The sequence below is a fragment of the Nymphalis io genome, chromosome 13 (assembly GCF_905147045.1).
Source record: "Nymphalis io chromosome 13, ilAglIoxx1.1, whole genome shotgun sequence".
Classification (NCBI taxonomy): Eukaryota; Metazoa; Arthropoda; class Insecta; order Lepidoptera; family Nymphalidae; genus Nymphalis; species Nymphalis io.
In genome coordinates this window covers 8,551,357-8,611,082 of record NC_065900.1, presented here as the reverse complement: position 1 = coordinate 8,611,082, position 59,726 = coordinate 8,551,357, and the positions used below count along the sequence as shown (strand labels likewise).

Here is a 59,726-nt window from a genome sequence, read left to right as displayed (position 1 = left end):
CAATATAAATCTCATTTTTTGAATACTAAAATGTAGATTGTCATGCTGCCTAGTAATAAAAATTAAATAAACATTCCTATAAAATGAAAATAAGATACACTAAAGGCACAGATAACAGGTCTGTGGAGGTACAAATACAAGAAAAGAAATCGCTTATTTCGTAATCGATTGTTGACATTTTTATATACCATATTTTATTTATGAGAAAAATACATAGGCGAATTTTACCCATGCAAAGTCTGAAAGGCAGCTAGTATTATAGTAATATATTATTAGAATAGCTATACAATCCTGTGTGAAACATGTTATTGCGCATGAGCGAAATTACAAAGTAAGTACTAATTCATTTGCATCGACGATTAGACTTCTATTGAAAGTAATAAGAATATAAAATATCACAAGCTTTAACCTTAATTTGAAAATGGAATATATATTGTAAGATTTGAAAAATATTCTTTTAAATGAATATTCTTATTGTATTACATTTTAAATTTCGATTTTTTATATGGTTTTAAATGAATTTGCATTAGTGATGTAAATAACTATATGAACGTAATCAAGATGTTTCATTAATTATTTATTTCAAAAGAATATTGTTGCATATTATTCCCACATCGCCTGTATGATCTATACTAATATTACAGAGAAAGTAACTCTGTCTGCCTGTCTGTATATTACGCTTCCACGGTTAAAACACTGAATCGATTTTGATAAAATTTGGTATAAAGCTAGCTTGGTCCCCAACTAAATAGGCTACTTTTTTGTACCTTTCCCCTGGGGAGGCATTGGGGTAACACGCTAAGCAGCATTATTATTTCGCGAACACCTCAAACTATACCTTACGGAATAGACAATTTATATTTTTCCATTCAAGGATGCTAAATCTTCTTCCACGATAAATTACGTTCAGTATCTAAGTTCTGTGAACTTAATTAATACATTAAGTTCATAGAACTGAGATACCGCATCAGACAAGGCGACTTTAATATATATGTATATATTTGTATGAATAGTTAATGATTGTCTCGCTAAGCACCTCCGCTCTGTGACTGGTATAATACGTGTAAATTAAAGTGTTTAAATTATTACCTGATGTATTTATATTTCCTATGATAATCGAATAGCCCTAATTTGAGACTACAAAAAAATAAATAATCAAAACTGCAATACCCTACAATTACATTTACCTATCTGTAGGTAGGTAAGTAATTAAGAAATATCTATAGTAGTGTGTGTGATGCTTGCAATATTCAGCCAGCATACTCATCACGGGTATATTTTATTCCACGATCAACCTATTTCCCGTAGGGTGTCCACCCTGTGTTCCATAGACGTAGCTTCCGGCTATTTCACGGACTTAAATTTTTTAATAACATACTAGATTTGTTATCTATGTAGTAATATGTTGAGTGTCCATTGTTCGTTTTAGTTAATATTAATTAATTAAAAATAATGAACTATTAATTAATTATAAACAGAGGTTAATATTTAATATAAGGAGAACTATCAGGTGTCTTCGTTACGGGACTTTTAGGCAGCTCACTTTCATGATCACTTTTTTATTTTAATATCTATAATATCAGCGATAAGGTTGTGCAATTTTGATTTTTTCAATACTTTTCTTTTTAATTGTAATTTTAGAAATCGTAAACTAGCTTAATATTTATATGTTAATCGGTTTAGGGGTTTAATAAAAAATAATATAGTAACAACAATAAGAATTTGATATTTACTTTATTAACATAAAATAACAACACTATGTATTACATTATTCATATAGGTTATAATTCTTCAATGTATTTGAAGAGGGGGGGCAAGGTTTATAATATTAAAATATCCATTGTTTCATTAACTCTTTATTCTCTTGAATTTTCGAAATTAATATTACAATATTGAATGCGGGCTTCATATACAATCACCCTTCTATTTTCTTATTTTAACACGACACAGTCACGTTGAGACGTACGTTCGATTTCACTTGACCAGAAATCTCTATAAATATTACCAATCAATAATAATAAAATAAAAAAACAAAATACTTTTTTTTTTATAAATCCAACACTTCAAAAACAGTTACAGCTTATTCATAATAATAAAAAATAATCAACTATTTTAAAATACATTTATTAAGCAAAATGATTTAAAAATTTTAAAGGCGGTTTTTCTACTAATAAGCTTTGTCATCGTAGTCAAGTGAAATCCATTTAATACGTACGTCCATTACATAAATACATAACATAAAACAAAATATAAAACAAAAAGATATATATTCATATAATGCGCCACATAAAACTTTCACGACTATTTACAATTACTTAATTTTTACGACGATTTAGTTACTATTTTCGAAAATATAAATTTAGGTACATACATACATAACTACAATTATATTAAGATAAAAATAACAATCATTCAGACATAACCTAACAGAACAGAAGTCTTGTTAAAATATATATTTTAAAAATTAAATGGCGTAATGGGTACTACAACTTAACGATGTTTTAAAAACTATTATAATATAAAGTAATCTATAGAACTGGAAAACCTCGTCTGATTTCATTTTAATGGAATAAGAGAAATTATAATTAAGAATAATACGGTAGGGTAGATTATATATTGAAATCTATATTCAGCCAGGTATTATAATAATACCTTTAGTCTACGAAACACTAGCAGTATGGCAAGACAATATTACGGATGGAGGTCGTATATAATCTATTTAGCAAATTGCTCATTGTTCCTCGTGAATTATCTACAGTTCTTTACGAGGCAGAAACAATAAAGAGAACCTGACATAAATCATCGGACGAACATACACACAAATATTATTACTAATACGTTAAAAGTTTTACCTATTGTTAGAAACGAAACTTAATTAGGAATCGCGTAACAGTAAATAATAATAAAGGCGATAGTCGTATAGATTAAAAAAGAGATTAATTTGCACAGACCCATACGAGTAACGAAACAGTTATTGTTAAAGCAAATGTTCACAACGGGATCAAATATAGAAACAACAATATAAGTTCGTATACACACATTGCGCTAAAGTTACCGTTCTCGACGCGTGTGCCAGTGTGTACGCTCGTCTATTCCGAATAGTACTATCGTTTCCTCCAATCATAATCATTACGAACGATACTAAATAGGTAATTAAGCGCTTTTAATCAAATACTTCGCCTGGTTTATTACGCTTATATTTTATTACCAGTTTCTAAGTTATTTATTAACTATGCATTATAACTTATAAAGCTTAGATATACGAAATTTACTTAAGTACATTTTGTTCGATTATCATTCTCGATTCATATTTAAAAGTAAGATGGGATAAAGGTTCTATTTTACTTACTAATGACAACCTTACAGTAATCTTACATGACGACTACAGCTCATGCAATGTGTCAATTATTTATTGCAAATATCCGGCGAGCGCCGATATCTCAATTTGAAACGAGTTAAAGGAACTAAAATTTCGTGTAAATAATAATTAATATGAATACCATTCCAAGCTTTTTTACGTTACGAATAATATCCTTAAATGTTTTCACTTCAGTATTTTTCATTTTTTTAAATATTTATTAATTTAAATTAAGTAACAATATCGAATTGACGATTAACTTTTCATAACGAAAAGGATATCGAGAAACGAACTATGGACATCATTATAATAAGTAAATATTGCTTCTGTTCATTTTGGAAAAAATATGTTTATTAAATATATGTAGATTGTATAATTGTGTTTCTTACTCGTAATATGAGAAAAATGTTCTTGTGAAATTCTTAAGTCTAAGGAGGACTTGTGCTAATGATATCCAGATATAATATAAATTACATCTACTGATTGATATAATAAGAAAGTTAAAGTGGACAGATATATATTGAGTGATGATTATAAAAATTAAGCGAACATGTCAATTTAGTACACATATTTATTTAAATTTTCTTTAATTCTACCCTGACATTAATTTACGTATAATGGTGACTAACAACACTAATTATTTTTTAGACCTAATTTAGTATTTGTTCTGATTCACATATAAAGAAATACATGATTTTTGTTCTAAGCGAAATGTGTTTGTTACTGCATTTGTTTCATAAATGTTTTATGGTACAAATTTAATTAATTTTTATAATATTTTGGCACAACGTGGACTTGAGAGCAAAGTAATGTTGTACACGAAAAACGATCGAATAGAAATACTTTCAGTGATTGAATAAGTTTTGTATGAACTACTGATCACATCGAGTACTCACTTGTGAATTCAATATATTTTATGAATAAAATATGAGCATTTGATCGTCGGTTAAGGGTAAAGCAGCTTCAGAAACATCATTAGGCAAATCAAAGTAGGTATATCATGTTCTACCGCGGGGTAGGCATTCTGTTTATCTTAGCAACACTTAAAGTCGAACCTATATTATCTATGTATAGTACACTTAAGCTAGTCAACTTTAAAATTACATGTAAAATTTACTTTAGTCACATTATTGTTTATTATATGTATCAATGTTACGTATATAATTTTGAACATCTGACGATTTGGGATGCATGGACTCAATGCAAGTTTATTTTTTTACATTATAAGAATTTTAAACATCTGGACAAGATTTAAGTAGAACTATCATCAAAAATACCGAATTATATATTCTTATGAAAACATTGAATACAAAACACAACGTACGTCATGATGAAAACCTACTTTCAATTGTACTTCAATACGTAATTTGTTTCAATTATACGTCTAACGCTCATATCGAAATAGTAAATGTTATATTTATATGATTGCGAATATTTTTGCGCAATAAAAATTAAATGTTCAAATCAAACAACAATCTTCGAACCTAACTATTAAATGAATTACAATATGGACAAATAATAAAAGCAACTCTTTCGAAATCAACTGATAAAATACAACAAATTTTACGATCATAAAAAAAATGTGACCATCAAAACATAACCAGTCCACTAAAAGTAGACAAATAATAAAATATACATCAAAATGTACATAATATAATATGTATTAATAAAAAAATATAACATAATGGATTAAAGTAAATGGTAGCAATAAATACTATGAGATTCACAGATTTTAAATCTTAACTAACAATACCGAAGTTCACTCGGAGTTGTAAATCTTAGAGCGATACTAACGCTTTTGTAAAATTTAGTAAAATATTATTGCAATACATGGTGTGGTTATGGCAACAAAATAAATGCTTAAAGCACATCACCAGCCTGTCCACCAGCGAACGACACCGAGGCAAGTCCTTCGCACTAAAGGAACATTAATACAATAAAAGTCACGAACACCTCCACAACGAGGCGACACTCCTACTAAATCAGCCGCAAAACATAAAACTAGTGGATACGAGAGGACTAATGCTGCCCGCAGGTCCATATGGACGTAACACTTCCGTTCATGTATTCACACTATATGATACAGTATCAGTCAGGATTTACTAAGCGGTAGGCAGGTGCCTTACGTCGGCACTTTATTCACTTTGAGGATGTCGCTGGAACCTTTGTCGATTGGCATTTTCATAGGATCATGGTGGTGGGTCACGTGATGGCCATGGTGTTGGCTCTCCAGCTTGGCCTGCTTCTCCTGCTGCTGCTGTTTCATTCTATCCTGTTCCTCTCTCTCTCGGCGCGCTTGTTCATTAATTTCTTTAACAGCACGCAGTTCCTTCTTTAACTTCATACGTCGATTTTGGAACCATATCTTTATCTGTCTCTCTGTGAGACAAAGTGCATGCGCAATCTCTATCCTACGCCTGCGCGTCAGATAGTGGTTGAAATGGAATTCCTTTTCTAGTTCTAGTGTTTGGAATCTGGTGTATGTCTGTCGTCCTCGCCGTCGTGGGCAGCCATTTGGTCCTGAAGAGAAAATAAAATAATAAATTAATGCTACATTCGAAAGAGATAGCAGAATACTGACCGGTTTTTATGACAATAGGTAAATAATTTCATTAACATTAAATCGATTTATTGCAAACATATATCACTGGCTCGTAGCGAAGCCTGCGAATCGCAAAGCAAAGGCTTCGAGCAGGCCATTAAATTTCACTTTTATAGCATCTTAGATTTTAATAGCTCATTAATATTTTATCGCTGCTGTAAAGTTAATTTTAGAGCAATCCGCTACTGGGACCAACCTCAAAGTAGATCAAATATCGAACTTAATAGATTTACAATTAGGTTAAAAAATAGTTTTACGATGTGGCATATAGATAACAACATATTTATAAACAAACCGTTAAATATACAAGTGTCAGTACAAGATCTTTTCTCACAGTAGAAAAGTAACGGAAAGGGTTAAGAGAAGTAAATGGACCAAGTATTTACAATGGAGATTTTAAAAAGGAATCGTTACAAAAAAGTCCGAGTGCGCAAGGGTTGCACAACTTTCTAATTCTTTGTGAGGTGGCGCTTTGTGTTGGGATGGTAAAGAGTTTTTCTAGGAAACTGTGAAAGTTTTAACCCTTTGCCTTCACAAAGATAAGACATCCAAATTTAATTTATCTAACGTTAGATATTTAATGTAAAAATTTAAACGAATTAAAACTAAAATTAAATTAATACGATGTCATTAATAAAATTTTAGGCCGTCCGTATTAGATTTTTTTATAAAGGTAACTAACACCGCGAGTTATTTCAGAAACAAAAATTTAAGTAGGAGTAGGTATTTGTAATGCGTTCTTTCTTAGTTACATCTTTGGGTCTACTCTTCGGTTACATGACGGTCGAGCCGAACCCAGACAGGTTTTGAGTCAGTCAATAAATAAGGCAAGATAAATAGTCTACCCTACGTGTATAATTGATAGTGGACCAGCCGTTGGAATTTAAGCTTAAAAGCTTTTAAGTAGCTCTTACATCGCTAAGAATAAAGACTAATATGCAATAAATTTGATCAACATGTCATGCTACACATGTGTGTGTTAGTGATATTTACAAAACGATATTTCGTGACTTATTTTTGAATTGATAAAGATTAATTAAATGATTTGGGTATGTTAAATACATAATCCTTTTAATAGTATAACATATGCTAGTACCGTAAGGTAGAAACAGCCATTACCTATATACTTTATCGAATTAGCCACTATGTTGGAAATTGGTCTTTGATCAAGAAGCAGAAAAAAATTGTTTTTGTACATGGTCCTTACCACTTTTTTATCTAAGTGTTTAAAACACGAAACATTTTGTAATCATTAAACGAAAAAAATCGTATATAAAGTTTAAGCAGATTAGATTTTAATTTATTTGAAAATGCGATGTTAACATTACGGGTTTTAATTAAAGAACAAAGGAAGTCTTTTAAAAAACAACACTTGATAAGTAATTAATGGCTGCTTATTTACAAAGTAATGAAGTTCATTTTAGAATCTCTCAAGAGCTATAAACTTGTTTTACCTACTTAAATATAAATATGTAACGACCAGGTAAATCATGTGACCAAAAATGTATACCAGATACGGTATTTTTATGAACAATAAATTACTGTAATTGCATTTTTACTGTCGCAATAACATTTACGGATGATGATGTTAAAAAGTAACCAAAACAATGTTTAAAGCATCATAAATGTAAGTATTGTATATAATTATAATATTGCGGTTGCTGTAATGTTTCGAGAAAGATGAGTAGAAACGAGATAGCAACAGTTATTCTAATTTTAAAAAGCAAAGATGGAACCCAAACTAACAATACACACATCCCGATTATCCTATCAAAGTGAAAGGTTATAAAGGATGTCGTCGTTCTTTGAAACAGATCCTTCTTGTTTACATCACAGAGTCTAAATCTGTGTGTAGTGGGGATGAGATGATCCTCGTTTTGTCGGTGTTTGTAATATGTTAGCGCAGGCAGGTTGGCCACCCTTCGCTCGGTCGCCATGACAACGGTCGAAGGCACCTCCCGTCAGCTGAGTCCCATTATTCTCTTTGCATTGTAGTCGCGGGGAGTAAAGTCGGCCATGTATAGCGTACCTGTTCTTTTTTTACTTATATCGTCGAGCGTTTCCCATGACTCGACACAGATCACCTATACAGGATGCAGACTAAGCTCATTAGCATTTATTTTCCCAGTTTCTTAATTTGAATTAGTGTAAAGCGGGTATTGTTTCTAAAGTTCGTTACAAGATAACATCGTCAGATAAAATACAGCAATCCAATTATTTATTTCTAATCTTAGAATTTAAAAGAAATAAGTTAAAAGGAGGACGCCGAACACAATATATCTCTGGGAGGAGCGCGGCATTAATTAGAGACGTATATCGTGCGCCGACACCGGACGACTATAAACATACGGCGACAAGACCTGGCTCTTACATCGATTTTTTCTTTGAAATAAATCTCAAGTCTTGCTTATTTATTATTTTATTTAACTTTGTATAAACCTGCTCACCTTTTATACCGAACCCGTTCTACATAGCATTTGATAAATGTCCCGTCGGAGTGGAATATTAAGGGTCCGTTTGTGAATTATATCGCTGGCCTGCTAAGAAGGTTATTTATAGAGCGAGCTTGGGTCGGTCAGCTTCTGGAGAACCGTGTCTAGATAGTTGAAAACAAGAAATTATGTGACTGCTTCGAGGCGTTGAATTATTATTAACTATTATGGCTAGCAATATATTTAATCGGATAAAGCTGCTTTTAATAGTTTTACCGAACGAATTATGATTTTGTACGCTTTAAATTAGTGTTTCAGACTTTTTTTTATTTGATGTACTTTTGATAGTATTTTATATGAAAACCATACAAATTCATTACATTGGCTATAGTCCTAAGAGTATAATTAGACTTTCACTCTTCCTAAATTATTTTAGCTTAGTGTAGGTGTGTCGAAACATAGGTGTGGTAAATTCAATTAATTCGCTCAATAATGTGTTAACTATCGATTGTATTCAAATGATCAAATTACGCACTAAGTAAATATTTGTTAAAGGTTAATTGTGCCTGTCTCACATAAAATTTATTATATATATCTGCATAAATAACTAAGCAATGTTTATTTATTGGATTACGTTTAATTGTTTTAGTGAATATATTACATTACGGTACTACGAAACACACTGTCTTTAAATACTGACGAATTGATAAAATTATAATACATATATTTATTTCACAGTAAGTGCTATATGCCATTATAATATGCTATTTACTTTAACAAATATAAATGAAAATTTTGCCGAAGATATCGAATATTAAAGGGGCTATTGAAAATAGTCAAGTTATAATTTTAATAGGATGATACTTTAACCATAATTATATATAACGTTTATTGATTATTTATTATTCATTTAAATGACATTTAAGGCTCTGCATTATTAAGGGCTTTGTAGCTGCGTGTTAGCGACATTTTATAGCATCGTAACTCGACAATCGCCTTTATTACAACCAGCGCCATCTTAAAATAGTTTGCATTCGAATTTTGAAATGTGTAAATCTACGAAACTGAGTTCAATTCATGTTCAAAAAAGGATTAGTTGTAATTTTAAATAAAATTAATCTGAACTTTGAACATATTTTACAAGTCAGGCAAAAATTTAAGGTGCAAAATATAAGATTATTTTTTATTCGAGCAATAAAATTCAAATTATCTCGTAATTATTAAATACTTTTAATGTGTGTATCTAGATATAATGAGCCATAAATTCATTAAACTGAACTAAAATTACCGTTTGGTAAAAAATAATGAATAAATTTCACATGAATTGAGAGGTTAAAAAAGAAATCGTGTATTACCCACGAGTTTGGAATTGTTTCGGTTGGTAAGCTTAATATTAACGCCGTAGAACACGTTTAAGCTAATAGTTTGGTATTCGAAATAACTAATTTCACTGTTTAATTGACTATTATTTCAATGTTAATGTGTATACCACATCATAAAAGAACTTAAAAATATTTTATATTTGTACCAGCATTGCAAAAGAGAATGAAAATCTTGATGTAGTTCAAATTAAGCCATACTAAGAAGATATTGTAAGGACTATTATTATGAGTAAGTATTATATTAAGAACATATATTTTATAATTGTATTATGAACTACAAATATGAAACAAACTTAATTTTCTTAAGTCGGGCAGGAAAAGCGGCGTATTTGTAGATGTAGTACTTAATTTATTTGACTACAGAATAAATGTTTCAAGCTTGTACAAGTCGGAAAGACCTATTTTTGCTCGTTGTGTGAGCCAGTTAAATCATCACAATGTTGTTCTGTACTTCACTGGCTAAAGGACATTGCCTTGAACATAGGGTTGTCACAAAATCTTGACTTATTACTAACTTCAAGAACTGAAACACAATACTTAAATCTAATTCATTGCAAAATTGCAGTGCTCTGCATATTTATAGTGATTTTAAATTACATTTACGTAATAACTTTCTAATTTAAAAATCATAAATCTAAATTTATCTTATCATTGCACTTAAAAAGTAAGTATGCCATTTAATGCGGAGTGAAAAAATCGTTACTTTGATATTGTATTAGAATTAAAAAATAAAATATCGATACATGCATATTTAAATATCAAATGTAAAAATTGAAACGATATAATAGTTTAATATCACTAATAAAAGATCAATTAAATTAAATTGACTAAAAATTTTTAATTTCTGTGTATGTAAGTATTGCATAAAGCTTTTCGCACTCAGGATTGTAGGCACGAAGTTGAGCGAGCTCCGGACGGACGCACAAACGAACTAACAACTGCAGACAACCTGATTTAGTGTACGACGGGTCAACGCCTCAAGCATTTAAATGCCTATGCATGGGACTTTACAATATTGCGTTAAGTTTGAACCATTTTCCTTTCCTTACTCATTTTAATTTAATGGAACATTCTAAAAATAAAACAAAAATAGCTTAGCAACCATTAAGAATATATAACTACTCATTTTAAATTGATCCCAAATAAATGCTTTTTGAATAAATATTCTGTTGCAACACACTGGAAAGCCGTTTTTCAGTAATATGAAATCCTTCAGATTCAAATTATATAAAACAACAGTCTAAAAACATTATTTAATTTAGTTTTATAATAAATTAAAATTATTTTATTTGATTTAATTTGAATTAATGTAATGGTCAATCAAATATTCTAATTACATTAATGCAACTCGGTGCGGTTTTGGCTCCGTAATTCAGTAAAAGATTATAAATATTAAATTTATAGCGAAATAATCTACAATTTATTTTTATTATATATATGTAATGGTATTTTTAATACTGATGAATGAAATATTCGTTCAGTAAGAGCGAATGTGAGAAACTAAAAATGTCAAAGAATTTAGGTCAGAATTTAAAATAAGAGCTCCGTGTCCATTAACTTCTTTTTGAATTATTCTGTGAGAACAATCTCTCGGATTTTCTTAATATTGCTTTAGTTGCCAGCAGACGATTTATAGAGTCAAGACGAGTAATCAAGTAAGCTTTATCTTCTAATACATTCCTATTTAGCGAGATAAAATAAGAATGATTGCATCTTATATAGTTAGCTCTTCAAAATAGAGATATTTACCCGACTTAACTGTTAAAATAAAACAATTTATAACAGACACAGCGTGTGTTTATTTTTAAATGTGATTTGCGTATTTCAGTATAACATTTTTGTATAAAGAATACTAAATCTTACAGTCGATATTGTAGTATTTTATTTAGAAAAAAGAACAAAGCTTAGTGATTTTATATTAAATTTATTTGTTGTTCAACTTGGGATAACTTTTTTATCAACTTGTATATTTCTTGTTATTTATAATATTATCTTAAATAAAGTAAAATAAAAGGAATATTCTCTTGAAGTATAAAAATTTACAACAAAGATATAAAGTCATTCCTGTAACCTGATTCTCTGTCGAATTAATGCCTAATGCGTAATGGGAGAGCGTGAAAATACTTCTATTTTCGCAATCGTTACCTGATTGGACGACAATTTAACACGATCTAAAAAAGGTCAGGCGCAGGACCAACATAGTTACGTGCGTCCCGCGGTACTGGAGTGTAATGCCTACTGTTCGTTATCGGTCGGATCCTGGATTTCAACCTATAACCTAGGATCTGAAACCTTATAAGCTACTAGACCTACGAAAATCAAGACAATGCAATTTAAATGACAATGTAACTAGTTACCTAAAAACGCAGACTTTCTATAGATAAGTCTACCATGTACTCGAAGCAACGCTTACAGGCTTCCAACAATCTTGTTTCGAACATTTTTTTTCGTAGTCATTTTTGATTTTTATCGACGATGACGTCATATTCAAAATCAAAGACCTTTATAATTCTCCGATATAGACGAAAGAATAACTTGGTAATAAAAGATAAGTATTAAGTAATATTATTATGTAAGAAACATTATCCATTATTGATAAGAAAAGTTATTACAATAATCAACGACTCAATTATAAATACATAACATACATCTATCCTAAGACAGTGGTCACTGAATCGCAGATTGCACATATATTGTAGTTATAAAACGCTTTTTATTATAGCTAACAGTATAATTATTATACACAAAGAGCGTTATGAGAACTATTATTGAAATTGATGACTATACCCGAGATAAAAAGGTCGTATGATATCGCAAATGACACATAACATTCGATTTAATTAGTCTGAATGTTTCCATTATACTGCATTACTTATTCGTAACTATTTATAATCAACTTTAATTTGATAAGAGTGGGTTAAACTGTCATACTGTCATTGGTATAAAACAAACGAAAAAAAATTGAATATTTTGTCCTTTCTACGTATGTATCCCGATGTTTTCAGTAATTAATTTTTATATTGCGTTTTAATAATGTTCATAGTTTTTATATATGAGTCGTTTAAGTGACGTTGTATCTACTTTGGTCCTTACATAAATAATATATTTACAAGCGAGGTACTATGCATTTACATAGAGACATTTAATGTAGGTATTTGGCGTTTTATAATTAAATGGTCGTAGTTTTTAATTAACAGTATTTTACATATTTTATATCTGTTTTCGTAAGCAGTTTGCGTGCATGCAAGGTGCATTTCTACGTATGCTAAATTATGCACTCCTGTCATTGTGTTTGCCTATTAATGAAAATTTCTGCGTTTTATATGTCTTTATAGTTTGTAATTAAGTGCTTATAGCTTTACATGCAAAAAGTCCCTACTAATATTTATATTTAAAACCTTTGACAAACATTAATAAACTGTATTAGATATTAGCGTAGGTATAATAAAAATCAAGTATTTTATTTATTATACAATTGATGGTATTTATATAATTGCATATGAGGTTGATGGAAATATTATTTTCACAAATATTTGAAACCGCTTGTAAATAAAAAGCTCAGGAGTATTTGTAAAAAAAAAAACATTAAGATGCCTTGATGCTTGATGAACTTTAAGATGAAAAAATAATTCAATCATTGTTTTTTCAATTCAATTTTTAAATTTTTTTAAATTTCAATTTTTATACCATCTACTTTGTTGTAAATTTGCATTAACGGCACTTCAGTACTTTCCAATTTCTATAACAATTGATACCAATGTTATATACACATGCCGAACGTCTCTCAGGTATTGGTAATTATTAAAAAAAAAGTGAAAAACACAAAGCACAAAGTGAAACATGTACTGAAAATTTTTAAAATAATCTTTAATAATAATATAAATGCGAGCATGAGTTTCCTCTTTACGTTTTTAACTACTCAACCAGTCATCATGAAATTTTGCATACACGTTGTCAGGGGCACTGAAAAGGATAAAAGGCAATCAGCCTCTAAGCCACGGACTGAAACTAGTATCTTATAAATGTCAAAAATAAAATAGGTATGTCTACCGTGTTAGAAAACACGATGAAATTAAAAATGAGTTATGAGTAACGCAACAGCAACTCTGCATAAATTTCACATGAGTACATTCGAGAAGGAAAATGCATATATTTCGCAGGCACGTATGCAGATATCTTTCAAAAGGCGTTGTAGATCATTGTCGTGCACCGTAAAAGCTCTCAGTAGCCGACCGAACCGGTTTCGCATCTCGAATCGCATCATAACCCACACGGAATGGGCAATGTAAACGAATATACACAAATATTAATGTGAATGAAACGGAAACCCGCTTCTTTAAGTTATGTACATTTTTCTAAAGTCATCCAAGAAACGACACAATTAATAGCGCGATGGTTTTGTTATGAATCCGAGTTACGAAGACATTTGTAATATTTTTTTTTACCTAGAGAATATACCTCAACAAAAACGTTTTTCAATATTCGTACGTACCTACTAACTATTCGAAACAAACAAAGAATTAATCACACAGAAGTATGCATTGAGCAAAAAGCTAAGTAAATATTTAGTACTTATTACAGAGTTCTTAAATTTTCCGTGCATAATTAACTAAAATTTGCAGGGGAAATTTTGCATAGCTACAATTACGTCCGAATTTCAACCTAAGTGCAAGAAGAATTCACTTTATTTTTTAGTATACAGAGATGAAAATCGTGTGCCTACGATATAGGGATGATATTCGTGTGCCTTAATAGCACACTAGGAAAAAAGTATTTTAAACTTAATCCTGAAGCAAACGTTATTTGCAAAAAAACAAGTGCAGCGACTGTTGGCGAATGCGGAGCGAATAATTAACATTTTCTGTCTGATGTTTTAATGGAGACAAAGCTTCGAGCAATAACAATTAATTTTATTTATTTTTTCTTAATAAACCTTTTTTTTTAAATATTTCGTTCGCCGTATGTTTACAAGTTTTATCAAGAGCATAGTTATTTATACCGATCGAGTGACTTCTATGAAAAATGTATTAGACAGACGATTCGTTGAAATAACAAGCCGAATATGTTATATGAATCTGTGTATATCTCGGACGTCCGGAAACAATTGGCTTATTCTGCTTTAATTTTTCGTCGTCAATATTTACACTAGCCCACCACGTGTTAATACTATAACAGGATGTTTAAAACTTCAAATTGCCTCGCTAAGTACGTACTTCATTTCCTATTAGATATTATTTGTGAGTATTTGTTTGGAGATAAGCCGACCGCTCGGGCACCTACGAACATACGTACGGCTTAGAGAGAACATTATTTTGATAATATATTAATGTGAAGCGGTCGTACGTTCTCTTGACAAGGAGAGAGGGACGTTTTATTTTTGAAAATGACTCCATCACTCACCGATAACGCGCTCTGAGCATCACAAAAAATACTGTTACGCTCAGTATTATGTGTCACATACCATTTTTAAATAACTAAATATTGTTCAGCCGACATTGATGGATATTTTACAGGCTTTACTGTATGTTAGACGCGCACCAGTGATGGAAGTTACCTTTAGCCATTAATAAATTTAAAGATCATCTTAAAAGAATAAATTAATGAATAGGACGTATTGTTGTACTGTACAAGATTATAAAATGATAAAAGGGCTTGGAGTAAGTTTTCATTAATTTCAGATTATTCAGGATTCTAGTATAAAAAAGGTAACTAGTGAGTTTCTTGTTGGTTCTTCTTGGTGGAATCTAGGTAGTATATTACGAACCAGTGGTGGCTTTAAATTTATCTTGAGAAATTGCTAGAAACCAAGAAACAAACAAAGAATTGCCAACCGACAATTTCTACTTATTGTTTCATGATATTATGTCGTCTATTTGAAAAAAGAAAAATAACCATTTTTGAATTTTTCAATAAAAATTATAGTAATAGTTTTTAGACTATAATTACTCTAGATAGTATGACTAATTTTAATTACAAATTACTTATATGATGACTTGATATCGATTTTTTTATTGCTAACAATAACACGACCTATCATAATATTACCAATTAACCTAGAAACAGAAATGTAACAAAAAGTGAGTTAATGTAAATGTCACTACCGTGACTCGTACATGTGTTAAGATAACCCGATAATACGGTTTTATATATATTTTAGATTGAAATCTGTTAACGTAACTATTTTTTAATTTTAGGATATTATTTTTATTCAATCAATCAATCAATCAACAGCCAATCGTTGTCCACTGCTGAACAAAGGCCTCTCCCAAGGTGCGCCAAAGCTCCCTGTCCTCCGCCTTCCGCATCCAGTTGGTGCCCGCCACCTTCTTAAGGTCGTCAGTCTACCTGGCTGGAGGGCGCCTTACGCTGCGCTTGCCGATTCGCGGTCTCCACTCTAGGAATCGTCTGCTCCAACGGCCATCGGTTCTACGACATACGTGACCAGCCCACTGCCAGTTCAGCCTGCTAATTTTGCAAGCTATGTCGGTGACTCCGGTTCTTTTCCTTATTATTTTTATTGAAAATTCGAATAATTAATTTTATGTCTCTGTCAATCACAGATAATCATGGAAAAGCACCAAAGGGACGACTGTCTTTGCTTAGTAATTAAGGAATGTGTAATTTTCACGTATAATATTTCAAGCCACCTTGTCTTATCCAATAAAACAATGCTGCACAAACGGTCTTTTCACTTACACGCTGTCTTGAAAGTCAAAGAAAACCGACAATGTATGTTTGTTGGCATATATCAGTCGTACATAAGAGAGCTTTTGAAAACATTGCGCTATCTTAACCACCATTGAGGCGGTCGAGTTACGCGCGATGTTTTGAAAGCGCACACAGCGATTACGATTACGTTTCCAACGAAGTGTCGACTTCGGGTTACGTTTTATACCGTCATATGAATATCGCGCTCGGATGTTTGGTCCGAAACGCTCGTTCATTAGCATTTTATGACTGATACAACCGATAAAAGTGGAGTAAGACGCATTCAACGGGTCATATGATTTGATAGACGCACCGGCCCGCTGGCACAGACTACAGGAAGTCGGCATTCCGTTATTGGGCGATATTAATTCAAATCAACGCATTCTGATTCACTGAATGGCTATTATTGAACGTTTCAGATGTTCCAATGTCGATTTTATTTGTTTAACGTGTTTGATAGTCAATAACTGACTACAGAATTGAGTATAATTCAGAGTATATGACTCATAAGTCGTTTTCGGAGACTCCTTGCACTTTACAACTGAGATATTTAGTACTTTTGTTGGGGTTTCGTAATTATATTATTGGATATGGCCTTAAAAACGATTTACGATTCCTGATGCCGTGCGTCGAGATAAACGAGCCATGAGTATGATGAAATAAACTTAAATAAAATCGTTCGCGATTTCATAAGAAATTTCAATGGTGTTAATATATCCTTTGAGATGCTCGTTGCATAAATAAATACATCAAACGATCACAAGCTAAATATTCTCATAATTTTTGAATTTATGTTAATAAATAGCTTATTTAAATAAATCCCAAAATATAACGCTGAATAACACACTTAACAAAGGAAGCCATAGTACAAGGTGTACTACTTATAAACACGATGATTGATTAGGCTGACATTGACATCGGCACGCGCGTCCTTTACATGTTATCGTATTGAAAGAAACATACGCTTGTTAACTGAATTATATAAAGCACATAAAATAAACTAGATCAAATTCCTTTCAGTATCGAAGTATAAACAGGTGGGTCCAATTCGAGATACATCTGCCTTACTCGTCGATTGTCCAAGTATAGACGTATCAACGTTTTCCCCATAGATATATAAAGTCAAGCAGATGGGGGGCGCGAATGATCGTAAACTTTTTTTAGAGCAACTCTCAACAAAACGCGAATCATAAAAGTAATTGGAGCCCATTCATATTAATAGACATTTACGATGTCTCCTTCATAAAACTGAGATTGTCATCGCTTACGCAATGTCACTTCGTAAGCAATCGAACATGAACTAATTCGATTGCGTTTTGAAAATGGTTTTAGTACATATAAATCATAGAGTAAGTCGGATATGTTTTATATTAATAAAACTAATTTACAGTGCCCTAGCACGCTAGACATATTACAAAACAATTTTACAACTATTTCATGTTAATCTAATATTAAATGATATAAATCTGTCATAAAATTGGCACATCTGTGCAAGACGAGATTTGTGAGTCGATAACTCGTATATTATATTATGACACATCTATATCTACATACCCGCGTTTCCCCGATCGCAGATAAATAGAAAGGACATTAGGCTACAGCTGTCGCTTGCCCCGCACCTCCTCAGGGACTGTCGCAATTTTCCTACCCTTAACTTGATTCGAATCCCGAAAGGTTTTCCTCCAAGATATTTATTATTATATCTTTATTAACGTTCTCGTTTTGTCTCGACTCGTTTATTGTGAATAAGATTTAACTCCGAACTCGTTTGCAGTGATCGTTTTTACAAGTTTATCTATATGAGACATAGGTACCAATGAATTGACACCTGATTAATTAAATTCACTCTGTCTTACTTTGTATGTCGTATTTTAGTGCTAACTAGCAATTAAACCAGGGAAAAAATATAAGTTTTATATAATTCCAATTATGTATACTCTTCTTCTTAGTTATTTACGAATATAAATTTGAAGATTTAATTTTTCCTATAAAATATCGTAATACTGTGTTGCGTGCTTCCTTAACAATTATATATTATGCATATTCAAATTGTTAGAATTATTATCGGCAGTAGATTTATACATATAAATGGTGCTTAGGTACAGCGCTTATTAATTATTTATCTTGAATAATGACAACTCATTTATAATTCTAGGCATCTAGAATAAATTATATGAATGTGGGCGTCCGTATAATAAGATAATGTAATTAAGCATTGGAACAGGTTCATACTTTATGCCAACCCTCTCCCGTTGTGTAGGTACGAGTACATCAGTAATATTTTAACTCCGAATGTAATATCGTAACGTAATTTAAAACAAATTGGCCTCCCCTACCGACTGGCAAATTTGAATACCGCAATGCTCGCGCCCCATTCCGGAGGTACCTGATACGTTTTTAAAAACAAAGGGAAGAACGCTGTTATATTTTATAATATACCCGGGTTCTTTCTCTTGGAGTCCCAAATGTTACGTATAATGTTCTCCCTAATGTAATATAGTATCGATGTCAGAGAGTTTCGTACGAAAATTGTGGCTTTTATCGGTGAAACATTTTACTAGATAATGTTTTTATTTACTGCAAGGTTTTAAAATCCTAAATTAAACAAGAGAGTAAATATTTTTGCTATTTATAACGTAATAAAATTGAATATCGTGTTTTTAATCTCACAAAGCGCTTGTATGTTTTTATGACTGTATATTATTTTATACCACAAACAAATTGTATTTTTTGTTTTAAGTAAAGATTGATTGGAACGAAGAATATACCTACAAGCTTAAAATATTTTTAATTACCATAAATGTGACGACTGAAGACAGCTGCATATAATTGCATTTACCCTTGCATTGACCAAAAATGGCGGCCGAAGCATTTGGCTATGGACAAGGCGGGGCAAGGGTATAATAGGGTTGCTAACATGCAAATTTAATACACCACTGGCAACACTGGCCCCCAACTGCGCTCGTTAGTTGTCCTATTGTGCGCTTATTAATTCAACGATGTTATTTATAGATTATGTGTCGGTCGGAATAAATTCTCTTGATTGGAAGTTAATGCGGGCTCAGACGGCTCAATGTGGATGCAGTTAATGCGTTGATTGGTTCGACGCAATTAAAAATATTAGTTTCGATGGAAGGCAAGCTGACTGATATTTCGTTAATATCAATTTCGCTTTATTATTGTCAAAGTGCGTTGTGCCAAAAATATATATATAAATAAAAATAACTCTCGACTTCATCATCATCATCATATCAGCCGAAAGACATCCACAGCTGGACAAAGGCCTCCCCCAAGGATTTCCACGTTGGCCGATCTTGCGCTGCCCGCATCCAACGACTTCTCGCGACTCGTTCTAAGTCGTCGGTCCACCTTGTAGGGGGCCTGCCCACGCTGCGTCTTCTGGTTCGTGGTCGCCACTCGAGAACCTTTCTGCCCCAGCGGCCGTCGCTTCTGCGAGCAATGTGCCCCGCCCACTGGCACTTCAATTTAGCAGTTCTTCGGGCTATGTCGGTTACTTTGGTTCGCCTGCGGATTTCATCATTGCTGATTCGATCTCGCAGAGAAACTCCGAGCATAGCCCTCTCCATTGCCCTTTGAGTGACCTTGAGCCTTCTTATGAGGCCCATTGTGAGCTCTCTAACTCTCGACTTATAATAATATTAATATATTTGAAATGTTTTTTAAATAGATGAGATAAGAAATTAATTGTAATTTGTTAGTACGTCTGGCGCGATTATACTAAGTTTAGTTAGTAAATATTAAATTTACTCCTGCGCTTGTAGTGTGAACAGTTGAATCCTCCTCAAGAGACGCCACTATGTTCATACTACATAATTGTCCGTTTAGAGGGTTTTAATTACAAGAGCTCTATTTCAAGGGTGTTATGTGCCCTTAAGTGTAGAACGACGAAGGCATGTGCTGTAATGTGCTTGTAAACTACGTAACGGCTAAATTATGTGTCATAGAACTACACGTAAATTATTAGAGGCTACTTTAAGCGCTCGACCTTATAGACGCTATAAGCGAACAGTAATTCGTTTAGTATAAACGTAATTTATTTTGAAAGTAAATAGAAATTTTAATAAAGAACATATAGATGTGCAATTATGTAGCCCTTATAATTCAAGAATGCGTTTTATGCTCCCTCACCCTCGTTATAAGTCCACCGATTAAATCGCGCATCTCACGCATTCAAGTCTCGTCTTCGCTGAGCGGGCGCCATTTGCTACGGCGCAATTATAATTAAAATTTAATCCAGCTTCGAGCAGATATGTTTCATTACTATGTTCCGTTGTTAACTGTTGAATAAATATGACGGATAATAATATAAGTATAATAATAAATTAAAAGTATTTAATAAATATGAATTGTGTTGTAGATTCATCAAAAATATTGTTAGTAGAGAAATTTCAAGTAACGCGCTAAATACGCTAAAAGGTTATGTAATTAAAGGACGTGGGAGCTATTTTGTTAAAAATTAACTATTGAGTTTGGTGAATTCCTATTAAACAGCTATCATAAAGTAACAAGGTAAATTGCTAGAGTAGCAGTTATGTTAATGTTGAACCCTCTACAACGCGGCAAAAAGATACGATTGCAAATTTGCGGCCAAAAATTTATGATAGCCGTGTACCTATAGAGTATCCCGAGGGGCGTGGGGTGGAATAGGCCTATCGGCATTTGGAAGAGCTGGTTCGCTCGTTCTCGGCCAAAATGACCCTAAACATTTTATTTGGTAGCAGCGCTATTCCCGTAACGCGGTTCGGACTAATCTTAAGCCTCAATTTAAAGGGTGTTCACGACTGTTTTGTAATATAAATATTGTAAATGGCAACAAATTTCAATGTTTTTGTAAAAGTTCAATAAATTAAGTAATATTTTAGGCTTATATGGACTTCTCATATAAGCCAACATTTTAATATGAATAAGTAAATGACACACAGTAAATAGGGATTTTTAACTACTATATGGTTTCTGTCAGAGAATTCTTGTAAAAGATACATCATCATATGTACACTGTTATTCTTATTATACGTTTTCATATGTCTTTTATGTTACATAAATAAACGTAAATCTAATATTTATTTTTTTGTGCAAAAATGAATCTTAAAATATCCTATCATATTAAACTTAGACTTATAAATTCCATTCCATGAAATATTGATATAAGGGATCGTCTCTTACCTTCATGAAAAACTACTATAAGGTATGAAAGAGTAAGAAATATAATTGAAAGGAACGTTTTATAAAATGAAGAGTGCCTCCTCTACCTAACTTACATTTACGTAATCAATGTGAACGGCTAAATTTACGCCGATGTTTACTTTCAGTAATTCAGTCTAAGTGCTCTTTTAATCTCATATACTATTTATTTATACGTAAGTAATATTTACGATTTTAATCAATTATGTTTTATTTATTAAGAATGTACATTTTTTCAATAATATGTAAATTCGAATAATACTGAAATCGTTATAATGCAAAAAGAGGTTTTTAATCTATAAATGTATTTAGATTGCCAGAAATGTAACATACAATAATTTTATGTATTGTTATTTTTATTACTGAAATTTAAATATATAATTTAATAACTTTCAGTTTCTTATAATATAAAATAAAAAATATTAGTTATTCTTTGTAAGCGTTTGTATAAGCAATAGAAACATAGGTATTATTGTTATTTGTTGGCCTTTTATAGTTGTAATAGATAAATACTTATCTGTATTCCCACCGATATCACCCGAATGTAAATATGACACCCCATAAACTGAATGTTTTATAGGCCGCCACTACCATTCCAATTTATCCTGGTCATTTTTTACTTCGAGGGTGTTCGATTTTTAGGGGAAGAATTTATCGTTTTTATTACATCTCTCGGTGTTAATACTACCTTTGTACAAGTCGGTTAAGTCTAAATATTTATACTTACACCATATTTTTTGTAGATCATTGATTAGCCGAATGAGTATGACTCCAATTTCACATTTTAAAAGGTTACGCTGTTCTGTAAATGTCGGGTAGGTAGATTTTGAGTCAGAAGTGGATTTCGATGAATCATAATTTACTTAGGTACGGTAAATTAATAATCTACATCGCAATTTGTCTCTTTCAGATGTAATTTTAATGATCAAGGAAAAAAATTCTGTCAGACTATATTCATTCGAGTCATTGCTACATATTTCAATTCGATTTATAAGTTGATATTGAACAGGAGCTTTAATATCGATTTGTTATAATTAATTAATGAAATCTTCGTCCACCGAAACCGAAGCTCGTTTCGATTTACGATCCAATAAAAGTACAATATTGTACAGGTGCTCAGTTAAAGTAAGCATCAATTCGCGCGAGGAGGATATAAATTGTATCGACTTTGCAATTGATCAAGCGCTCGGATCGGTATCGGCGAGCCTTCCCGCATTGTAATCCGTTGTTTAGGACGCGATATCAGGCGAACTAACAAAATATTCTGATCTCGTACCGATGTAACGCCCTTCGCACCGCCGGCCCCTTCTATTTATACCACTGTTATTGGCACTACTTCAATGTCAGGCGCACCCTGTCCTTGTCCCCCGCTACCAACCCTAAGTCCCGGGGATCCCCTCGGATCCTTCTAACATACATTACGCTACACCGCTCGAATGTTAAGGGCTGAAACCTGTCTAAATAAAATTATATCAATCGCATAGATTTTACTGTAAGATTACAATTTCAAATTTGACACATCCTTTGTTAGCTGGCCTTCGTAAGTAATTCGATTTGAATTCATTTTTATTGCAATACGACCGGCAAAAGTAGCCGACTTAAAATATTTACGATTGCTGAAAGCTTGCACATGCGAATAATCAAGTGTGTACACTTTGTAAATATTGTTATGACATTTATCTTTGCTGTCCGGTCGGTTACTAAGAAGTATGCTAATATTATGTTGCAAATAAAAATATGCTAGCTTTACCTGTATCGTGTCATTTTAATTAATCGAAGTTATACCAGTGAAATATGTATCGCGAAATCAATGACGCATAATATATAGGAAATTAGTGGTCAAGTTATTTGAGCCTCTTGTATTTTAATCAATCGATTTCTCGGAAATAAATAATGACTCAAATTCCATAATCTCAATAACAATAAATTAAATCTTTTTCAAAAATATCATATTAATTTAAGATAATGAAATAAATAAATCTATTTTCCAAATAAACATGATCGCGTAATAGTCTCGTAGACATGAACATTTTTATATATACTTGTGAAGTCTTATGACTCAATCCGTTGTATTTTTACATACAAAGAGTTTCTCCATAGATAAAGTCATTAAAAACGTTATATATCGAACCGTTTGTTCATATTTTTATGCAAGGCACGTCGCAATGAGTTCAGTCGGTTTCCACAAAAGGAGAACGCGTCAAATACTTGCAATTAAGCTACTCTACAATAAAGTAGCGTTTTAATTATATACATATTTACAGCAATTAAATACTTTAACGTTGTTTTAATTGGCTGGAACAACTGTTGCTCAACATTTTGTTCATTCATTATTGGAAATATAATATTTATTTATTTGTTAAAATATTTTTAAATTAAGAACAAAAACGAGAAAAATAAATGTTGCGCAATTTTAAATATATATGCATATCAATAATCAAAATATTTTTAATTTGTTCTAGTATTGCTTAAGGTCGAAATGTCAAAATTTTTCTTTGTACAAAAGATCAACCTTTTTTGTGCACATTGCATATATAACGTTTCAAATAATATAAAAATTTTATATTCCTATTAATTTTTAATAAGCATTACATAAATATTTTCGATGGTCGTGTATTAATATTAAGAATCTAATAAATAATACACTTAATAAAAATACCTAGGCAAATAAGACCTTATAACACGAAACAAAGGAATGGTCTTTATGTATTTTCATTCCGCAAACGTGTCGTACGAAGGTGAAAATGTCCCCTACCGACCTGTTGTATCTCAAGATCCTATCACAGATTTACTCGCCGGCTCACGATTGTATCTACAAGATTAATGCGTCGCTACAGCCCAGCCTACGAACCTGTAACATTATTCCGTGCCTTTATCTCAAAATTTATTTACATATTTACCTCGACTTATTTATAGCATTACATTTGATTCGGCTCCCATATCTAAATTATAAAAGATGTCTGTATTAAATCGTTAATTGTATGAAAATATATATGAAACGAATATTAATAGCAGTAATTGTAATAAATAAAATGTAATTAATCGAATCATTTTCAACATATTAAGACTAAAAGATGTTACTAAAATAATTTTTGACTACCAGTTTAACGAAATTGAATATCGACATACTAAGTTATGAGTATAAATATCATAGTGTGTTCAACAATTTCTTTATATGCAACAATGCGAGCGGCGAGAAGTGGCTGTAAATCATCTTCGGACGTGTCGCTCTGCTTCCTTGTACGTGTGTAAGTGCTCAACTTCGACCAGCGGGCAGCCAATTTGTTTTTATTGAGACTACCCTCCACTTATGCAAACTGGTAGGAAACGCTGAACACTGAGTGTGCCGTAAACAAACTCACAAGACCAGTCATCGTTGACCTTCGAAAGGGAAAACGCTTTCATCGTTCGTGATGTAAGACATGAGAACTGAGCCGTGCCAGGTGGATCCGACTTAAGTGGCGTACATTACCAGGTCTACCTTTAATCTTGAAGCGTATGTTTTCACAAGCGTCTGCGCTCGGCGCCCGAGGCCGCGGTCAGACGTGTGTAAACAATACTCAACGTTAATAGAGATATAAATTGTAGGCATTGCATTTAATTCCTTTGAGAGCAATCGACACCTAGCATTATGAAATCGCTATCGAGCGAGCCAGGCGTCTGAAGTTCATAATGTGTGGATTTTCGGGCTTCGCTATATTTACGCAACGAGAAACAAACGTCACATCACCCTAAGCTTACACGCTAGGATCCTAAGCTAACAGCTACTGTTATAATACATTGTATAAACACATAAATTCTGTTGTTTATATGTCCATAGTTAATACGTTTTAACAAATGTACCGTTAAATTTCATATAATAAACAGTCTCGAACGTGACATTAGCATCAGCAGAGGCATTTTGCTTCATGGCAGACAAATAAAATAAATTTGAATTGGCGTAGTCGGAGACGACATAGTAGTATCAAAATTAGCATAACGTATTTGGCATGGAACGAGAGAACTAGAGAGGACTAAGTTGATCATACAATGTTTGTATTACTAAACAAAAGCCACTAGAAATCTCTACAGATGTTAGCGAGTGCGACGAAAACAAGAAAATTCTTATAATATCACCCAATGTAATAATGTATGTAATGAAATTTTATATGAAATTATTCTATTTATATAATTGTATATTATAAAGACATATAAGAAAGAACGTTTAACATTCAAATCACACGACGAATTCATGGAAAAAATTGAGATCCAAACCTTATATAAATCTTACACCTAGTTGATGTTATTGTTTCCAAGAGGCGAGTGATTTAAATCACAAACAAAAGAATCATGTAAATTCTGTACACGGGGTGAGATAACGTTAAACATATTAATACAATTTCCAATTACCTACCGTTTGTTAGAAAATATGGATAAGAAAACAAATGACATGATTTACTAAACAATATGCAAATTAAACGATTAAATTATTGCTGTATTCATAGTACGAGACGAGTGACCATCGTCGAGAATAAAGCTGACTCGAAACGCTGCGATACCTACATCAAAAGTTTATATGAGCTGTATTATTATTTTTATAAAAAATAATATTAGGTATCTCTGCCCTTCAAAAACGTCTTAATCGAATTCATTGTTTTATATAATTATATTTTAAAGATTGTATAAATACTATTTAATACGTTTAAATACATTACGGTATTGGAGTAGAAAATAGACTATTTAGGTAAAATAATATTCTGTGGCTAGAGGTACATTTATTAAATCTTAAGTGCTTAGTTTGCTTAATCCATCCTTGCTTATTATTTTTCTATGAAAGATCTGGATGAAGCTTAATATAAGGTTCTGTTTCGTCTAATAGTCAAAGAGATATTCCTAGTACCTGAACGCAATCAATAAAATGATCGCAGATTTCAATAAAACTGTGCAATAGATAACTTGATATAAAACTATTTTGAAAGATCAAATTTCTACACTTCCCGTATATTTGTTATTATAAATGCAGAGAATATGCTTCATGTTTAATATACTTTATGCAATCCTAATTTATAAGCTATTATATTAAAGAATTTGTAAGAATTATATGGAATAAATTATTATTAAAATTTTAAAGTTTTAATAACTTAAATGAATTTTATCAATAAAAAATACAAAAACAATTAAAAAAAAATGTATAAAAATATATAGATATTGCGATTTCTTTAAAACTTTTCTACAATTACATTTACTGAAATACTGTAAGTTTTTAAAACATTCCAGATCTATAATAAGATACATAGTGTAGCAAATGACAAAGCAACTATTGCCTTTAGTGTATTTTAGACACGTTTTAATGCATCTAAATGCATAGAGCTTATTAATATGTATTTATAATTTGTTTTGCTCATTTGAAAGTCATGAAGTACATACAATTTCATTTTACATGCTACTATTGTTCATTACATCCGCTGCAACGCGTTCTCGGTGAAAATATATATTTGATATATGTAAACGCCATCACGTCTGAGCTATGGTTATAAAATTATACATTTATGTCAACAGGATATGTATTAAAATTGCAAAATTTCATATGTTTTCTATTACAACACGCTTGCCAAGTCTATTATAACCTATAGAGAATCGGACAAGATTGGAGATTATGTATTTAATGTGATCATAAACTAAATTAATTGCAAAATAATCTAACTACAAGTTTTTACTTTGTCTTTAATGAAAAATATCTTTTTGCAGGCCTTAATAACGACTCGTTTAACGCAACGGCAAACGGCATGACGCTGTCTTATGTCGTCATACCGTCTCTATCGCCGCGCTCTGCTCCCTCGTGTGTGCGTGGTGCGTATACTATATACATACATCGTTGCTATATAATAAAGAAATTATATTATTTAACTACTAACGAAATTCTATGTTTTTATGTATTTTACTACATAATTATTCATTTAATTCGATATTTCTCATCTGTCTGCGTCCTGCGACGGACACATTTAACTCCATATTATATCGAGCAAATTATCAGTAATCATGTGATAAATAGGTAGTATAAAATACTACAATGCTTCTATTATATACTTTCAAGTCAATTAGATCAATTGTTTAAATTATTATGAATAGGTGATAACTTCTATAATAAAAAAAATGTCTTAATATCCGTCTTTTTCATTTGTCATTCATACAGATGAAAATATATTTAAGATGGTCTCCCATCTACATGTAAGTATGTATGTAGTTAGTTAGTAGTGTCTGTAGCCTCTCCCTCTGATTTATGCGAGGAAGTCGACGCGTATGTGAGCAGCAATCAAATTAATTTAATCGATCGAACACTTCCAATATCTAATAATAATGCTAGCATAGATCACGATATAATAATGGCGATAGTATCATTGTAATGTATTATCTAACAGAAATAACAACGACGAATAATCTACAGTTTAATGCTTATGCTATGTAACTTTTCCATGTTACACCTTATATTATCTCATGTATTATTTCAGCTCTATCGAACATAGAAAAAACTAATAAAGGGATGATAGCGGTTAAATACCTAATAAATAATACTAAAAAAGTTTATGTTAAAGTCGAACTTTTTTGACTAATTTTGCTAGTATTTTCATATCTTCTATACGATACTATAATCGCTTTATAATAAAATAATTAATACGTCCATTGAACATATTACGATTGCTAAAAAAATTATAAGAGAAACCTTGCGATGTCGGCGTGCGTGTTTGTACGTAGAGCAACGTATTTCGTTAATCGCCTAGTAGGTAATTTGTATAATTTGGTTAAGTTGATAACACATTTTAATGAATATATTGTTGGAAAACTTTTTTAACACTTGTGATTTGATTTGAATTTATATAAGTTTGTAAGGCGACATAGTAACTGGACATTTTTTATAGCAAATGTAGTTCAGTATGATGATTCTTGATACTTGCACTAATAGAATTTTCTAAAGACATATATACACCTGATTAAAAAATAAATAGATATAGACACATACGTTAAGAAAAAATCTATTAAGGCTTTAATAAAATTGTATATATTATTCAGCAAGGGTTCGGGTCGAGTAATACCTATTTCAAATTTACTGACCAAAACTCATATTTGATAGAGACCTTTTGACCCTTGCGAAACAGCAATCGTCTGAGTAAATTGCACAGCGGAAATGGTGAGCTGATACTATATAACATTACTTTCTATTTACGATCACTTGAGCTGAGCTTGAGAAATTCCATTGATAGTAGAACTATCGGAGGTAATACGAGTACGGATGAAGTAAGCCGAAACTGGAACGAAAGTTGATTTATCATGCTTTGTAGATATTTACAGAATTAATTAAAAATTTAACGTTAAATCGATACTCACGTAACTAGATTGTGTCGCATGATAGCAACATTTAAAAATGCTACGCAAAATATATACATTTATTGAATAATTTTGATAAGTTAATTGGTGTAATACAATAATGGACGCAAGTACATACCTAGCATACAAATAAAAAACGAAATGCAAAATTAATCTATATACCTGCTTATTGTCTTTCACTTAAGTACTTGACTGCTTTGCATGCTATCTATCATTTCCAAACCCTACTTAAAACCTCCGGATTCATTCAACATAAAACGAATATCTTCTGTCAAATATCATCAAATCGTAAAAGCTTCTACACGCAACTATAATCGTTAAACAAAGGCAGCATTGCTTACATTTCAAAGTTTAACTATTAAATATAGGCTATCAACTGCGTTGCCGTATGTACATACTCGAGCACACATTAGGTATATGAGCGAGATTCATGGACTGCATAACATATTAATTCGCAGAGGTCGACAACCCTATTGCATTTTTAACGTAACTAAAATAGTAAATTGCGTAACACAAGTGTAATGGCAACAACTATAGCCTTGAACGACAAATGTAGATAAGATATACAGTATGGAACGGCATGCGCCTAATGGAAAGTTATGCGATGTGTATACAAGCATGCGCGAGTATACACTACTACATCGCGAAATTGACATTGACATTTGATTTCAAATATTCGCATACCGGCTTCTTATTCGTGAACTCTACAAAATAAGATATTAAATATTTTCACGGCATTGCAATATCGCACTGTTTATCTCGCTATTAAATTTACCCGAGCATTGTACGAATCACAAAAATAGAACATTGCGATAAGATAGGACAACAATTAAGTATTTGCGGAAAAAACACCTTTAAAATCATTTATTATTATTGTCATGTACCTAAAATAACAAAACCGACATTCGAAAGATTTTCAAACAAAATCATATTATTAATACGTTTTGTGATTGAGGTTAGATATCATAAAAACAATTAAGTACACAGGTAAAAAAATATATGAAACGTATAAGACATTCGTATGCGATCATCTAATGAATCATTTGAAGCTTTGTTACTTGTTTTAACTCTTTTATTTTTATAATCCAAACGACGAAAAGCTGTTCGCTGTCGTTAAGGCGATACACAGATGTTGAGCCAGCTGTTTCTATGACAGTCACGTTCACAAATCTGGCCGTATGTTTATACTACACTACTCTACGGGCTTGCCTCGTTAAATTTTTATAGCCGCAAGGTCGTCACTTTATGGTCAATTCTCAGACGTTATTGTTCGCGGACTGGCTTTTTTTCACAATACTAGCGTCAATCGCTTTATACCAGTAGAGTTACGATTGACAGTGATTAGTTATTAATTGTTATAGCGCTATAAAGCGACTTTTATAAACCCTAAACGTGTAATATGTTTTGTTTGCTCGATTAGTGTAATATATTGATTATAAAACCACATTTACGCAGCGAAATAATCGAAATACATTTAATAATAAATAAACGTTGGAAACGACAGTTTTATGGAGAAATTGTATGTAATAACAAATTATACTGATTTAATTTACTATTAGAGATTAACAAACTGTGAGATGTACTACATCATATTGTCATATGATAATGTGTGTTGTTTTGACTGCGATTTTGGCGATATCGACTTTCGCAGAACGGCCGCGGTACGTCGAGTAATAAAGCAATTTGTGAGCGTGCCAACAAAACAATGGCCCCTGTTCTAAGCTTGTTTTAAAAGCTTTCGACACCGTGATTTAAAACCCTTTGACTTATACCTTATTTGTAAACATCTCGTGGGCACAAAGGAATGCTATTTTTAACAAAAAGAGAAATTGCACAACCCTATTGCCGTGAATCTTTTGTTAGTTATTTTTTACAAAATGGTGAGAGCTGTGAACGAAGAATTGACAATATTAAGGTTCCGTAATTTTTTATACGATCGAGTGAATTTCAGTTACCATGTGTTTAAATGATCAAAAAGCTTAAACTGAATATATAATACGTTATGTGTCGTAGGTGATGTTGATTATTGTTGTTTAAAATATTATAGCATTTACGCATATATAATAAACGAGATTATACGTTTATTTATGAAAATAGTTGAGGCTATTATAACATAAATAATTAAAAAAATACTATTTAAGTACAAAAGCACTTACATCCTGTGTATTTTTTTATTTAAATGATACGGAATCCCTTAAAAAGGGAACAGTCATCGTGGTCAATGTTTGTACCTTAATTTCTTTGGTTAGCGCAATCCCGTTGAACTATTGATCCATTGTTTTTGGAGAAAGTTTCTATTCATTGCGAATCTTTAAACCCTTTCCGTCACTTTTTTGCAAACTCAAAGCACCGTTTATTAGTCACGGTTGTAAAAAGACCATTCAATTTGAAATAAACAGATAACATAGAGACGTAACTGACTTGACACGAGACAGTTGCAGCAATGAATTCGTATCAGACGTTTAAGACTTTATCGAATTATATAATATTTTAGAGAAATATTTGTAAAGTGATTCATCATGTTGATTTCATATAAACCGGACAAACATAATTGAGCAATCGACGATTTTATTTTAATGCCAAATCATCAGAACAAATTGCAGTTAATTCTTTGTTTACAACAAATATTTCCGCGCTGATATAAAAAACGTAGTAGATATATCAATTGCAATGATTCAACGAAGCCATATCAAATGAATAATTGCAACAAAATTTTACGGAAGGCATGTTATAAAGCCTTTATACACGAGCGTAACAATGCGTTGTTAATCGGTTAAAATAATTATAACAATTACAATTTATATTTCATTGAACGCACGTGTATAAAAGCCTTAATAGTCATCTAAATTATAATTAAGCTAAGGACTTAAAATTAAAAAAAATAAAAATTGAAACGATAAATACCATTGAACTCACCGCAGACCACGCGGTCGAAGGGGCTCATCCAATCTGGAAACGGAAAATCTATTATCAATCGTAATGAATGTTCTTACTCGGATATAAATACATGCACAAATAACTACAAAAAAATTATTACAATAAATAAATATACTTTAAAAAACGTTAATTAACAATTAAAACAACAATAATTAACAAATTAACTTAATTAAGTGCATGCTAAATTAAATAGAAAATATCAAAAATTTAAGAAAACAGCGATAATCAAATAAAAATAAGTTTTTGAAATATAACTGAATTAGAGAGAATATTTTGTTTACAAATAACATACTGTTTTTTATTAGGAGTTGTTTATATACTTACAATGTCTATTGAAGTATAATGCTCAAATATTAAGAAACTTAAGTTTTTATGTACCTACTTCGATAGTTATATTACGCATAAAAAATGGTTTATACAGCCTAAGGTCATTATGAACTAAGATATAGACTATTAAAGAACAATATAACATGTTTATATTTTAATTTCATTTTCAAATAAATTTCTAGCGCTTACACATTTTTATTGTACGCGGTTTCGTTAGAATGCTTCAGATATTAACAAAAAAAAAAACAAATAACAAATTTATTGGAGCAATAAATACTTTTGGTGGCTGCTAAATTTCACGACGCAAACACAATAAAGACTAAAAAAGCAATACACATGCAACTAACTTTATAGAAGACTTCACATAAATATTAAATTAATAAAGGAATTATACCGGTAACAATGCGAATGGATCGAGTTTTATTGTTACAGCTTACTATGCAATCGCATTATTGCTATTCGTAGAGTTTCTTTTGTCTTCCTAATTAAATTTTATAGTTTTATAATTAATTCGCTTTATGTTAGATGATAAGAAACACTTTTTAATGTTCTTAGATTATTTGTATTGTATTATCATTTAGCAGTTCGCTTAAAAATAGTTCTTTGCATGTTATGATGTCGTCAAGTGTGTTTAGGGTTGTGTTTTTAGTAGCGTGATTTTTAAAATTAATTGAATAAGTACTTATATTTAATTATTTTTTTTTAATTTATATGTTTATTATGACTTTAAATTATAGTATATTTACCAATTTATCACCCAAAATAATTTGGTTTTGAAATATTTTTAAATTCAATGCGTACATATATAGTTAATATACATAGATACGATTAACTATTTGTATGATGATGGTAATATTGATATGTAGGTACGCTTGTTTAAATAATTATAAGGAAAAAAAAACCACGCATTGCAATTATAAAAATGCAAGTGCATTTTCACAAAAACATTGATAAATATATAGGCAGCGGGCTATTATGCAGACAACGTTATCAATAAATGTCAAGAGTACAATACCGAATGACTGATATCAATGAAAATTTATGCACTAATAATACAGAATCTAATTTAGGTACCTTCGTATTACTGATTAAAAACCACACTCCGGTTTTTTAGTGGTCTTAAATTAAGCAAGTCGTGTCAATCGGAAACATTAAATTCATTGATCGGATAATCTTTAATGGTTTAAAGTGCTCAGACGATTCGATTATTCGATATATCGAATTGGCAGTGCATCGTAATACCGAAACATACGTTGTTTTCGGAGATAAAAAAAAAATATCAACTTTCTTAAAAAACATAAGGATGGCGAGAAAGTTGTTCGGTTGAGATAATAAATCAATTTATAAAATAAATAAAATAAAATGTATCTGACAACCGAAATTTTAATATTATATTACTGAATTTTTTTATTGAGGTAAGTAGGTGTCTTCTTAAATAATATTAATTTGTTTTTGAAACGATATATTTTTACTTAAATGTTATAAAACCTCTAAGTAAGATACACGCTTGATACTTGCTCATTTGACAAGTAAAGCCTATACTATCTTTGATGTGTAATACAAGAAAAACTTTAATTATGAAAAGCGAAAATTACATACTTTTTACCTATATAAATTCAGATAACAATGATAAATATTTGCTCTCTATCTGCTTGATAATAAAAATTTGGTGCTAATTCAAATTTAACTTTATGTATAAATACCAACATACATATAATAATTAGGTAAACCTCTTGCAAAAAATAAAAAAAAAACATTGATTTAAGCATGTAAATGAGTAGATTACTCGAAAAAAAATTAAGTAACGATAATATGAATTAATTTTTAAGTAGTAATCTTAATTTTATGGAATGATTTAAGTTAATTACTTAACATATATGAATTTAAATTTAAGTCAAAGTATAATTTTTAAAAAAATCTTCGTTATATCTCTAATTTTATTTGAAAAATAATTAATTATAATTTTCTCTAGCTAGGTACCAAAAATAATATAAAAATAATTAGTCTTACTTTTGAAAATTCATTTAAAGTCTTAACATAAAAAGAAACATACCCATATAATTTATATTCTATCTGCTTAAATCGCTTTTGCAGAATATAAACTACTAAACTAATTTAGAATTATATATTAGATTCTATTTTAATTTGCTTTAATTCCCACATTTCGGAAAGTTAGAAATTCCTGTACATTATTTGCAGTGTCATACATTAAAATATTCAAGAAAGTAGTAATTAAATATACTATGTGCCACAAATAGTAATCAATATCATTAAAAGCCGTCGCTATCATATGAGTTGCCCAACGAGGCCCCGTGATTGGTCAGTGACGTCGGCCATATTTGTTGCTCATGCGCTGTACCCGCGCGCACACATGTGACTGGCTCATCTCTAGCGATATATCACGTCAAGAGAAACAAGCGGGATATGTCGTGCACCATCTAACTTGCTTTTTCCTTTTTATGTTTTTAATTAATTAAATTCCTCCAATATATTTTGATTTATAAAATAGTTGCTTATTATTTTTTTATAGCGATATGACAAGGATTTTTAAACGATAATATTTAATATAAAACTAATTTTATTTTAAACATTATTATAATATAATTCATTTAGATTATCATAATTTTAAATAAATATTTTTCTTTAAAATACTTAGTCCTTGAATCTAGGTAACAAAATAATCAGGAGAATAAATGACTATGTAATAATATTATGACGTAAGTAGATCTTCAAGTGCAATTATTATAACTGTCAAATAGACGGCGAATGTTAAGCATTATTGAAAATAAATGTCAACGCTGTGACATGTATGCCATTTTAATTTTTAAAGCACGTGTTGCCAGCACCTGCTGATGTATTTTTATATCTTGTGAGAGTATTCGACGCCTCTGTCACGCAGTAATTCGTATAATCTAGCATTGCCAATAAATCACGAAAATGACCACATTTAAAACAAAAACAAGTCGATTATAGGCTATTTTGTGTAATTTTAGTGAGCTACGAGCCCGTTATTCTGGCATATCAGCTTTGATTACGAGGTTCTTTACATTTCTACTTTATTGATGACCGTCATGTGCCAGGAAGGCCGCTACGCTTCAGATGTAAAAATCTTTATGATTCACACTTTTCTTAAATTTGACTTCAAAGTTATTCAGGCAAACAGTAAATTAGTCTATTTTTTTAATATTCTAAATTTAAATAAATAATTGTAACTAGATGAGTTTTACTAACAATAAACTTTATACAAAGTATTTTAAGAAATAAAGTTTAAAAATAAAAATGTTTTTGAAGATAAATAAAATAGCGCGCGATAACCACTATATTAAATGTACCTGTACCAAAAATTACAAACATTATTGTTGCATTGATTAATTAAAAATTATCCAGTTGACAATTTATTCCATATAATAGAATCATTATGAAGTAATTAATAAATGACAATAAAATAAAATTAAGTTTTTTTTATTTGAAAACGTATGACTGATATGCAGCCTTTGCCTCTTTGTTTTTAAAACATAATGTACCTAAAGTTATTAGGTGTTCCAAACCGTGTTCAAAATTCGAAATGAAATAAATTTAATTGATTCATATTATGGAGTATTATAATGTTCATTTAAAAATTATAATTGTTGAGGCAGCTATCTCATCCATGTTGTAAATAAATAATATATAATAATAACTATAATGAGAAAAATATAAAACTAATTAGACTGCATTAAATAATTCCTTTATATAAATAATTATTATGGTCTAAGAGTCCTATATATTTGAAGACCAAGTATAATTTATTAAAAAAATATAATATTATTTTAATTATAATTTGTCAATGATATTCACATTCATAGATAATTATTATTAAGTCGCCAAATATATGGTCAGGATAGCGCAGAGACATAAAACCGCGTATAAGTATAATTGTACCATTGTATTCAAAGCGTACAGGTAGTTTAGCTGTAATGGATCGACGTTTTTGAGTACAAAGTGGACCTCACATGTAAAAGTGAAATACGCGTACGTCAAGTCGACGGTCGTCTAAAATCTGTTCAATGACCTAGGTTAGTTCTGTTTGGGTTTCATTCTAGATTTTTTTAGACGTTTTATACTTTTTTTTTCATCCATTTTTTTTATGTATACCTTTGACTTGTATTGATTTAATGTATACCTTTCATAAGCTATTAATTGGCGTTCCTATTATTATATCAATGCAATTTTACCTGTACATATTAATGACTATTTATTCCTTAGTAAGGTATTATATACTTGTAAATAATCGGAATATTTTTGTATATATGATAATGTAAATAAGAGTAAAACAGATATACCTAGGAATAAATAGAAATGCAACAATAAAATTAATTGAATTGATTAATGAATCCATATTATAATATAATAATCTAAAATTTTAATTTTTTTTTTTTTAAACATATAAAGTATGTTTTTTATTGTTGTTAAATAATTGTTAAGATGTAACCCATCTACTATGTGACCATTAATATAACGAGGTGGGTTGAACAATGTTATATATTTAATTATTGTCATATTTTTATAATTATATAAGTAGTTACCATATAATTACATGAAATTAAAAACATTTTAATACGCAATGATTGTTATAATAATATTGTTTATATACCGAGTTATTTAGATTTATTTTTATTTTGTTGTTTGAGATTTTTAATCTGTAATAATAATTATTTTATATATTATGGAAGTAATCGCGTCCCGTCGGTATTTTTCATTTTATAGAAGGTACTTTATTGTGACTTTTTGTTTAATTACTTATTAACTATACGTAATTGATAGTAAATTGAATTCAATTACTATAATATTCATATTATAGAAGGAATAATTTATTATTTGATTTTTATATTACGAATTATATACATATATATTAAATGTATATGCTATTGAATTATATATATATATTTGCCTAAGTATCTTAATCGTTTATATAATCAATTGTCAATTAAAAGTTAATTATAATTAGTTTGTTTTTATTCTTATAAGATTATGTGGTAATAAATTTTAATTTATTGTAAGTACAATAAAGTATGATTATTAAATATGTTGGTACCTAAATATTTATGATCATACTGTTATTAAACTGTTTATTAACTAATTAATATTTTCAATTATATTTTGAAACTTAATCATATTTTTTTATATAATTTGAATTGTTCTTACTAACATAAATGTCTGCACATTAGCATATATAGCATGTAATTATAATTAAAACAAATAAAATAATTAAGTGTCACTAAAAACAAAAACGAAGCAAAACACAAAATTTTGGAGAATACTAGTAAAAAGCTTGTTATATAAAAATAAATAAATGTTTAGATACTTGAACAGAATGTAATATCACATTTCAGAACAAGGCGCAATAAATTCAATAAGTCAACAATTAAGAGTCATGCAGTGAACGAGTAAAACATTTACCGGTGATTGACATCCATGGGTAACGAGGAATGTCGGGCAGAGGCTGAGCGGAGGGCTGAGAGCAGGCTGCGCCCATTGCATCCACTGAAGCTGCAGAAGCGGCTGAGGCTGCTGATGCTGCTGCTTGGTGGTAAAACTGCGCTGCTGCTGCCATACTAGCCGACGCAGCCGACACCGCCGCACCGCCATTGTGTTGACCCAGCGCATAATTCACCATCGGATCTCCTCCCACAGCAGTTGGGTAACGGCAACTCTTATCGTCAGCCGAGAGACCGCCGCCAGTTGCAAACGGCACTGAGCCACCGAACTGCTGGTGGTGTGAAACGTACGGGTACATCCTCGCCGGCGCGCCTGGTGACGCCGAGGATGACGAAGAGGAGCGCTGTGGGCTCCCGGCCCCTGGTGAGCCGGCCCCCAGCGCAGCCGCCCCAAGTCCGCCAGACAACGACGAGGAGAGGGACGTCGACAACGATGATGACAGCGATGAGGACAATGATGCCTCAATAGGCGATGCTCCAGCACCCGCGAACAAGTTCTGATGATGGAACTGCTGGTGGTACTTGGGGAGCATGCTATCGATGATGAACTTGGAACTCATCGCTCGGCGGCGACGCGGCGCGCGACGATCGCCTCGCGGGAGATGCGTTTATCGCCGGCGATTCGGATCGATTCTCGCGCGTGCACCTCTACTATGGCCGCGGATCGTTTATGACCCGCGTATGAGGCTCTACGACTCTGAATTCCCGTCGTGGCGAGCGTTACCGCTGCCGCGCGCCGCACGTGAGACGGCAAAACGTAGCACGTGCGTGCGAGCGAGACGCATTTATCGTGCGGGACGACACGCCAGAAATCTCTCCGTCTCATTAATTCCTACCTGCGTGGCTTATATTAGAAAGAGATAAAAGCTTTTTGCTAACGACCATTCAGCCGGCCATTGTTCGTAATGGCGCCAGGCCCCGCGCACCCCTGCGTTCTCTTCGTCTACGCCAATAGTATTCCGGTGCAGAACATTCACCGCCAATCACAAACCATTCCGGCACTTCTAGCTGTCAAAATGAATGGCCTTAAACGGTACAGCACCAAGAATTTTGTATTATTTTGAGTACAGTATTGTTTTGCGATATTTATTAATGAAATTTATTTTTTGGTATTATAGGCTTATAACTGATATAAATAAAATTAAATGAATATTTACATATATTCTGTAATATTAATAATAAATATATATGAAAAGCATAAATACAACGTACTTATACTACTTTTAACTTAATTTTTATAGTCATGTTAGATGTTTACAAACTATTAATTTTTTTTTATAAAATTTGTACTCGTGTTTTTGATTAATTATTTAGTTTAAATAAAATCTTAATCGGTTAGAATATTTTATAACAAAATTGTTCATTATAAGTAAAAGTTACTTAAACAAAAGTTTTGGTCTTTTTTGTCGATTTATAAAAATTTAAAAGCATATTTATCAATAATAAAAAACTAATTAGAAACTCGCAGTATCAATAATAATTTAATAATAAAATCCAACAAGAATTGCACTAAGCGGTGTTACGCCGGCCACGTGGTCGAACTGCTAACGTGCATCCTTTTCCAACACATGTTCCGTCTCTTTTGCACGTTTCATTCATACTCACAAGTCGTAACAACATCGAGCACGTGAGCAATAACAATCTTTACGACTATTAAAATAAAACCGTTTATTGCGTGAGATGTTTATTTATTTATTACAGTTTTGATTGTTGGTCGGTGTTTAGTGCATGGTTTTTATAGGCTTAACTTGCCTTTTCAGCTTTATCAGGTCGGTGGTACGACGGTGTGGCAGTAGAACATTGCATAAGTATAGGTTTTATGTTGTTATTGTGATGTTTATGCCGTAAATGTATATAGAGCTTGATATGGACAGTTTAGGTCATTCGTTTTATGATTTGATCATATTTTTTTATTGTTCGGCAATTGATTCTTCTTATACAAAACAAAAAGTAATATGCTTAAGTTTTTTAATTAATAAACGATAATAGAACACTTTAATGTATTTCATTGTTACATTTCATAAATTATCTTATGAATGAAAATGATTAATTTCATTAATGACTTGATAAGTAAATTAAATTTGAAATAAGAAAAAAATATCAGTACCTACCTACCTTATGCAAGTAAAGTGTATAAGTCATGTAATTATAATATTATTTTTAGTATTGGTAGCATTGGAATACATTTCAGATTTAAAACTTAATGCACTAATTATAAAGAGTCAATCCAATATATTGTTAGGAATGTACCTAACAGAAGATTTTTTTAATTCACAAACAAATTATTGAATATAATATATTTGTTTATAAAATGCATGCATCAAACACACAAGTATATAATAGGTATCTAAGAATTGTCTACTTACCTTTTTACAGAAGAACAACGAATAATTTTTTTTTCACAGTAGCAACCTAAGTAATTTTTAAAATGTAATTTTCAAAATTTTTGGAAGATAACAATACAATAATAAATAGTATTTTTTTAAAACGGATTGTATACACTACATACATATAAGTATGTAAATATATCCTTATTGGATTGTCATAAAATGTACTTGTGCCTAATTCTCATTATTGGCATGTTAAAAAAAGATATTTCATAACATTTCAAAAATAGAATAAACTTATATATATCCGATAAGATGAAGGATTAGGGATTTCATATTCACATTTCAATTTTTGTGTTTATTATACCAATTTGTTTGTGTTTTTATTTAATTTGAATTATATTTTCATATTGGAATTTATATTTTTTGTTATTTGTAATAAAAGTTATATTAGTTCGTTAATAATATAACTTTTCAAGTCAAGTGTTTTTTTTTAAATTATATTTAAAAAAAATACGTGATTGATATTATCGCTTTGACCCAAAGTTAGTCGATTTGGTAAGGTAGACTACTCAAAGAGTTCTTGTATAAATATACCGACAAAACTACAGTACATTTTCTTAATAATACCTAGAAATTGGTATGAAGCACTTTAAAAATAAATAATTAAAAATAAACAATCTTCATTACGTCCATACGATGTAAAACCATTGGTAATGTATTTCATTAATTATTAAGATTAAAGCTGTTTTTTAACTACGTAGCAATACATTTTATTACAAAACACATCCTTTATGTAGGATTATAATTGATAAAAGTAATTTAACGTTTAAATTAATTAATGTTTAAATTATAAAAATTACTTGTTATAGAGTTGAGTTTGTATTTTTACAAAGAACAAAAACTTCATTTGATAATAATTATAATTTCTTGTTTAACTACATTTTTATTTTATTATAATAATCATATATTTTTAATGACAATAAAATAATAGGATAAAGGTACATGCATATTAATTTTATTAACATTTATTTAAAAATCGAACATTGTTTTTCATATACTTTGTCTTATTTGGTTATTGGTGTGTAACAAAGGGCGTGGACCTATGTCAACGGTGCGGCACCGGTCACCGTGTAACGGCACGGCGCCGCTGACGGGAAACGGCGCGGTGTCGTGCAGTACTACGGTGCCGAGTACATTGCAACACAATGTTTTGCTGGTACTTAGTTCGCACGTGTTAATAAAAATGGCTGACAATTTATATATTGAATTTTTAATTTCATCAATAGATGCCAAGCTACTTATTGAATCTGAATCTGAAAGATCTGTTCAAACGTCAAATCAATCAGAAACATTGCTCGAAATTGATTTCTTATTGTTAAATTTAAAGTGATTTATCTATCTGCGTAAGAAATAATTAATATTAACCTAAAATAGTACTCAACTGACAAATAATTGAAAAGGTTAATTAATTTTGATATCACAAATATAGTTACGACATTATTTATATTAATATAAAAATACGTTAAGTAATAACTTAGTCTAGCTTGCCGTTTTTATTGTATTGGCAGACTGGCAAAAGGGCCACCTTTTATTAAGTGGCCATAAACATAAGCATTGTAAGAAATATTAAAAATCCCTTACACCGCCAATGCACCACCAACCTTGAGAACTAAGATGTAATGGGACATAATATCTTAGATAGTTGTTGCACTGGCTCACTCACCCTTCAAACCGGAATACAAAAAAACTAAGCATTGCTGCTTGGGGGTGGTACCTACCCAGGTGGGCTTGCACAAAGCCTTACCACCAAGTACTAGTAACTTGAAGCCAATAGTTATACGTTGCTTAATCAATATGCTAACAACTTATATATACTGACATAATTTATACGAATTAAAGTAGCTGTTCCGATACATCTGCATAAGATATAGTAAATATTAATCAATATTTACATGTTTTAATTAAAACTGTATAAAACTATACATAAACAATATTTATTAACAATTTTATCAATGTAAGAATAAATGTACCGTAACAATCGTAACAGCCTATGAATGTCCCATTGCTGGGCTGAAGACCCCCTCTCCTCTTTTTGAGGAGAAGTTTTGAGCTTATTACACCACGTTGCTCCAATGCAGGTTGGTGGAATACACACGTGGCAGAATTTCAGTGAAATTAGACACATGCAGGTTTCCTCACGATGTTTTCCTTCACCGTAAAGCACGAGATGAATTATAATCACAAATTAAGCACATGAAAATTCAGTGGTGCTTGCCCGGGCTTGAACCCACGATCATCGGTTAAGATTCACGCGTTCTTACCACTGGGCCATCTCGGCTCATAAGAATAAATGTATTGTATTTTAATTTCCAAGTCTAACATGACTTAACAGATTCTCTTAACATATAACTAATAATACCCAGTGAATACTTACACGGATATTAATATAAGCATTATTCGAAACATATTTCTATGTACATACATTTACTTTGTTTTCAATGTTGCAAATTTATGACCGTTTTATGTAACAACTTATGAAAACCTTTAAACTCTGAATTGTATTTGATTATATAGGTACTCATGTTGTAAAACGTTACATGAACAAATAAATAATTGACTAAAGATCGTGTAAAATTTTATAGTGTGTAAAATTTCGCTCGAAGCAAAGAATCGCCGACAGGCCATGATGGTAGGTTTTATAGGGGATCGATGTATAGGAGCCATCACATGGGCACGGAGTCCCAGGTGGGAGGAGCGAGTGTCAATCGTAAAAATGTTCAACTCCTCAAGATATTTACAACTATCGCCAGCGAGATTTAACGATCAGTTTATATAACCAACACTTCTAAATTCGATTCGGACATGTTTTGTCACTCGCAATTGCTCATCAAAGCGAGAAACGAGGCTGTAATACCTATGGATTGTATCTTAATGTCGTTTTAAAATTTATTGATATTTAATAGTCTCAGATTTTCTTTGAATCGAATTAACGTGAAATAGTGGATTCCTATCTGGTAAGCTGTTAGACCCGTATATTTAATGAATAGAGACACGATTTTCTAATTAGAATTTTATTTACATTTATTATAACAGGCATGTATTAATCTACATTTCGAAATTGGAAAATGTTTCTGCTTACCTCTCTGGTCACCGTACTGGTTTTGTCACCTGGAACAAAGATTAAGTAAATTAAGAATTTATTTTAATATATTAAGTTACAAAAATAATGACTCAAAAATGATGAATAAATGGAAATTAATGACCTTACTGTCAATATCCCTAAAATGTCCTAAATATAATATAAAAGATTCCATTACCTATAATTCGATACTAGATTACTATTTTTAATTCGATACCTTATCACTGAATAACTGAGTTATCAAATAATAATAATAATAAATAACTTTATTCACCAAAAAGAAACAAAGACAAAAATATCTACATGAGACAATTTAATTTCCGACCCATTTTTACTAATACGGTAGTGAATATATCCGTTTAGGTTAACCATTATAAGTTGGATACAACTCGATCAAATTCCAGTTACACAATAATCAATAAACTAAAAATTAAGAGCTTATTATATACCACCAACTTAGATACCATAATCTTATAATAATTAAAAAATATATATATATTTTCATAATGTAAATGAATACTTAAATGTAAATCTTACCAAGCAAATACCAATAGATATCACCCATGCTGTATCTTCGTTTGTAAATTCGTACTTAGGTAGGAAACAATATTTATTAAGCTATTACCGTCGTACACAAGCGGGGGTAAGTGGGAAATTTTAATTTCGCGTCTAGAGGCGGCCGGGGGCGCGGATATTTGTGTGGCATAATAAGTGAGATTGTTGCGAAATTTGCTACAAGAAAAAGAAGGAGGGCTCGCGTCGTACCAGCTGGTTGGGACTAACATGGATAGTTCAATATATTATTTAAATGATAATTTTTTAGTTATTATAACAGGTATTTATTAATCTACATTTCGAAATTGGAAAATGTTTCTATTTTAGTTTATAGTTTCTCATACATATGTAAAAAAAAGCTCTTCAAAAATCAAAATTCAAAAATGAAAAATAAAGCTTTTCAAAATTCAGTCACCTGTATAATTGCATATATATATGCATAATTCAATTTAATTTCATAAGTTTTGAGATGATGGGACGCCGTGGTTTTCATGTACAATAAAAAGTGTAAATAAAAAGATCGCGATTGGCTTATCGTAAGTGTCGCGGTCTTGTAAAAGTGTCGTCCCTTTGGATTATTATAATTATCGAATATGCAAATTATACATCATTACTACCCCTGGGTAGTTGCCTTTTTTATTAAATAGATAAGCGGACTGGCAAGTGGGTAACCATGAGGTAAATGGTCACCACCGTCCATAGACATTTGCCCTGCAAGAAATATTAAATTATATCACCAATGCACCACCAACTTTGGGAACTAAGATGTTATGTCCCTCGTTATACTAGCTCACTACCTTCAACTGGGAACACAACAACACTACGTACTGCTAACACACACTTCTGGTACACAGACAGGTTTGCACAAAGTTCTACCACCAAGTATGTACTCTCCATTGAGACTGACCGTATTTTGTCACTAGACACACAATTTTTTTAAACGTTTTTAAACTTTTTTAAACGTTTTCTTAGTTTCATTTTACCTTTGTGCGTCAGCTCCGGATAATGACAAAGTAATTGTTTAATTGTGCGTTCCGTTACCAAAAAAAAAAAAACTTCTATTAATTTTTTTTTTAATAACGAGTCTTAGTACTAAAATATGACTATGAAAATGAATTTAGGTTAAAATTAAATTATTTTAGTTAAATACTTCACAAAAATTATGAAATATTTTTGTGTAAATGCTAACATATAACATATAATTATATATAATACATATACTTATACAAATTTTACCGAGTTTGGTTAATCAAAAAAATTGTAGCAGCACTTAGTAATATATCGTTACTAATCTTTCATTTTATAGATAATTCGTTTAAAATGAATGCGACATTTCAATTTTTCTATCGGCATGTAATATTACATTATTTTTTAGAAATTAAATAGTAATGTTAACAATAAAAAATATTCAAGGGTATATCCATATTTAGCTATAGTAAGGCAGCGGGCGCACGTGTAAGTGGCAGCTTCAATATTTATGTGCAATTTTTCCAACGCCCCTCTCCCCTTGATAAAGGATGCAGCGATGTTCTCCTACAGGAATTACGTATAAATGACGTTAGTTAGTATAAATATATAACAACAATAATTAATAGCTTATTAATAAGTCTATGTTAGGGTAAAGAATCGTAAAATTCTGAGACAAGAAACATAAAATATTAAGTCAATTCGTAGTAAATTATATATTTAAACGCTATACGCACGGTGAGTCTAATTCGTAGATGAACAAATGAATTACTCGATAGATCTACTTGTTTTCGTTGAAAGGTGAACGAGCGAATAGGCCACCTGATGGTAAGTCACCAACGCCCATAGCCAATAGGGGATGTAAGAAATATCACATCGTCAATGCGCCACCAACCTTGGGACCTTAAATGTTATGTCCCTTGTGTCTGTAGTTATAATAATTCATTTACATTTTAACACTCATGGACCGAGCAAAGTGGATTTGGAAATTTTAAACAAACCTACAAAAAGGGCCAATAAGAAATCTGGACATATATGAAGGCAGTGATTTATTTTATTTTATTGACTAGATATGTCAAGCTATGATCACTATCAACTCTAACACACTTATAGAATAACTGGTGGTAGGGCTTTGTGCAAGCTCGTCTGGGTAGGTGCTACCCACTAATCAGATATTCTATCGCAAAAGAGCAGTACTTGGTATTGTTGTGTTCCAGTTTGAAGGGTGAGTGAGCCAGTGTAATTAAAGGCACAAGTGACATAACATCTTAGTTCCCAAGGTTGGTGGCGCATTGGCGATGTCAGCGATGCTTAACATTTCTTACAATGTCAATGTCTATGGGCGTTGGTGACCACTTACGATCAGGTGGTCCATATGCTCGTCGGCCTACCTATATAATTAAAAACTTTATTCGTCTTAAAACGCAATGTCAATAATCTTTATTAAATATTACGCATTACATTTATTTTATTGATTGTCAAAAAATTTAACCACCGGTTCGGAAAGAAACAACTCAGACCTGAAAAAACCGGCGAAAGAAACTTTCTTATTAGAATAAAGATGTTATTTTTCATATCATTTATATTTGGGTTGTTAGTTGTACGTATATTATATTAATATATCGAGTAATTACCACTTTAATCCCTTCTAAAGTTGACAGTTGAATATAATAAAAAAAAAATCGAGTCAGATGTAAACAATGCATTGTTATAACACAAAAATTAAACTTTTGCTTGCAAAAAAAATAATAATATAATAATAATATCCATTATTGACACATGGCCATTTGATCCCAAATTAAGCAGAGCTTGTGCTATGGAAACTAGACAACTAATATACTACATATACTACTTTTCTTTTGCAAATACATACTTAGATATTTACACCATAAAATTACAAACTGTATCCAGTAAAAATGTAAAATATTTAGCAATAAAGTTTTTATTGATCTTTTATTTTCGAAGCTCCAGCGAAAGATTCAGCTTCAGTAAGACTTGAAATTCTTGTAACAATACCACTCATGTAGACTAGGAACTTTAGCTTTTATTTATTTACACAGGTTTTCGCTTATACTATGTTACTTTGATGAAATCGTTTAAGACTGGGGTGGTGATAAATACTTTCTTTGGTATCAAAGAAGAAAGCAAAACCGTCGTATGGATCTTATATTAAGTCGGCTTTGGCCAAAGATACTTGGGCTGAGAGAGGCAGTGAGAGATTTGAATATTCCAATGCTCAATTGATCGTTATTTATGTATTAATTAAGGTACTTAATGCTTTAAAATATTAAACTATAAAGCATTGATTCATGTTTGCATAAAAGATTAACATAAAAAATGATTTGTAAGTATTTTTTGACTACGAACTCTAAATACCTACTACTTATTAGTAACTGGATATTAATTTACTTTCTTCTGTTACTGATGTGAGACTTTGTAAAGGATACTTTAGTAATAACTCGTTAATCTTTCGCTGCTGGACTAGCTTCCTCTCCTATCAGAGAAGCCTTCACCGAAAGTGAGATAAATTATAAAAACAAATTAAGTACATGAAAATTTAGTCATGCTTGTCCAGGTGTGAATTTCAATCTTTGATTAAGATCCAAGTGTTCTATCCTCTGTGACCCAGTGGATAACGTCAACTCTTAGCAAATAGCACTAGATTGATATTGATTTGTTGTTGAAAATACAATACAAGGATATATTCATACAACTACATACTACTATTAACTTTAACATTTCAAATGTTACATAAATTATCATAAATATATTTGAAAACAGCACATGTTTAAGAAATTAGCATATATGCAGTGGAAATGTAATATGAAAATATTTTACTACAAAAATATTATTTATAAGCATCTAGCAACATTAACTGCTCATTAAACACATTATCTCGTTTATTATATTTATTATTATCCTCTATATGAAGCAAAAGACTAGTCCGTAGATTAAAATGATAAAATTAAACAATAGTAAGTACGTAAAAAACGCGCCCAGCCGTGACGATGGTCCGAGAACAATAATATAATTCCAAGACAGTAAGCAATACAATAACTATCATTTCTCAATCCACATAGAGTCTGGTATAGTAATATTATTCAAATAAAAACAATTTCAATTTGTTCCCAAATTGAAACAGAGAGCAGGCGGCGTGTTATTACATTTGGGCGGAGGTTAGCTCCGGTAGAGCGTGTAAAGTGCCGATCGAGCCTTCCCTCCCGGCCCTCTCATTGCCTATAACACCAGCTTCGGGCTTTCCTCAAAAGCCTCCAAGAACGCCTCAAATTTAGCGACTTTTCGCTCCCAATACTTTTACGCAACATTTAGAAGGTATATGCTATACTAGTAAATTGTACCTGGTCTCGTTGCTTTCGATATATTATTATTACTAAAAAAAAAAACTTTTGTTGCTAGATCTAACGATAGTCAATTAAACATGAAATACACAAAAGATGTACCTAAATTGTGAAGAAGTATCTTTTCGTATTTTATTTTTCAACGTACAAACACTATTTAATCAATGCGCTATATATGTGCGTTCATCATTTTTCTATTCGATTCGATGAGAAAGAATGTACACAATGCGTGAACGTAACGACACGTCAAGCCATTTTTGTACAATGGAGTAAGAGCTTGAGACATGACAATCAAGATGGTATTTCTTATTTAGCGACATCGATGGATGATATGGACGATGTTTTTTTAGAATAAAAATCGTTTTGAAGAATCGAATCGATGTTTTTATCAAGCATAAGAGTACTTGTGCTTATAGGGTTTGTTCTACTATATTATTCTGACTATATTATAGTTTTAATGAGAATCTGTACTAACAATAAATGCGAAAGTGACTCTGTCTTCCCTCCTTACCTAAAACGCAGGCGAAGCCGCGGTCAAACACTATATGATAATAAAAACAATCTTAGTTATTTTGATAGATACGTTAGATGTCAAATGTAAAAGAATAGGTATTTTTAAATTCTGTAATAAAAACTGGTAATATTTACATCATTTCTAACTTGCTAGCTATTAAGTAAGCACTCTTTGTACATCACAATTCAGATAGGTAATGTGATTTCCTAATCTTGAACTTAATATACTCTCAGTGGTTTTTACGATTCTCGTTCAGTTCGCGATAAGAGCGGCGACATTGGAAATTTGATTTATCTAGACTAGTAAATTTCGTTAAGAACATTACATGCAAAAATACAGACTTGATATTAATTACAAATATTTTTAACACAAATGTAAAAGCTTTGTTTAAAACCAGGCAGACAACAAATATGATTTATGTTTCAATGTTTCCTTTAGTTTTAAAAGTTTTTTGATATAAATATCCTATTTTTAGATTAAGGCCGCCTGGGTAGCTTACAACGACACGACAAGCAGCAATGCTTAGTATTGTTGTGTTCCGGTTTGAACGATAAGTTAGTCAGGGTAGCTATAGGCACAAGGGACAACATCTTGGTTCCAAAATTGGTAGTGCATTGACGATGAAAGGAATGTTTAATATTTCTAACAGTACCGATGTCTGTGGGCGGTGGTGACCATTTACTTTCAGGTGGCTCATTTGACAGTCCACTTACCTGTATTAAACACTTACCTGTTTTGGAAACATCGCTATCGAATCAAAAAATAGATTTTTTTATTTGTAAATTTTCTTTCTATAGTACTGTTCTATGAGAACTCATTTTGAATTCAATAATTAAATGTCGAAAACCAACTTATCATATCTTTTAAAATTTATGATAATTGTAAAACATGTCGTATTTCACTTTCAGAGATTTTATCATCGTTTTTCACGACGACTTTGTTCTTACAGAGTAGCTCTAAAGTTGTTACTGCATACCTAGGTACATGGTTATAATGGAAACGGAAAACATAGCATAAATATCATACATTAATAAATTATAAGGAAATAATACGATTCTATGTTTTGCATTAAATAATGCACACGACTTATTGCACTAATAGTCACGTTATACAGTGGGATTCGTCGGATCATCAATTGATTCTTTACTTTCAAAATAGTAGCTTTTACACTACTTTAGTTTTCTCGTTCTTATCCTTTCATTTTACTTAGTAAGGTTGTGTCATTACCCATTTTCTCAACAATGATCCGGCCATACACTGCATTTGACTTTAATCTATAATTCTAAAACGACTGTTTCGCCTGCCTCGTTGGTGTAGCAACTAGCTAATAAGGCCGCTGACATCGAGGTCCTAAGTTCAAGCCCCGGGTCAGTCCATTAAAACATTTTTTGGGTTTTTCTGTCAATAAAATCTCGTTCTAAAAGCCTCTAGTGTTGTATGTGAACTATGGTTGAACGTGTCGGCGTCGCCGTCCCATCGGATTATGAGAGTAAGGCAATAGACATTGCACTTGTGTTGGCAAACACGCTTGTGAACAATAATATTATGTCTCGTGGGTTAGTCTCTCTTGAAATCTATCATTCTGAAAGACAACATTTGTGTTTGCAGTATTGAATAAATAAAATAAATTAATTGGGTCATATAGAGCGCCTACCGTTTTTTTCAAATCAGATCAATTTAGTTACATAAGATGATCCTCTCCCTTTATTGAAACTATCAAAATTGCATTAAGTATGAAATTTAATTAATGCTTCTAACTATGTATAAAAATAAATTACTTTGGACATCATATCTTATAACACATTAAAAAAAAATTGAATGAATTGCATCACAGTAAAAGTACAACACACTTCAATCAAATCATTTAACCTACTACGTACAGCTAGAATGTTTCAAAGTAAACACGTGAGTAAAAATAGATAGGTATACGAAATTTTGACGTGAACGTTTGTTTTAGAGGTACGTGAATGATGACTGTCTAATACTGGATTATTCTTTTAAAACTATTTGTATTAATAATAGAATTTTCAGTTAACTTCTATTTAACATTATTGATTGTTTGTATAACAAAGATCTTAGACCTAAACTTTTTATCTTTTTTATTGTGAAGTTTGTACAAAGACTAAACACATAAACACTGAGTCTGTTTTTTTTAAATAATTATAGGAATTATATAGGTAACTACTACTACTAAAAATCATATTAAAATGTTTGAAATATTATAAATACAATACTTTAAAATATAATATTTCATGTTTACTTACTAAAAGTCAATATTATATCTCATATCAAATGAATTCCTGACCTAAGCGACATTTTTTATCTAGCCCTCCAGCGCCATCTATGATTTTATAGATACACTATTTGAAGCCAAGAATGGTTCGTGTTTGAAGCTACGCGGAATTATTAAATGCGTATATTTGTTCCCATGTAACGTTAATAGTGTGACAATGTTCTAATTAATAATAGACGAATATATTAATTTGCAAAATTTTAATAAGGCAATAAAATTAAATTTTACAAAAAAAACAAAATACTATATAAACTAACGCCATCTCACGCAGGGTTGAAACACTACGTACAATATTTACAAGTGCATATTGCAAGTGCATAATGCGCCACCACCGCTCTGCTAAAGTATTGATTGCAGTTGCAAGACTAACTTTAATAACTTACATGACAAAGCGAAACTATTACATGACTCAATGCTTTTAATTTTTTTAGTAAAAACTTTTTTAATTGAAATAAATATCTGACGATTCTTTCTTCCACAAAAACTTAATTAATTCCACATTGTAATCGTAAAAAAACATAACACCTTTTAAATAAAATTATAGATAAGGTAACGTTTCAATATCACAAAGTAACGCCTATATAGCTATATAATACGCTTGTTAATTAAATGAGTTTCACGTCAAACACGATGCTGATAAGACAATTCACGCTTACTTTTTGAACTCCCTTTGTTTAAGCAACAAACAGTGCCTAAAACGTGCCTATCATGTATATTGCAGCGTGAATTAATCTGAAAATAAACAAACAGCTCAACAGCGTATTTGGTTTTTACATATTTATTTTATATTATAATTATATAGGTAAGTACACACTATCTAAGACATTATAAAAGCGTAATTGTACAGATTATTGTTTATTTAATATAATATGTACAATAATGTTAAACGACTGACCAAAATTTCATATTTCTAAATAATGTATAATCTTAATATGATTTAATTAATTTAACAGTATTTTGTAATATTTTAAAAATGTTCAACTTGTATATAATCCTGAATAAATCCTTACATGCCTTTACATGATACGCTTTAGACAAAAGCCTCCACGTCTTATAAGGATAAGACTGCGGTGCTATATTAGTTACAGTGTTCACTACGGGTTAGCAGATGTTAAAAGAATTCTCATTATCGATTTCATCAATAGCGGTTTCTCTAACAGCCAGCTGCACAGAATATATCTTAATGCATAAGTATGTTTGCAAGCACATGTCACAATTCCTCTACTCTAATAATTCGATTGTACGGTTCGCCATGACGGGCCAATCAAAAAATCTGGCCCAGTACCAACAGCTTCTTGTGCTTTCACAGCACGTGATTGTACCGCTGTCAATATCCTTATATCGGCTTGTACTCGATAGTTATAATAAAAGATAATTTCAGTTGGTCCAACCTGGATTTAAACCCAGTACCGCGGGATCTAATAAGCTACTCAAAACTTATTTCTATTTAAAGAGAAAAAAAATATTTGATATTTTATCCCTGTTTTTACTTGATATTCGATGATAGATAATCATATATATAAGTAGGCTACGTATAAGTAGTCATACTACCTGTATGATTTACGATGATACTATTATTAGGCTAGGTTAAAAATATATATTTATAAACAAGTAATATAACACTTCATAATAACTAATCCCATTTTAAATAAATTAGACTCGAAAGATAATAAAAACGCTAAAATAACATATGTATGCATTTTAGTCCGCATTAATACAAATTAAATTGATACTCATGTGTAACATATATTACTGTTTTTATGGGTGTGTAAATCATAAATGTCTACGCCAAAGATTGCTGAATAGTCATAAGAACTTTTTACGTATAAAAATACTCATTGACTATAAAAATTGCGTTCATTTCGTAGTGTCAATTAATATTATATTCTTTTAAATAATCAATGCAATATAATATATAATCCGTAATAATCCGTAATCAGTTATGAATTGTACAGTCTAGTTTTGTTAACTAAATAAAAAAAAAACGAAACCACATTTTTGTTATTATCATCAATTATAAAGCGTTTTGTAAAATTTACTATCAAGATTTCAATTACACGGTAAGTTCACAAGGCCTCGCGCGTGTTACACAGGCATTACAGAACCTAGGTGTCGTATCGCGTTCCGCACACATCGCGCATTGTCTAAATAATGAATCCATTCTCACGTTCTTCGCTGATTTACAACCCCACACAAAACCGCTATAAGACTCCGTAATGATGCCTACCGCAGCCACTTTATTTTTGGACCTTTACATTTTTTTTCACACGCGACGATTTAGAATTTTTATCACGTAAATTTTCCGCTTGAAAGGGAAACCCCTATTGTCATTCGGTACGTACCGCCCGTTTCCTCACAAACACGTGTTCGATGATGTCTATATACTAACGTACGTATATAGCGTAGTTATTTCAGTCACGCGATTATGTTTCGTTGAGTTTTGAATTTTCTTTCGCTGTTGTTTTGACGCTTTACGGAGTGTATGTTGGGTCAATTAAGAAAAATTTATAGAAGATTGACACGAAAATGACGGCGTAACAAATATAAGTTCAAATACATTGAACTATTTCTCACGTTATACCAGTGGAAACTTTACTAGTTATCGGGTAAAATATTACAATTATACAAAACTACGAGCAGGACGCGTCAAAGCTGAAAACTCTTTTACAGTAAATAACTGTCAAATATAAAAAATAACATATATTGTTGTATATATATAATAGCAATTATTTTTGCTAGTGGTAGTTTTCAATTAAAAGTGTTAAAAATATTTTATAATAAAAAGAATATTAAAACATCTCATAATTAAGGCAGCGTACGTACACGTAAATAGTATCAATGTAATTTTAAATGACAAAAAACACTTTGTATTGTTCATCATATTTAAAAAAATAAACACTGGAAAATATATTGAGTCAAACGCCGCAAGATGTTATTATCTTATGCTAATTTGAGTATATGCAGTTTCAGCTTTCTGGGTCAACTGAAAAGATACGGAACAATGGAAACATTTTAGACTCCAATAAAGAATATTTAAGTGCGTCTATTGATATAAATATCTATAAAAACTGACAATTTAAATATTTAGCGAGCTTTTTACTTGATTCAAATGTAAAATGTGATAGCAAACATTTATCTTCTCTTTGCTAATTCGTATCTCTCTTAAGCCGAATGGAACAGCATTATAGACGCGATTCCTGTTCACACCCTAATGATTTGCAGCTATGACTTTTTCGTCTTTCAGCGCGTCTTCTGACTTCCATCTTGCCCATCATATTAGCAATCGGAACTATATCATAGTGACCCAATATAAAAAATCACCCCGCTAATCTAATCCATTGAATTTAAAATAAAATTACAGTAAAACATAAATACATAATATATTATAACTAATATATTTGTAATTTTTATTATTTATTAAGCATAAAATATAGATAAAAATGTAGTTATAACATTTAATTATTCTTCTTCGAAAGAAAAAATACACGAATTGCTTGACTTTGAATTTATTTATTGTTCATTTTTAATACTGTTTATATTTTAATTTCAATTTTATTATCTTGTCAATGAGGTGCTACAGAGTTTTTTAAGCTATAATCGGGTGTTAAAATTATAAATTAGGTCATAATATTGTACCTATAAATTATATAAGCTTCATAGTATAAGCCACTTTAAATAATTTATGTTTATTTTTTAATACAACCAGCATGTAGGCACTGTTTGAAACAAATATAGATAAATATAAGAACATGAAATTCACGCTTGTCAAGTGTATAGTCTAAATTTAAAGCGGGTGAAAATGCGACTTCTACTTAGGTATATAATAATATTACATAGTAAAACCTTCTCCCGAAACGCGTTCTTCTGATATAAGTTTTATGCATTTTGTTGGTTTAGTTTTTTTTAGTTATGCATTACAAAAAAATGTCTCTTAATTTTTCAGTATAGATTGGTAATGTATATAAGCTAAAATCGGGTGTTAAAATTATAAATTAGGTCATAATATTGTACCTATAAATTATATAAGATTCATAGTATAAGCCACTTTAAATAATTTATGTTTATTTTTTAATACAACCAGCATGTAGGCACTGTTTGAAACAAATATAGATAAATATAAGAACATGAAATTCACGCTTGTCAAGTGTATAGTCTAAATTTAAAGCGGGTGAAAATGCGACTTCTTCTTAGGTATATAATATTATTACATAGTAAAACCTTCTCCCGAAACGCGTTCTTCTGATATAAGTTTTATGCATTTTGTTGGTTTAGTTTTTTTTAGTTATGCATTACAAAAAAATGTCTCTTAATTTTTCAGTATAGATTGGTAATATACACCTGAACTACGTTGCAATAAGTTATCACGTATCATAAATCTCACTAAACATAGTATATGTATTTATAATATTTATCACTTTATTTACACGTCGATTTTAAAAAGGTCATTTGTTTGTAATTATTTTTTTTTTAATAAATTATTTACTTTGATAATCTACTATTTATATTCAAAGAGGTATTGAAGAAGATATATATGAAAATAACATAAATATACGAAATGAATATTTTTGTTGAAAATGTTTGTTGTTATTGTTTCTAAACATTAAACAGATACGAGCCGGTTAATATAATTCGTGTTTTATTTTATTCATTTTATTATTTTTTTAAATAAAACGTGCATACCTAAGTAAATTATAATTATGTATTTCTGCCTTGGCTCGAGTGTCAGGTCGTTTTATAAAAGCGGTATTAAATTAAAATCATTCTGGCCTTGCAAAAATTAACCACTATAAGAGAAAATAAGTCCTTAGGTACCGGAAACATGGGCAATTGAAAATAATGTGGGCGTATAAAGATATACAGAGCACTGGGCAATAAGTATGTCAAGATACAGACATTGCAATAAATTAATAAATATCGTGTAGGATCCGTATCTCATACTTACATGGCATACTCCATTTAATTTAAGTTCAATCTATTATGATTTTTTATTAAATTATATTATATGACTTTTTGATATTGTTATAAATTTAAATAGTTATGAATGGCATATGATCAAAGTAACCTGAAGGTGGGTACTTCCATCAAACAAAAGCATTAACATAATATTGTTAGTACTAATATAAATCAATACCTACTTACACCGTCAATGCGCCGTCACTTTAATAGAAAAAATGATTTAGAATGTTATACGTCCGTAATTATTTAAAAATGCGTCATTTATAATATTTATTGTGTTCATAACCTAACTATTGTGTTTGAAATTCATCTCCCGCTCTGCAGTTTCACAAAAGGAAAGGAGATGCTACTGAACATATAATAACCCACATATTTAAATAAGCCTAGATCATTAAGATTAATATTGGTAAGTAATCAAGAATGTTTGTGAATAATTTTCGTAGCTTATTATCATTAAAACATTTTGATATTATAAAATCGGTTCGTTTTAAAATATTAACATAAAAGGTTTACCACTCTTCGTAAATTGTCCTTTAAGTTGCGCATCTGTGTGTATAGAGAGGAGGATCATGAATGTTTTATCTCATAACCACCGGGTTGTTTCATGAGAAAACATTTTATAGTTTTATGAAATTTAAATACCAAATACGAGATATAGAACCGGTGCTTATTAATTAGGGTGGTGCCTTCAAAATATATATTATTAATAACACAAATAAAATAATTATTGAGCATTTAATATTATAACATCATCACATATTTGACATAGCTGATGATAACGTGCTTTCTGATAGCGTATCAGTGTGATGAGATACAAAGAAACGGCTACATTTTGCAAAATAAAAATTTATAATTGCGAATACGACACAAACATATTTATTGCTACATTTTATGTGAACGTGTGTTATAAATTATAATAGATATATTTTATTAATAATTATTTACAATTTAAATATCGAACAAGTTATAACGCCTTCATTAAGGTAACAGTTATATTTTAAATAGATAATAATAATATAGATGCGTATAAAGATGAAACGTAATTAAATTAAAAATTAATTACGATGATCACAGCGGAGCTACTTTTAATATGAATTTAAATTGTAATTTGTCAATTCAAATGACATTTGACACTTAAAAATTTATCAACACTACACTTGTTATAGATTGTCGAATTTAACCTAATTTGTATTTCTCATATTCGCGTAACAATTCAATGTTCGCATCACATTCGTGTTACACTAGTTAAATGTGGATGACTCTTATGGCGTGGTTTTGATATTGTCACCCCTTATTACTTCGGGGTTGGCTGGGGAGGCGCATCATTGCAAATACCAGTAGTTCGGTTAGATGGGGCTACTGTATTTTGCAATATTGTACATAGTTCCGCTTTTGGAGGGCAGATGGAGCTTTTGCAATTTCTATTCCTTTTTGCAAAGCAAAATACAGTTGAAAAGTTTTTCATTCTAATATTTTATTGAAACAAAAACCAATTTCAGTTCAATTTCTACGAGAATTATTATTTATTATAACTATTTATTAAAAATTAGAAGATGCTAAAATTTAATTTTTTTATCCTATTTATCATTTGTAAATAATAATTACTCTAGTCATGAATAAAATCAACACATTCGGTATACTTGTGAAATTAATCATAAATTTAATATCAGAAATTGATTAAGGAAAGAACTAGAGAAAAAGCAAAAGGAAACCCTCTTACCAATAATGATATTGGGATGGTTAATTTAAGCCACTAACGTTCGAAAACAATCTTTAAAAACAGACATTCACTGACGTACGTCTGCTTACACTTGCCGAAAGTATTTACTTTTACTGCCAAGAATCGATGCGATTAAAGCCAACGTAACGAGCTTTAAACTATTTATTTACAGTAAATATTATGAAAAACTTTCCAAATCTTTACATTTAAATTAATTATTATACATTAATGTATAATTTTGTTTGAAAAAAAAATCTTTATTATTTCATGTGAGTGTACATTTAATATGTTAAAAATAAAAGCTGACCTTAGTTCGTTTTTGAATTTGTTAATTAATGGACATTGTACCTGATCATAATTTAATTAAAATATTCTGTTAAATAAAAAAGTATTTATATTTTATTTAAAAAGTATTTTTTAAATTGAATTAGGTTTTCTTTGAAAACATTTATTTATTTTACAAATGTCTCTATGTGGTCTTATTTATTTTTGTTGCTTAAATATTATCTACATTTTCAGTTCTCTGTGAGCAAACTAGTTTTTAATGACATCTTCAATATCTTATGACACTTTCTTTGGAACGTTTTGCAACTTTTTTGTTTATTGTTAATTGAGAATTTTAGATGTTTAGTAGTAACTAAAAAATAAATAAAGCAATAAATTTATCTAACTATAAAGTAACCACCTGCAAATGTCCCACAGCTGGGCTAAGCCGTCCACTCTTTTTTGAACAAAAGAGTTTGGAGTATAGGTATTCCAACATTATAAAGTGTAAATAAATAAAATATATCATTAAATTTATTTCAATTATTTCACTAACGTTAGATATATCTATATTTGTATACAAAAAGTATCTACTTACAAGTCTATGAAAACAAATGCATGCATTTTAAAAGCTTGCGTAAAGGTGATTAGTTCCATTCAGCTTAGAATTCGGAACAGTGAAACATTAGACTTTTTAGCGATAATTGCTTTTAACTCTTCTACAGGTACTAAACAAAAATTGCACAAACAATGCAATACCATATCCCGTTGTGTTTACATCACGATGTTTTCCTGTTTGTTGGGAAAGGGTTGAGAGTACAATACAATTTGTCATTGTATTGTCTTAGAAATGTTCTTTATTGACGGTCCGGTTGATTACTGGCCAAAACACGATATAGTGCACCTGGGATTATTTGATATTTTATAGTCAAACTCATCGGTATAACTTCGATAAACAAACAAATTGTCTCCAATAAGTTCTTTGAGTTTGAAAAAGAGTTTTTCGGTTAAACGATATGCTCTTCGCGACGAACGATTCGATTAACGTAAAATAAATATATCATATTACTCAAAATTATTAAGAATAATCATTAATTATATTAACTGAATGCAAATTTATAGCAATCAAGATGAATTAGGTTGAAGATTCATCATTTTATCTCAGTACAATTTAACTCAAATCTTATAATACTTATAAAAAAACCGTACTATAATCAGTCGAAGTATACACCAACGTGCAATGCGAGAAAATTGCACAACAAAAAACCATAAAACCATCTTGCAATTACACAACCCTTTGAGGTGTAATAAATATTTCTGTCAGTACTCTTCAAAACTCTATCGATGCAAAATAATTGCAACTCTATCATTACTGAAAAAAGTTCAAAATCGTTTATCGATATTTTTTTGAGGTGTGTACTCACAGTGGATTGTTAAAATAACTGTTAAGGTAATTACTGAACAAAGCCGCTTCGGGATGTAATAATCACAGGTATTAGGGGACAACAACGGAAATATTCTCAGTTCCGATTCGGTTGTAAAACTGTGCGTTCTGAGTTTTCTTTTCGATAGTGCAGTGCAAAAAAGAGTGCAAACTATACTGATAATACTATTATAGTGTTTTGATTATAATCATGTTTTATAAGCGTATTTCGTAAATCGCGAAGTGATTAGTACATAGTAGTGCATAACAATTTAAATTAAAATATTTTTATTTCAAATAAGCTCTTATGTCGTCAACACATGTTGTCAACAGGAAATAATAAATTAATTAGTATATCTTAAATAGTTTTAAATAACTTAATTTGAATATAAAATGATATCTTAATTATAAGGAACAACC

At 30.8% G+C, this 59,726-nt stretch overlaps 1 protein-coding gene across 2 annotated transcripts; it reads right to left on the bottom strand.

Annotated features, from left to right (window-relative positions):
* Window positions 1-1,822: 1,822 nt before the first annotated feature.
* LOC126772643 (homeobox protein abdominal-A homolog) lies at window positions 1,823-38,602 on the bottom strand. Of its 2 annotated transcripts, none has more exons than XM_050493040.1 (3): window positions 37,750-38,602; window positions 31,951-31,995; window positions 1,823-5,878 (listed from the first exon to the last, which is right to left on the bottom strand). In XM_050493040.1, exons 1-3 carry the CDS (start codon window positions 38,345-38,347, stop codon window positions 5,481-5,483), a joined length of 1,041 nt encoding a protein of 346 aa, XP_050348997.1. In that variant the 5' UTR covers window positions 38,348-38,602; the 3' UTR covers window positions 1,823-5,480. The 2 variants fall into 2 exon arrangements, with proteins under 2 accessions (XP_050348997.1, XP_050348996.1); XM_050493039.1 differs by having other exon boundaries at window positions 31,951-32,010; window positions 37,750-38,601.
* Window positions 38,603-59,726: the final 21,124 nt, after the last annotated feature.

What these genes read in the sequence shown, in the direction of transcription:
- LOC126772643 (XM_050493039.1), bottom strand. Translation starts at nt 38,347, where the DNA reads ATGAGTTCCAAGTTCATCATCGATAGCATGCTCCCCAAGTACCACCAG. An exon ending in CCCATGGATGTCAATCACCG is followed by an intron (nt 32,011 to 37,749) that starts GTAAATGTTTTA and finishes GATTGATAATAG; the next exon opens with ATTTTCCGTTTCCAGATTGG. An exon ending in GGTCTGCGGTGAGTTCAATG is followed by an intron (nt 5,879 to 31,950) that starts GTATTTATCGTT and finishes TTTTCTCTTCAG; the next exon opens with GACCAAATGGCTGCCCACGA.